Source organism: Cryptomeria japonica, chromosome 11 (genome assembly GCF_030272615.1).
Source record: "Cryptomeria japonica chromosome 11, Sugi_1.0, whole genome shotgun sequence".
NCBI lineage: Eukaryota > Viridiplantae > Streptophyta > Pinopsida > Cupressales > Cupressaceae > Cryptomeria > Cryptomeria japonica.
In genome coordinates, this window is record NC_081415.1 from 158,823,519 (window position 1) to 158,895,607 (window position 72,089).

At 35.3% G+C, this 72,089-nt stretch overlaps 3 protein-coding genes across 4 annotated transcripts; 1 reads left to right on the forward strand and 2 right to left on the reverse strand.

The window, feature by feature from the left end:
* Window positions 1-7,455: 7,455 nt before the first annotated feature.
* Window positions 7,456-8,034, forward strand: LOC131860093 (uncharacterized). The gene has a single exon (XM_059214459.1). The coding sequence runs from the start codon at window positions 7,456-7,458 to the stop codon at window positions 8,032-8,034; it is 579 nt and encodes a 192-aa protein (XP_059070442.1).
* A 2,308-nt stretch (window positions 8,035-10,342) lies between these two features.
* LOC131066077 (ricin B-like lectin R40G2) lies at window positions 10,343-48,254 on the reverse strand. Of its 2 annotated transcripts, XR_009111555.2 has the most exons (9): window positions 48,072-48,225; window positions 47,667-47,865; window positions 47,447-47,569; window positions 47,110-47,341; window positions 46,100-46,272; window positions 45,878-46,000; window positions 45,414-45,645; window positions 44,889-44,983; window positions 10,343-10,361 (listed from the first exon to the last, which is right to left on the reverse strand). XR_009111555.2 is itself a non-coding variant. In XM_058000766.2 (8 exons), coding segments are annotated over exons 2-8 (1,074 nt in total). In that variant the 5' UTR covers window positions 47,856-47,865; window positions 48,072-48,254; the 3' UTR covers window positions 44,745-44,981. The 2 variants fall into 2 exon arrangements, 1 of the variants encoding a protein (XP_057856749.2); XM_058000766.2 differs by lacking the exon at window positions 10,343-10,361 and having other exon boundaries at window positions 44,745-44,983; window positions 48,072-48,254.
* Window positions 14,534-17,923, reverse strand: LOC131066078 (ricin B-like lectin R40G2). The gene is made up of 8 exons (XM_058000767.2): window positions 17,655-17,923; window positions 17,235-17,433; window positions 17,014-17,136; window positions 16,678-16,909; window positions 15,700-15,872; window positions 15,477-15,599; window positions 15,054-15,285; window positions 14,534-14,789 (listed from the first exon to the last, which is right to left on the reverse strand). Coding segments are annotated over exons 2-8 (1,074 nt in total). The 5' UTR covers window positions 17,424-17,433; window positions 17,655-17,923; the 3' UTR covers window positions 14,534-14,787.
* Window positions 48,255-72,089: the final 23,835 nt, after the last annotated feature.

The following is a 72,089-nucleotide window of genomic DNA, read 5'->3' on the forward strand; positions in this document are numbered from 1 at the left end:
CTACTTCATTACTTAGTAATAAAATACTACAAATGGGATTCTAATTTTTAAAGTATTCGTAGTTTAATAGAAATATCTTTGTCTTAATAACCTTCGAAGAGGAAAATATGAATAATGAAATCATTTATACAAACATTCCACAAAGAAAAAAAAGCTTTGTACCAAAACATAACCATTTAAATATATTAAGATTAAAAGAAAATATTAATTGCATTGAGTGGATAAGGCCTATCAACTAACACAAAAATGATTCTAATACCAATAGCCATAAGAACCTTTTGAAGAATAGTTGAAAGTTTAAGATTATCCATCCCATCAGAGTGCCAATGCAGCCCTCGTGGCCACGTGACTGCTCGATCATGGGTGGGTCCCAGCCCTACAAGAATCCATACCACCACAACATTTAAGTTGGGACATCACAGCCCACCACGCTCCGCGGGGCTCGACCTCGAAACCTTGGCTTGATACCACTAAAAGCCCACAAAAGGTGTTATCAACTGTAGAACTCACACAATCCTTCCAAGAGCCCCTGTTATTTCCTTCACGCTCCACTCATCCACATACAATCTCGCTACTACACAAACAGCTGTGGTTATACACAAATCTTCAATGATCGATATCACCCTACATTAGCGCTGCAGTATTAAGGAGGACAATTTAATTAGTTTTACAACAAAACGTATATTTGCAACATTATTTAGAATCCTGCCCAAACATAATATGACTCTGCCATCAATAGGGCCTCTATGTCACGAGGCAAATATTAATCATGCGCACCGATTCATACCATCCAATCGCCCAAAATGAAATATACGTAGAACTCGACCAGTAGAATAATATTGAACTTTCGACATTGAATTTCAATAGTCGGAATAAAATATTCTTTTATCTCCCGATAGATATAAATTACCTCAAATCTGCAAACATCTTTTATTTCTGTAATAAACTCACAAATTTGTGTACCTCAAATCTGCAAACATCTTTTATTTTTGCAATAAAGCTTCACAAATTTGTCTCCAAAGGACACTTCACAAATTTGACACATATGTAGACTCCGTCACGAATCCATCCTTAGGAAGAACCAGGGTTTCGTCCAGCCTTCTCAAACTTCTGAAAATTTCTGTCTCCAGGAAGCATAAACCGATTATCAAATCCAACATGCTTTACAACTCCTAGCAAGCCTCATTATAAAGACTTTTGTGAACTTTCTAGAAGATAAGACCGACTTGAAAATTGAGAAATTTTATTTAAAAAAGTAACATTATAATATTTTATTATTTAATTAAATTAATTAATATTAAGTCATCCTATGAATATTTTATTTATATTTGGATAACTTAATAAGAATCAATTCAATTAAATGCCACCTTAAAAATTGGGGACATTACAGTCCTCTCAGCCCAAACATTGCTTGTCCTTGAGCAATTATTTGTTATACCACTAGGATCCCAAACTAGCCAAATGAAAAACACTCTATCATTCCACTACTCCGCTCTGATGCAACCTACAGTATTGAACCCTGCAACTTTGTTTTTCTGAAACTTTCTCACTATCGAGTTGATTAATAGATCTTGAATCATCATGCAATTCCATTCATAAAAAATGAGGAGATTGAGGTATCTCGAGAAGCTATCAACAACAAACAACTCTTCAACTCCACACAGTCTTCCATGGCTATGCAAAATACTCATCCTGGGTACATGAAAACACATATCAACCGATCCTAGGTTGTTGATGGAAACTCGAACAACACCCATGAAATTGAAATATTAGACATGATGATGTAAAAGGTGCCTCTAATGACCAATGATGATACAACCTTATTGTTATGCCAACCTCCAATTATAAGGAAATGATCCATCTCTCTCCAAAACACCCAAACAACTCTTGTCCTCAGAAGACAACCCAAAATCATTGTGGTTTCACCATGCCATGTACCAAGGCTCACCAAAAACTTATCCACTCCAAATAAATGACACTCAATATAAATAATATTGATCTTGCACACTTATATCTTGAAAAGTGAGCAACTCTATACTCCACTTTAATGAATCATAAAGTAGAAGTATAAAAGTAGCTTCTCTAAGAGTGTCCATATGCTTAAACCAAGTTGAATAATTTTGGGAGACATGTTCACTACTTGACCTATGTTTCTGATAAGAGGCATTATTGTCTTCAGCAACTTCATTTATCTCAAGATAAAGATAACTTAAAATTTCTTGCTACAAGAATGTATCCACTGCATTGACAGTATCTTGAATTATAAATACTCAACCCCTTTCACCCTTGCCTAAGAAAATAAAATCAAATAGATATGTTGTTGTTGCAACAACAATATTATTATGTATAAGAAGCTCCCTCAATATTTTTCTTATGTCAAGATCAAGAACTACAAGCAGTCTGCCCACTATATAATGATATGCACTTACAACTTTGAAGTTGAGATCAAGTGACCCCGTCGTCCCTTCCAAAGATCCCAAAGCTCTTGCCACCAAAGTATATTCATGAGGAAAATAATAATTGTACTATATGTCACCTCAAATAACTGGTTCATAATACCTTGGAAGTCCAACTGAGACTTTGTTGCTTCATCACCATATGAAGCTTGCATAGCAACAAAAATAATTTGCATAGCAATTTCAAGGTAAGTAGGGGATCCACTACTGGTAGCCACAAGATTTCCCACATGGAAATAGCCCTCTTCTAGTACTTGTCTCGATGAGCAATAGATATTTAGATCAACAAGTTTTTTGGCATCCAAATGAGCTTTGATTCCTTCCTTGTCTATTAGTTTAACACCATTTGTCCACTCCATTGAGAGAAAAGACTTCCAAGTGAAGTCCCAATAAATCTTTGGCACCTTCAACTAGCTTTTACCTTCACCCTGAGAACCATAATTAGCTGTACTTTTTCCTCTTTTATCAGTGCTTCCTCTAACTCCATAGTTCTTAAGTGAGCTTTTCTAATCTGCATCAAAGTCATAGGGAAAAGCAAAACGTTCAACACTATGTGCTTCATGGATATAATCAATCTCTTCAAACATATATCTAGCCATTTCATCTACTGCAGCTAACAAGTCTCCTCGTGCCTTATTGTAGTGCTTTAGTTGGCCCCCAATAATGTGTATAAAGTGTGCATCAAGAGCCAACATCAATGGCATCCTCGACCTCTATACCTTTACAATAAGAAGCTTTCCAGTATGTAGAAAAATCTATCCCAATGATACAACCACAATAGGCCCTGAATCGAAATTAGCAAAAGGCTTTGATATTGGTGGCCCATGCTGGAATTCAATAGATGGTGGTCTTTGATCCTGTAAGTCTGCAAGAGATATTATTCCATCAAGGCCCTTGTGTCTCCCTTGTGCCTCCCTCGTGCCTTCCAACAACAATTTGTTATAATTTTGTGCGTGTCATCAAATTGGGTTAGGGCTGCAATAATCATATCCTCATTTTTCTTCAATTGACCTTTTAAATGGTGCAACTCAAAGGGCCTATTATCCTCATTCATTTTTTCTGATTCGTCTTCATAATAATGACTCTTCAGATAAGCTTCCTTCATAACATCTTTTCCACAATATCCATGTTTGGAAGCTTGGACACTTTCAAGAGCAGTCAAAAGATCTCTGCCATAATATTAGGTAGAGTCATTTACTTCACGTGCTTGTTCAATGGTTGATGCAAAATAAGACTATGAGCAATATGAATTATCACCTTTAACTCCATTCTTATCAATCCAATCTTGAGTGTCTTGAATGCAAGGAACACTAGTCAAACTCAAAAAATCAGAATCATGTTCCTGCCTCTTAAAAATGTCTTTTTTGTTCTTTATTGCATCTTCTTCCATGGTTAGTTGTTTCCTCATTTAGGGCTAGTCTATGAGGCGTGTCTTGTTGAAAGTCGCATGTTCTTGTAGCTGCTTTAGTTGTCATTAAACTGATCCATACCTGCACTTGCTTGGCTATGATGTTTGTTTCTCCCAACCAACTCCATAGTGAAGAATCCATGACGAACCAAACATTATCAAACGACAGGACCTTCTTGATAGACAATCTCCTTTTTTCCAAAACCAGTTCTCTAAGACAACATACCTCATATGATCTTGTCACATATTTCTCCTAGGTAATCAAGGGTATGAAACAAAGAAAGTCCATCTCACTACATGACCAAATTTTTATATTGTTTTCATATATATGAACTTCATCACAATTTGATTCTTTATCAATATGATGTAAAATTGATTCATGCAATGGAACATTAGTAGGATTCATACCTCTACATAGTTGATTAGTCAAAGATGGTTTGACCAAATCTAAGAGAGCATTTTATTCAACCTTGTAGTCGCCATGAAGACTTATGTATTCTCCATTTTTAGGTACAATAATCGATTCTTGCTTGATCATATCCTCACATGGCTAATTGTTGCCTTTCTCATGACCACTTGTAGGCTGCAGATCATGGACAATTTGCTCCTCTTTCTTTTATGTCCTTTCTTTAAAGGTAGCTTCTAGGTTTTCTTCTGACTTATGTTGTTTACTCTTCTCATTCATATTAGTCTCACTATCCAATTTTTCTTTCAGACAACACCCCTTCCTCTTATGCCTTCCTTTTATTTTTAGCCTCTAGTATTCAGTGAAGGTCATGTTATCACAGACTATTGCACTCAAAGCATTCTATTCAACATGAAGTCAATCCATCTCATTAGTTTGGTTGAGTTGTCCTTTTCCCTTGTCATATGCAGGCATATTAATACTCTGTTTCTGATTGAGACTTCTCAACAATTGGGCCATTTCCTCCAATGTTTCAGACATGGTAATTTGCAACTCTTTTGATCTCTTGAAGAAGGCTTTAGCAACATCTTCCTTTCCATCCCCCATGCTGATACTTTTCTTCTCTCTTTGAAGATAGCTTTTTGCAATTTCACTCATCAATTATCTCCACAGGTTGGTAGGACTTAAAGCTCTGATAGCAAGCAAGGCCACCACTATGCCAAAAGCCTAGACTCATGGTGAATGGCGCCCAATAGCGTTAAGAGTGGGGTTTCCATCCCACCAAAGTGCCAACATAGGGCAACCCCCTCGTGGCCACATGGTTGCTCGATCGTGGGTGGGTCCTAGCGTAGGGTACATGCCCAACAAGAATCTACTCCACCGCAACATTTAGTTTGGGACATCACAACCCGCCATGCTCTGCGGGGCTTGACCTCGAGACCTTGGCTCTGATACCAAGCAAGGCCACCACTACGCCAAAAAACACAAACTTGTGGTGAATGGCGCCCAATGGCATTAAGAGTGGGGTTTCCATCCCACTAGAGTGGCAGCGCAGGCCAGCCCCATCACGGTCACCTGTCTATCCGATTATGGGTGGGTCCCAACATAGGGTACACGCCTAGCAAGAATCTGCACCACCGCAACATTTAGGTTGGGACATCACAAATCAATAGCATTTGATAATTGAAATAAAAAAATAGAAAACATGAGTAAAAGATATTAAAAATATGTTATAATTAAATTATATTTAAAAATAGTAAAAAATAAATGCTAAAATACAAGACAAAGTAGTTTACATCACATGAAATACATGTATAAACAAGAAAAACTAAATAATAATCAAAATCTAAAAGAAAATACATCGAACTAATGAAATTGAAAAGATTCAAATAAATCTACAAAAACTTAAAATATTTGAATTTATTATATATATTTGAAGTATTTAATTTTAATATAAAAAAATTACTGTAGTATTTTTTATTCAATTATTACTAGATTCAAGGCAGTGAAGTTTTAGGCAAGGGGACCCCCTCTCTCCCTTCTTGTACATAATAATGGGGGAGGCTCTAGGAAGAGCCATAAAAGCTAGTTATGCCAACCAACAACTAGAAGGAGTCAAAATAACTAAAGACTTTGTAGCAACCCATCAGCAGTTTGCAGATGATAATCTCTTATTGGGATCAACAAAAGTAAAGGAAGCCAAACACCTAAACCAAATCTTAGAGATGTATGGAAGGGCTTCAGGCCAACTAAGAAACAAAGACAAAACTAAAGTCTTCTTCTTCTCAACAACAATTCCACTTCAGACCAGAATTCTCAGAATCTTGAATTGCAAAGAAGGAAGCCTTCCATGTACATATCTAGGCATCCCAATAGACAGAGGTTTGAGGAACTCCAAACTCTGGGATCCCTTAAAAATTAAAGTTGAAAGCAGTGCAAATGTCTGGAAGGGCAAATGGTTGTCTTGGGTGGGCAGATTAGTCATGATTCAAGCAGTGATCTCGGCTCTACCAACTTATCTTTTATCTATTTTATCCCTAACATTTAGTGCCAACACCTACATTATCAAGAAGATGAGGGATTTCTTTTGGCAAAACAATGAAGAGAAGCATAAGATTGCACTAATAGCTTGGGACAAAATTATGAAGCCTAAACCAATGGGTGGCTTAGGCATCAAGGATTTTAGATTACAAAATATAGCTTTGGGGGCCAAACTAGTATGGAAATTTATTAAAAACCCAAATGCATCCTGGGTCAGAATGCTAGCAACAAAGTATCTCTTAAATCAGAATAATTTAAACATCCTCAGATCAGGGTCATTTCCAAAAGGATCAAGAATATGGAACTTCATCATCTCTTGTAGAAACCTGGTCTCAAACTCAGTCTCTTAGGATATTCATGATGGTTCAGCAAGCCAATTCTGGGAAGACTCTTGGGGTGGTTACCCTCCCCTGGCAAATATAATTCATATCCCTGCAACAGAAAACTGGTTCAAACAAAACTGGGGAGTCAGAGTCAAAGACTATATGGAAATAGAAGAAACACCAAACACACTATGCTGGAAGTGGAAATCAATGGAGGGCCTGCCAATTCCAAGGGAGGACATGGAAGAGCTTTTAGGACACCTACAGGCGAGAAACATTACCCCTAGAAGAAGGGAAGATTCACTCATCTGGGAGCCTTCCAAAACAGGACAGTATAACTCAAAGGATGGCTACAGAATTCTGGTTAGCCCAGTAGAGCTCAACAACCACAACATCCCCCTCAAGATGTTCTGGAGCTCCAATATCATCCCGAATGCGAGCATCTTTGCATGGCTGACAATTCAAAAAAAAATTCTAATGACAGATAGGTTCACAAGAATGGGATATGAAGGACCTTCAAGTTGTATACTTTGCAAAGCCCAATTGGAGACAATGGACCACCTCCTCTTGACCTGTCCCTTTGCCTCTAAATGTTGGAGATGGCTATGTGTAAAATTGGAACTGATCTTAGTCTTGTCGAATGAAATTAAGCTTCTATTCCAGAGCTGGCCTCTATATACAAAGGAGAGCTTGCTGAGCCATATTATGGAAATTGCTCCATCATGCTTAATTTGGGAAATTTGGAAAGAAAGGAACCACAAGCTATTTGAAGGTAAAGCTAGAAATCATAAATCAATTCTAAATTCAATAGAATCGGCAACAATGGATTCAATCAATGGCAGAACATCCTTTGCACTGAATCAGTCTAAAGTTTTCTCTTCATGGGATAGGAAAATTAGTCAAAACTGGCAAGGAATCATTATTCCCTCACTCTCTCGCCATAACTCAATTAAAAGGAAAGGAGCAATCTGGTCTCCCCCGAAGCCAGACTGGGTGAAACTGAATTTTGATGGGGCCTCCAAAGGCAATCCAGGCCCCTCCGGAATAGGCTATGTCATCGGAGATCAATCAGGAGCAATCATTGGGAAAATGGCAAAACCAATCCCTCCGGACACTAATAACATAGCAGAGTTCGCCACTCTATTATTAAGCCTGAAAGACTGCATCAACCATGGAATAAAAAATATTATAGTGGAAGGAGACTCGGAGATAGCAATTAATGCTATCAGGAAAAAGACAACCCCCAATTGGAGGCTTCAAGCTCTTTTGGAGAGCATCCTAGAAATCCTAAACAGCCTGGACCTCTTCGAGGCAAAACATATATATAGAGAAGCAAACACAGAGGCAGACGCTTTATCAAAAGTTGCAGCTTTAGGAACCTTTATTCATTGGTGGTCATAGGGATCTTAGTCTTCTGCTAATTTAGATCGACCAAGCTAATATGACCGATCAGACAAGGTTTGAGTCTCCGTGTGCCAGTAGACTGGAGGAATGCATAAATCAAATTAAAAAATTCCTTTCTTACCCTCCTTTTGGCTGCTAACACCAACGATCACTTTTCTTTTCAAACTAACCACTCATCTAATTTTGGGATGCATGATGGGTCCGGTAAAGTCGACTAGACTAACCAGCAACATTAATACGGGACCAACTAAAGTCCAGCTGGTGAGCGCCGCCTCTCTATCCTTGCATGAGTTGTCCGCAGGCTAATCTTTCCCTCTGCTTTTCAATGGATTTAGTTTGATCTGAGCATTTATTCTCCGCCACCTTCGCGTGAGGTTTAATTGCTCTCATTTTCCCATCATTGCTCATTGAGTTGTGCGCCTGCCTTCCTGAAGAAGACCAATTATCACTTCTCATTTTCTTTTGGCTCAACTGGTTGCTATCTGGCTTTCCTCTTGCTAGTCCTTGCCTTCGATCGCCATGTCTTCTGAACCCCCTTTCGGCTTCATCATGAGTGTTTATCCCAGGCCTGTTTCTTGTTTTGGTGCAAACACCCCCATCTCTCTTGGTGCTTCGACCCGTCAAGTTTCCTTCAGACTCAAGCGTCTCCTTATTACAGACCTGAGACTCAAGCGTCTCCTTATTCACTCGGACCCTCCGGTTCTTTTAGCAGTCAAATTGATTCTGGGGAGCGCTCATATGAGTAGAGATGAATACCCAAGAGACAACACCTACATTTCATCCAGATTTGTGGCGTCACTGCTGGATCAGAAGCTTTCCAAGCAATTAATCTAGAACCTTACCAGGGAACTCTTCCCAGCTAAAATCCTCCTAGAGCTCCAAGAAGTTCTGAATAAGGCCAATCACAACTCTGGTGCACCCAGACCTAGCGACAGAATCCTTTTTAACGCTCATGGTGCTCTTATCAAATATTACCCATTCCTTCTGGACCTGAAGGATAAAGAATTGAATAGGCATAGAAAGTTTGCGAGTGTAGGGCTGAGCTACCTCAAATGGCATTTTTTAGGGGAAGATCTGGAGGTTGAAGGGCAAGAGGAAATTATGTTCCTTTTTGCAAGAATGAATGGCTTCCTACCTATGCTTGCGGAAGAAAGAGAACCTAAGCCAGAACAAAGGTGCAGAGGAAGCTCCAGCAGTGGTTGCAGGGGCAGGGGTCGTGGTCGGGGCTCTCCAGCAAGCAAAGGTCGAGGCCGCCCAAGGAACCAACATCCTCAACAGGCATTCCTTCCACAAGCTAGGCTCTCTATGGATACCCCTTTTGTTTATCGAATATGCAGTCATCCTTGTAAATTTTTATTAATCTTTAATTTCAGTTCAAAAACTTTGAATCTAGGTTGATGAATTCGGATATTATTAGCACTTATGTTTTGGTTTCTAGACTTTTAAACCTTAAATGGTTCAGGAAAATGGCTGAACCCTAAGCTAAAAGGCTCTGATTTTGAAGGGACCTCTGTGCTCTTAAGAGAAGAGGTTTTTTGAATATCTTGAAATTCAGTGGTAACCATATGTATTTACTCAAATTAATACAAAACTTGGCTTTGCCTTTACCGACCAAAAAAAAAAGGCAGTGAAGTTCAAACATACTCAAAATGGTTTGTTGTTCTATTGTAGTTTTATCTCTCATGTAGAAAAATGATCTAAATAAAAGGACGTGTCTCACAATATCATACTTCAATATACAAGAAGATTTTCTGAAAATATACATTAATTGTTGGCAAGTTGGCTAATGTAATACTTCAAATGTTGCACATTCACAATTCAATTTCTTTAAAAAACAATAATATAGAACACCTTTTTTCCAACATATTTTAAGATGCTTGGGATTTTAACCATATAATGTTTAAATGCGATTGTTCACATTACAAAATGGAAACCTAATGCATAGTTGGAAGATGTATCAACATAGTTCAAAAAGACTAAAAATGGCTTGCCACTCTATTCTAGTTCAATCTTTAATATAGCAAAACAATCTAAATAAAAAAAATGATTTATTGACAAATCAACTAGTAAACAACTTCAAATGTCAAAAACATTGACAATTGAATTTCATAAGAAGCAATAATATAAAATACCTTTTTCATTATATTTTAAAATGCACAAAATATTCATTAATATTTAATATTTTAACATTACATATTAAAATAAAAACCCAATACACAACTAAAGATCAACAAAATTTAACATCAATCATAATACACCATAAGGCCTATGGCCTACTTTACATCCATCAAAACATGAGGTAGACACTATGTATAAATATATGCCTATGATGCTAGTTGTTGCTCCTTTATAAAGCATGATTTATATTTGCAAGTTTATAATTACGCACTCCCTACAATCATAACCGAAGGAATTGAAAATAAATTAATTCAACTATGTTTTTCTAAGAGTATGAAAGAGAACAATTATAAAATTTAATACAGGGGGCGTTACACAACAGTCTAACAAAAATAACAAAAAGAAAACAAGACATAAACAAGAAGCACTGATCAAGTCAGCAAAAGTTTGAAGTGAGAAACATACATCCCTCGGTAACAAAGCGAGAATTAAGATCATGTTACATTACTAAATAATGAAATATCATAAATCAAATTCTAATTTTTATAAACATCCAAGAACACTAATGAAATGCCACAAATGAAATTTGTTAACAAAAAAGTTTGAATGAGAGAATAGAAAATGGCAGAGCGAAGTGGAGGAGCGGGAATTTCAGGATTTCAAACTGAGGGGGATGGCAGTGAAGGTGATGCAGAGGATGATGGTGATCTTTCGGCGTCTGTAGCTTCCATCTATGTTTTCTCTTGCAGATGGCCCAGCCTTGGCTGCGTTTGGGGCTTGCACGTGGTTCCTGTTGCCTCGATGGCAGTGGTTTCTTCCTTGCATGACAGATTTTCCTGGCTAGGTTCTTACATGAGTTCTGGGTTTTATCCTCGTCGAAGAGGTTTCTCCATGGCTTTGCTACAATGACTGCCAAGACCGTGTCCTTTCCCCCCTTGGTGCCCTGTTCTGGATAGTCTGGAGCAGAGTGGAGGTGCAGGAAAGTTTGGCTTTCTAACTGTTAGCAAGGGTGGTGTTGCTGAGACTAACATGGATAGTGCTTTGGTGTTGGTCCTTAGTTCTCACCGTGCACTGTTTGTTTGGACGACCTCCCTCTTTGACGGTCGTGGTTAGAGGGGTTGTGTTAGACATGGTGCTAAGAACCTCTTCGGTGTCGAGGTTGATGGTGTCTGGATCTCCTACCTATTGTGGGAGATGGCTCTCCTTTCCTCCTGTGAGTGGTGCGGGTTGGTTCCCAGGGACATCGTGCTAGCTCTGTTATGTCTGCTTCCTTGCTCTCGTTGGTGCCCTGTTTGGGGCTATCTACTATGGTGTTCATGGTTGTTGGTTGGTGCTTGTGTTTGTCGTACCCGTATCTGGGTGCTACTGTCTCAAGCCCTCTACTTCCTTGTTTGGTCCTTCCACAACGAGGTGTTTTTTACTGCAGGAGGTGTTAGCTCTTCTGTTGTCGACATTTTTACCGAGGTGATTCTCGGGTTTGTGATGTTGACTGAGTGCTTCTCTGCTGCTCTGCTTGGAGGCTCTTGGCTTGGTGTCACGACTTAGTTTTGTTGCTTGGTGATTTGTGGAGTGTTGGGAGGCCTTGTCTTGGGTATTTGGTGCCCTTTGCATGCCTCTGGCCTTCCTTGGCCGCATTGTTGCAGTCTTCTGGTGGTCGATTGGTTATGTTTTGATGGGTCTTGGTGGCCTAGTGAAGATTTTAAGGGAGACTTGGTGCTTTGCTTGCTACTGGCACTAGATCCCTTGGAGGTGCCGCGAGATTGGTTCCTTACCTTTTCTGGTAGCTTTGACAGCTGGGGAGGCGATGCTTTTTGGTGGGTGTTGGCTCCCCCTTTCCCCCATGTGCAGCGTTTTCTCTGGGGATGTAGTTGTTGCCCTATGGGTCTGCTGATGTCGACCCTGTGTATGGGTTTTGTTGCCATGGCTTTGCTTGGTTTGGATCTGTTATTATGGGGCTTGTCGGAGTTGTGGTGGTTTCTTTGGACCTCGACTGTTTTTGATGGGGTTGAGTGTTTAGGGCAAAGCCTTTAGTGTCTTGCTGAACTGCCTTGGTATGATGGGTTGTGGTGGGGGTTCTTCCTCCATGGAACTTGTTGGGCCTGGTGGGTGGCTCTTGATGTTTTGTTGTGTTTCTATTGATGGTGCATGTTCTGGATTCAGGTGCCACTGGGTTGCTTTTTGTCTTCTCGATAAGACTATCTATTTTGGTTTGTATGGACCGCGGTCTTGTTATCTTTGATGGCCAGGGGTTTGTTGTTAGTTTTCAAGGGCATCCCCTTGCTTGTGTCTGTTTTTGGTTGTGGATTGGTAATAGTTACAAAGAGGTGCTAGCCTTTGAGGCTGCTCTAGACTGTATTTTTGCCCCTTTCAAGGTGGAGAGTGTTCAGCTTGTGGGAGTTTGGCTTCGTTGGTTCTCTTCTGTTTCTTTCATGAATCTTATGGAGGTGGATGCGCCCCTTATAGATGTGGTGTTTGGCTGCGTGAAAGAGGTTGATGGTTCTTGGTGGTCTTCTCTTCTTTATGACGACTTGGATTTCAAAAGGACTCATGGTTGGCTCTCCAGTAAGACTGTCTTCTCCCTATGTGCTCCTATTGAGGTGGGCCCCTTTTCTATTGAGGTGAAAAGGGGTTTTGCAGATGGAGGTTTGGCTTCTTGTTGGGGGGTGGTTGTATCTTTTGGTTGATTTGGGGAGCCTCCTCTCCCCCTTGTAAGGTTTCCCACTCTGTGGGTTGTCTTCTTATTGATCTTTGCAAGGAGTCCTTTCTCTTTGTGTTGGTTTGTGTCTTGTTGGCCTGGGGTTGTTTGTTGTTTTGTGGCATCCTTGTGTGTTGTGAGTGCCCTTTGTGGCCTCTTCTTTTGTCTGGGATGAGAACCCCTGTTTTTCTCTCACTGCCTACGGGCTATTGTAAGGGTCAGCACCCTAGTTAATGCTGCTTTAATAATAAAAAAATAATTAAAGTCTCATTTTGTTAAAAGTAAAATCTCATTAACAAAGTGAGATACTAGTTTTTATAAGCATACAAGAAAAGTTCTGAATTCCAGATTTTACAAGCATCCAAGAAAAATAATGAAAGGTATCACAAATGAAATTCTAGTTTTTACAAACCTCTAAGAACATCAATGTTTCAATATGAACTAATGGTCTTTGAAAAGAAAAATGAGTGATGAAACCATTTACTCACACATTTCAAAGAGAAAATAAACTTTGGCTCTAAGCTGATCATTTGCATTTATATAAAATTAAAAGGACATGTCAATTGCATTGAGCAAAGAGGACCTATCAACTAACACAAATAATTCTAATAGCAAAAATAAAGGCCCATTGAAGAACCACCAAAGCTTATTAAGACTTTATTATAATTTAATTGAAGTTACTATACAATTAAATAAAGTAGAATACAAGACTATTAAATTTGTGTTGTACATTTGATAGTCTTATTTTTCCTTCTATTAATAGCTTCATTCTTCTATGTTCATTGATTCAATGTAAAGAAAAGGCTATTAGATCTTTATAATTCATTATATATATTTGAAGATGATAAATTTAATGATATTGCACACATTTAATCTAAAAACAGCATTGATCTAATGTTTGATAATTTTTTATTTATAATATAAAAGTAAATTGTAGTATTTCCTATTCAACTATTATTTCAAAACACACAAGAAATGGCTTTGCTACTCTATTCCAATTCAATCTCTCATACATAAAAAGGCTGTCTCACAATATCACACTTCAATACTAGAATAGTTGAATACACCCATGCCCATCCATACTCTAATACACATTAGATACCATCTGCATACATGCCCAAAAAACCACTACCTTTCCAATCATATGGAATATCGTGTGATTTGACTTTGTAAGGAATTGATATGATCCCTCCTAAATATAATTTTAAAAATTTCATTCACATTTTTTTTTTTCTATTATTTATGAAATTTTTATTTTTTAATTTTAGATTAGTTTTGTTTAATTTAATTCCTTATATTTAGATTTTCATTTTTTTATATAATGTATTTAGATTTATAAAAATTTAAATTTTACTTTGTTTTATCTTAATTTAGATTTAAATGACATTATTGTTAATTTGATTTGGTATATTTGATCATGTTGCTTTTAAAGTAATTAAAATCTCTTTTAATAATTTAGAAAATTGTGTTAAATACATGTATATGTGTTTTTTTGAATGTGATATCCACTCATAATAAGAATCTTAAAAATGGTCGTATCCATATACATATTTGTATCTGTATACATATCCATGCAACTTAAGACAGACATTCAGAATTCAAAATTCTGATTCATAAAAAGAACATCTATTTCCAATATATTATAAAGCACTTGAAATTTCAACCATAGCACCTTTTTCAATATATCATAAAATACTCGAAATTTTAACTATATATATTAATGTAATGTTAAACATGATTTTTCAAGTAACCAAATAAAAACCTGATGCATAAATGAAAAATGTATCAACAAAGTTCAACATCAATCATAACACACCATGCCTTATTTACATCCCACAAGGCCTTAAGCATCCATCACAACATAGGCCTTTGATGCTTAACAGTCCATATGGCAAAATACAGTTCTAGGCTGCTGCAACTGCTGCTCCTTTATATATCTCTGCATACATAAGCGAAGCATTGAAAATAAATTAATTCAACTTTGTTTGAGATAAAGAAAACAACAATATGATCAATAACTCCCCAATAAGCAGAACTAAACTACAAGAATAATGGTGCTACCAAACTAAAAAAAGTACGTCTTACTTTTGCAGGGATCAAGATTTGGTAGTAAAACAGAGCCTCAAAGTACATTTTGGCCAACCATTCTTTACAACAATAGTTCTTTTAATGGATCAAGATAGATTTGAGTTACAATACTTACAGTTAAAAGGCTGCAGCTTCCATTTCTGATTGCTTTGCTTCTTCCAGCTGAAGAGAATGAGCTCATTTCCATCATAGATGCCTCCTCCTTCACCATCAGCTTGTTTTGCATCCATATTTAGATGGATGTTGTTTACCGGCCTAAGGCATTGATACCCATTCCCAACATCTGCACTTAGGGTCCACAGCAACGATTCATCCAACTTATTGTGATTGTAATCTGCCAAGTATATCTGCCGAAATACCATTTCAAAATATGCCCACTATCAGTTCTTTCAATTTCCCCATGCTAGTTACAAACAAGAGGGATTAACAAATCCAAAATTATTGTTACCAGCTGAAAAATCAACAGAAACAACAGAGTGCTGCCCTGAGTCCTAGACAGTCAATAAAAACACATGTGCATGAATAGCAACGGTTTTACCTGGTCCCACTCTTGATCTCCATGTTTGAGAGCCTGTTTGGTAGCCTTATTCACCAAGGCAAAGGCTGGGAATCCAACTTCGTCCTTCAGTTTAAGACCCCATGAATCCACTTTGATCCATTGCTGCCAAAAGAGATATTAATGTGAAAACAAGAAGCCACATTTAGGCAAAAGTAATTGTAGATTTCTTCAGAGAAATTTAGAGACTACAAATGGAAGATACCTGGTGGGGATCATGTGGGCTTCCTAGAGAAAGCACTGCAACATGACCTCGGGCAGCCATGAAAAACTCTGGATTAGCTTCACAATAAATCCTAACAGCGTGACCTTGAAGCTCCTCCTCATTAACAGGAGGGTACAAAGAACCAGATCCATATCCTCCTCCAGATGAGCTCACTAATCATATCTCAAGCAAAACAGTTTAAACTGATACTCAATAAACTTGGTTTGATTGATGAAGAGTCGCCAAAAACATATAACGTTCAGATCCATGAAGAACAGAAGATAAGATAAACTGAATAAAAACATTTAACGTTCATTGCAAAATATAACCCCCGCTTAGGGTTTTAGAATGGCATCTTCAACATAGAGACTGAAAAAGAAGTGAAAATATATCTGTAAAACAATACAAACATCAAGTTAAAGAACAGAGAGCAGACTAATCTGACTTCTGGAACAAATCCTCTACCTGAAAACTGTTGTAAGCTGAAAAAGTATAGAGATACATTATATATGATAAAGAGGGTTTAAGCAATGTGGAATTTGGGGTGTCCATTAATAGACCATTGTAAGGTCAAAACTTTTGACAACATTAGCAGAGACGATATGGGTTTTGGGGAATGGCCTTTGTTATCCAACCATGATACGGACCGTTGCAATCCAAAATCTTACTAGCTCCATCACATTTACAAACAGAGGAGACTCATCTTATTTGGGTTTTGGTATATTTATAAAGCGCCTGAAAATCCTATGGAAATCTCACTGCAACGGGAAAACCAAGTTTAATTTTTGCATAAGGTCACTGTAAGCTCAAAATTCTGTGGACACATCATAGTTTCGCAATACAGGGACACAAGCAATCTAAATTTTGAGATCAACTCTCCAAACCCTTTATGGAACTTCACCAGACAATCAATCATTTAACATTCAAGCATGCCGAAGAAAAGTAATTCCACATAATGCAGTTACATACGAAACTTACAGATGGGAGTGATCTTCCATTTCTGATTCTCCTTCTTGTTCCATTTGAACAGAGCAACCTCTGCCCCTTCATGAAGGCCGCCGTGATGTTTATCATCGTCGACCTTGGCATCAAGATTGAGGCTAATGTCGTTCACCGGCCTGATGCACTGATAACCCTTACCCACATCGGCACTCTGGGTAAACAGAACAGCCTCATTCAAATCATCAGCGTGGTATGGACCCAAGGTAACCTGCACCATTCAAGCATAAAAACAATTTTATGCACATACCCTAAACCCCCTTACAGTTCCTTAAACACCAGCTACAACAGAATGGATTTAAGAAAAATACTAACCCTTTCTTTCTCTGCACGTCCATGCCTTAGAGCCTGGCCAGTAGCCTTGTTCACCAAGGCAAATGCAGGGAATCCTGCTTCATCCTTGGCCTTCACGCTCCATGAAGTGTCCATGATCCATTGCTACAAAATCCAAGCATCATACCCTATCAATCAATAAGCATTCCCTACAATACCCACATTCATAACCCAACTTAGAATCTAATGTCATAACAACAAACCTGATTTAGGTCAGACTCATTAGCAGGTGCCATGGCCACCTGGCCATTAAAGATGGCAAGGTAGTAGTCAGGATTAGCCTCACAGTAGATCTTCACAGTGTCTCCCTGTGGGAGATGAGCCGTTCCATAACCATAAGGCGCGTGAGGAGGCACCACCTCACCATAAGCTTGGTGACGTTCTCCAAACATTTTCGTGATCCTGCAATTAAAAAAATATCATGCCCACATTGGATGATCTACAAAATCATAACTTTACATTAAGAAAACAATGTATTCTGATAGGAACATTTGATTCATCCATATCTATCACACAGAAACAGCGAATGTCAAACCACCCAGGGGGCAAGCTTTGCATGCAATGAACATTATGAAAATAATAGCCACAAGCAGAAATGTTTTCGAACAGTATTCGAAAGCTACCTGAAATGAGAACCAAAGAGCTATGCACTAGTGTTCTGAATGTGAATTCGTATGTAACGAGCTGAACTAAACAGGGGAGTATTGTGTCATAACAGTTGAGGTGACTCTATATATAGAGAAAATGCGTATGGGAGATTGAGTATTACGCCCCTAGCAAGGTCACATGTGGATTAGTAGCTTGGAAGAGCTCGGCGTTGAAATCTAAATTTTTATTATTTATTGGTGTATAGTTTGAGTTGGTGTAGTGATGGAGAATTGGTATTGCTAAGAGTGGTCACAAGTTCAAATGCTACATGAAATAAGGAATGTATGGGGTAGTCCCATATTATAATACGCTGTTGCAATCCATAGTGCCCAACAAAGTTGCTTCTACATTTGATTGTGCATCTTTTTCATCAAAGTTTTGGTCACGGTACGTGATTTATCATCAAACTTTAAAATACCATTTTTTTATTATAAGAATTCTAATTCTTTTTTTAAAATAAAACTTATATAACACCTGAATAATCTAAAAAAAAATTAAGTCTTTATTATTATTATATCTTAAATAATTTTCTTTTAGATTAAAGATACCATAATTTGACTCATGTAACACTATTTATGTTTAAAAAATAAAGTATTTTTATTTACAAAATAAATTATATACTGTAGGATTTGAGAAATACAAATCCACAGAACCCAAAAGAAACCTGCATGCAAGAAACCTGTCACAGAGAAAGAGAGAGAACGAATACAAGGGTTTTGGCTCTGACAAAGAGAAAAGATGTATTATCAGAGAAAAATAAATCAAGAATATGAATAATACAAGAGATCAATCCTTATAAAGGAGATCAACACCAAAAGGAAAACCTAACCCTAAGGTGTGAGCATTTAATAATTAAATATTAATTATTAAATGACTAATGTATGCATAAAGAGAAATCTTAAGAGGAGAGCAAAGTTAATTAATTACTTTACTCTAACACCCCCCCTTAAGATGAGCTACAATGCAGCTACAAACAATGCAGAAGAAAGCAAAGGAACTACAATGCAAAAGAGGGTCCCGGCAACAAAGCCTGATGAGGTACCCAAATACAAGAAAATCTCTATAAAGTGGAGTAAAGGAGAAAACCCAGTGGGAAAAAACTCCTCTCCAAAAAGAGATAAAGAATCATGCTGAAAAGAAAACATGAAGGAAGGAAGGCCTCACTGAGACCCCCCAAGGACAACTTCCTTCACCCCAAGCATTGAGCGCAACTGAAGATAGCGCGGAGATGCCAAAGGTTTAGTGAAGATGTCAGCAACTTGCTCCTCTGTAGGAATATACTCCAAGATGAGAGAACCATCCTGAATCAACTGTCTGATGAAGTGCATGTGGATTTCAATGTGCTTTGTCCGCTGATGCTCCACTGGGTTGCGTGAAATGTGAATGGCACTCTGGTTGTCACACCAAAGAATAGTGGGACAATCTGGAGGAAACCCAAACTCTGTCATCGACTGCCGAAGCCATAAAACCTCCTGACTGGCTAACACTGCTGCTCGGTACTCAGCCTCTGTAGATGATAATGCAATAGCAGATTGCTTTTTGCAAGACCATGTGATAGGACCAGAACCAAGGCAAAAAACGAAGCCAGAAGTAGACTTCCGATCATTGACATCACCAGCCCAATCGGAGTCAGTGAAGCCAATGATGTGAGGGGATCCTGAAGAGTAGTGAATGCCATAATGTGTGGTGCCCCGAATATATCTCAAAATACGTTTGGCTGCTTGCCAATGGCTCTCATGAGGATCATGGGAGAACCGAGAGACAAGGCCAACCGCAAAGGAAAGATCAGGACGAGAATGTGTCAGGTACAACAGACTGCCAACCAACTGCCTGTATAAAGTGGGGTCTACTGAAGGAGTAGAGCAAGTGGAAGACAAAACAACACCTGACTGAAATGGAGTGGGGGCAGACTTGCAATCAAGCATGCCAAATCGCTGAAGCATATCAAGAGCATACTTCTCCTGAAAAATGGAAATCCCATCCGAAGACTAAATAACCTGTAGACCCAGAAAGAAGTGCAAGAGACCAAGATCGGTCATCTCAAACTGCTCCATCAAAGCTCTCTGAACACTCTAAATCATGGAGGAGGAGCTACCTGTAATGATGAGATCATCTACATATAGCACTAGAATCAAAAGATCACCCTCCTGACGCTGAATATAGACTGTGTGATCAGAATGACAGCGTGTGAAGTGCGAGGAAAGCAAGAAGGAGTCCATCTTCTCATACCAAGCCCTGGGGGCTTGTTTGAGACCATACAATGAACGTCAAAGTCTGCAAACCAAAGAAGTTTCCTGCACAAAACCCTGAGGCTGCTCCATATAGATCTCCTCATGTAGGTCTCCATGCAAGAAGGCACTCTTCACATCCATCTGAAACACTGTCCATCCCTGTGAAGCTGCAAGTGAAAGTACCAGGCGTATAGAATTCATCTTGGCGACAGGAGCAAAGGTCTCAGAGTAGTCAATACCCTCTACCTGAGAAAACCCCTTCGCAACAAGACGGGCCTTATACTTATCAATAGAACCATCTGCAGCATACTTGGTACGATACACCCACTTGCACCGAACCAACTTTCTTCCCTTAGGAAGAGAACAAAGATCCCAAGTATGATTCTTCATCAAAGAAGAATACTCCTCATCCATGGCCCTATCCCACTCTGGGTGTCTTGTCGCCTCTGAAAACTTTTGAGGATCATCTGAAAGGGTATGACTCAAAAGACTAGAACCAGATGTCTGAGCACGAGTGCGACGAGTATCTGAAGGATCACCTGCCAAAGAACCAGCTGCATCAACAGTATCACGGGCCCACTTCGGCAAAGACGGAGCAACTAGTGGTGGTGGAGATGGTGGATCATGATCTACATCATCCTCAAGAGATAAGTAATCCTCAAGAGATGAAGAGGAAGGAGTAGGCAATGAGGGAGAAGCTGGTGATGGAGAATCCATCTGAGGATAACACTCATCAAACTGGACATCCCGCCGAAACAAGACCTCTCTGGAATCAGGATCAAACAACCTGTATGCCTTAACATCCTCACAGTAGCCAACAAATATGAGTGGTCGGCTCTTCCTCTCCATGGCTATCCGCTGAGCATCAGGAATAAATGCCCAAGCCTCACTACCAAAAACTCGGAATGTAGAAACATCAGGCTTGACATGGGTCCAAGCCTCCTCAGGAGTCATATGTCGTAATGCCTTATGGGGCATCCGGTTCTGAATATAATTGGCACAATTGACTGCCTCAGCCCAAAATGAAGAACTCATAGCTCGAGACTGTATCATACAATTTGCCATCTCCCGTAAGGTTCTGTTCTTTCTCTCAGCAACACCATTCTGTTGAGGGGTATAAGGAACTGTAAACTGATGCTGTAAACCATGCTCAGTGCAAAAATCTCTGAAAGCCTAATTTACATACTCCCCCCCATTATCTGTGCGTATCCTCCTGATAGAAAGTCCAGATTGCTTCTCCACAAATGTCTTAAACTTCCTGAAAGAGTCAAAGACATCAGACTTGTACTTAAGAAAGTACACCCATGTACGTTTGGAGAAGTCATCAATAAAAGTGAGTACATAACGGGCCCCTGAAAAAGAAGGAGTCGGAAAGGACATAAGATCACTGTGTACCAACTCTAGGGCTGCCCTAGCACGAGAGGCTCGACCCTTAGGAAAAGGATCTCGATGATGTTTACCAAGGACACAACCATGACATACACCATCTGTACAAGAAATCTGTGGAAGCCCAATCACAAGTGCCTGTGTACTCATCTGCTGTAGATATCTGTAATTGACATGACCAAAACGCTCATGCCAAAGCCTGCTCACTGAATCTGCATGTGCTATAAGAGAGGAACCAACAGTGTCTGAACTCTCAAAGCCATCAAAACTATATAAGTGAGATGCAGAATCCACACTCCCAGTAGCCACAACCAAGTCAGGATCATGAAGATCTCGAATAACCACATCATGTGGAGAGAACTCAACTGTCTTACCAGAGCCAGAGTGGCAAATCTGATAAACAGATAGAAGGTTTGTCGAAATGTCAGGAACCAAAAGCACATCCTGAAGACAACCACCATCCAATGAAACAGTACCAGAACCCTGAACGAAAAGTTGTGCTGAGTCACCAACTGCAATATGTCGAGTGCCTGTAGGAGCAAGAGCGGTGACCAAATCCTGTGTGTGTGTCATATGGTGAGAGGCACCAGAATCTAGAATCCAAGTGGACGCTGAGGACAATGCTCGTGCAGAAAGAGCATGACCTTTCCCTGTGGGCTGTGAAGGAGGCTGTGGTGCACTGATATTATGCTGCTGCATGGCTTCCTCCAAAGCCTCTAAACGTTTCCAACACCTGGAAACGGGATGTCCTTCCTTGCCACAAAAACTGCAAGGATCACCTGATTTCTTCTTAGTCTTGGAGGAAGACTCACCAGACTTTGAAGATTTGCCCTGTTTAGAATTGAATTGTGTTTTTGAATCAGACTTAGGTGGTGGCTTGGAGGGATTCTCACTAGCCTCTGAATCTTTCTTAGGCTTCAGTTTCTGCTTCTGTTTTCCTTTGGAGGACTGGGCTACCAATGTTTGGTTCTGTGAACCTGAAAATGAATCCAACTGCTTAAGCTTAGCTTGCTCACGAATCAGACGATCACAAAAGACCTCAAAAGAAGGCATGACATGTCGAGCACCCAAGGCATCCATGGTGGAATAGAAGGTCGAAGAGAAGATCTGAAATGGACCCCGAAGCTTGGAGAGAATCAGGAAAATGCACTCTGTATCAGTCTTAGTCTTACCACAACCCTGCAAGATAGATCTTTGTTGTTTGAACTTCATCAGAAAGTCCTCAATAGAAGGAAATGAATCAGGTACCAAGGAAGTTAACTCTGCCTCAAGCTGCAAAGCTCTGAACTCGTTGACAGTACCAAAAAGTCCCTCAAACTTGGTCCAAATGGCTCGAGGAGTGATACAACCTTCAAGATGAAACTGGAGACTGTCGGAAATGTGTAAAGCCATCAATCCCATAGCCTGATCCATATTGTTCCTGTGCTGCATAATCTCAAAAGGACGTGTCAACTGAGGCTGAACCTCATCCAAACAGGACCATAACCCTTTTGACTGGAGAAGAGTCATCATGCGACCCTTCCAAGTGTGGTAATTATGCGGTGTGAGAGATTCAATAGGTCTGTCTGCCATCCTGTAAACTGTGCCTCAACTGCTCTGAATTTTTAATTATTATTAAGTGGTCTTTCAGAACTAGACAGAAGATGCAGAAGGGGGTTTGATTTTTTTTGTATTGGTGTTTGTAAATTCTAGTTTTCTGATGTAAATAACAGAAAGCAAGAGAAAACACCCCCCCACAATGCAAAAAACTAATCCCCAGTACAAACTGAAAGCCAAAAAATAATAGAAAACAATAACGGGTTGAGACAAAATTTGGAGCACCTGAAGATTTTTATGATGAAATAGACTATATATCTGAAAAGAGCATAGAACCACCTTTCCGACGCCTATTCGCTTTCAAAAAACGGAGTCCGTATGCAAAAGATATGGCTCCTGGAGTGCAAAAAACTTGTTCTGACTTCGACTGGCAAAAAACACTACAAAATGGAAAAATCAGAAAAAAAGATCTCATCTTTTAGATTGGGCTCGGAACCAGCTTTCCAACGCCTATTTTCATTCGAAAATCCGAGTTAAAATGCCCGAGTTATACCCGATTTAGTAAAACTGCTCCAAAAATGCCCAAATAGGCCCTTTAAGCCCTCAAGGGCTTAAAAAAAATAAGCCCCTGGTCCTCTGGGCGACCAGGGGCTGGCGCAGGGGGGTGGCGGCGCGGGGGCGGCACTGTGGTGGCGGGTGGCGCGCAGGCGGCGCCTGAGCGGCGGGCGGGCGGCGGTCTGCGCTGGGCGGCGGCACGGAGGTTACCGCCGGCTGCGGTGGCCGCCGGGCGGGGCGGGGGCGGCGCTGGCCGTAACACTGGCTGCGCCTGCCAGAAAACCAAAACTGACGATTTTAATATTTTTTTTGATTTTTTTTTTGAAAAATCCGCCTCGGTTTTCGTGCCCTAGGGCCGTACGGCCTTGGGGCCAAAAAAATTTGCCTCCTGGTGCAACTGTGTCCAAATCGGACGAATTTTATATGGAAATAGGGGTTTTTGGGCGCTACGAGCTCAACGGTGAGGTCCGTTTGGGCTCAAAGTGCACCGAAAAAAAATACCCCCTATTCCAAAATAAAAAAACAGAAGACAAACACAGATCTGATGCAACCAAAACCTGGATCTCAAAATCTTTCAAAATTCTGAACAAGCTGCAGCAGATCCAGCTCTGATACCATGTAGGATTTGAGAAATACAAATCCACAGAACCCAAAAGAAACCTGCATGCAAGAAACCTGTCACAGAGAAAGAGAGAGAACGAATACAAGGGTTTTGGCTCTGACAAAGAGAAAAGATGTATTATCAGAGAAAAATAAATCAAGAATATGAATAATACAAGAGATCAATCCTTATAAAGGAGATCAACACCAAAAGGAAAACCTAACCCTAAGGTGTGAGCATTTAATAATTAAATATTAATTATTAAATGACTAATGTATGCATAAAGAGAAATCTTAAGAGGAGAGCAAAGTTAATTAATTACTTTACTCTAACATATACAACACAATTAAACATATTGTTGTTTAAATTCTTCTCTCTATTCTTTTTATATTGGATTAAACAATGAAATTCTACTCTATCTTTTGTTCTTCGTCTTGTAAATGTTTTGATACTACCCTCTAAAACATCAATACCTAATCTTAAATTATTACACCCTAAAACCTAAATTGCTAAAAGCTAACCTAAATTATTGTACCATATAAACTAAAATAACAGTTTTATATTTTAGATAGAAGACCCAATAATTGAACACATATAAATATATATGTTTGAAAACTAAAATATTTTTAGTTACGAAATAAAGTATATACACCACAAATAAACATATTACTATTTTAATTCTACTCTATCCTTGTTCTTTATCTTATAAGCTTTTTGATCTACCCTCTAAAACATCAATACTTAATCTTAACTTATTACACCCTAAAACCAAAATTGTTAGTAGCTAACCTAAATTAATGCACCCTTTAAGCTAAAATAATAATACACGATTCAAAATTTATACTCCTTGACATCTAAAATAATAATACTAACCCTATTTGCATTACATTCTCTTTCATTTTTTTGCCAAGTGGCAAAGTGTGGAAGACCATGAATGTTCTCATATGCAACCAATTTACCAAGGTTTGGCCATAACATTTGAGCCTTTATAGTCATGTGTGGAGGGTTACCTCTATATCTCTTCAACTTCACAATGTTTATAAAATTAGCTTGTCAACTCCGAAGAGTTCTACTCAACCTTCATCTAAGTACCTAGTGAGATAACCTTCTAATTTTATGATGTCAACCAATCGAGAAGGGGGAATGGCCCATGTAGCTCAACCAATTGAATTCTAGGCATCTATTTGTTTCTCTTCTTCTATATCTATTTGTCATGGTTCTTGTTGACATGAGATAAATATCTAAAGTAGCTAAGGTAGACTTTGTAATTTGTTCGTTGTGTTTGATCCCAAAACGGTTACTCCACTTCCTAGAACAAGATTCCACTCACAAGACCAATGTTGTCATCATGAGGGTGAAATTGATTCATCTATAGAACAATGGAGGTATTAAGGTCAACTCTATGATAGTGGGTTTTATCTCATATGCTTTGAGCTAATATTAGACTCAAGAGGGTATTTCACAAGGTTAGAGTATAAAATGAGTAAATAGAACTTACATTTAAACCCAAAATGTTGATTCTTGAAGCCTGAAATTGTCACTAGGTTGAGAGTAGCTAACTACCATACTAACTTTATATAGCTGATTTAAAACCTTTGCAATGAGTGCAAGATGGGGTTGAGTTGCACGATTCATATAATTTATTGATAAGTTTTATTTCTTATATGCAATGATATCATGAACTATACAAACTAAAATTGAGCTATAAAAGTGTGTAATGGTTTATTTTAATGTGTTTGATTTGAGCAAGTACACGATAAATCAATGTTGATCCAAGGGTGATAGAGTTACAACTGAGAAGGAAAGATTGCAAGAGAGAATAAACAACAACTAATCCATGCATTAAAATGCATCAACACATATTATTATCTTCATATACTTAATTATCCATCAATGAACTATTCAAATTCATACACAAATACAAAAGAGTTGTTATGAGATATAAAACAGGTTTACAATCTTGTCATATTCCTCAAATAGTGTTTAAATTGATAATATCAAGTGTCTCCTAAAATTAGTATGCCTTCATCCACTATGCAAGCTATGTTATATAGAACATCCACCCCATGCAAATCACCTCGTATCAACCTCCTTAGACTCTCAATCAAGGGGACCGCCTCTCAAGCCAATTGTTCTATACTTACAATTTTTTGAGGACTTTCCAATTCTGTCAATTTTATTCAATTTTTCATTAAACGCTTGAATTGAAGGGTCATCATCATCATGAGAAGCATGAGGGGAATGACTTTTAGGTAATAGTCGAACAAAATACATTATTACAGTGGAAAGATAGTCATTTACAAGCATCGTCAAACTCAATAATGGATGAAACCACATCTACTAGGGATTCAAAATGAATACCTTATAAAAACCTTTTAGAACAAACTTATGGTGTTGCTTATTGGGAAGAGCCATCATGCAGAGCCACAAAACTATTAACACAACATGAATTGCCTAGTCAAAGTTGTTAGAGACCATAAAAATAAAATATAGGTTCCTTGTCTGAAAGACATCATATGACGTAAAAAATGGTCAAAGAACAAAAAAGATACAAATCTTTATAGACCAAATTCCCATTATTTTAATAAATAAAATAATGAAATAATTTAAATGACTATATTATTTCAAATTTCACATAGGGGAAGTGTACCAAGAATCGTTATAGCTAACTTTGTGCACCTACAAATTCTAAACAGTACAACAGATTTTGACGATTATTTTTGTTGTTTTCTCCACATGCAACTTAATGTTTATAACTATTGTTTTGGTTTTTGGGTAGTAGCAATGGATGTTGTGGAATTTGTTATGCGCACAAGGGTCAAAAAGTACACTTTTAGGAGTGTTGCCCGTTTAAAGATGCCTCAATAATCATGCACTTAAAATTGCCAATGCTTATGCACAAATGCCCCTAGTGATAAAAATGCACAAATGGGCCAATTATGGTCCAAAAAAGCTAAAACATGTGCGGCTATTGGTACATGTGTAATTTATTAATGAGCTTTTAGTTATTTGTTTTTAAGTTTTTTTAAAGTTAATAATTGGAGGGTTGAGTGTGCAAGGATTGAACGGTTATTGGAACATGAAGGGTACCTAATCAGTGCTCTTCCCTTACCTAATATATTTGTCGTATTCATAACCCTTTTAAATGTTAAATCTCTTACAAAATTCAAATTTATTTAAAGAATTTAATCTCTATTTTGACATCCAAATTCATTAAAAAAATATAAAATACACATCTAAACTCAACGGACGCATCTATTCTGGCTCCAAAATGGCAATACGGATTGACTAACACGTGTGTTAGTCGCGCGTTTTACATCGTCGATTTTACAATAAACAACTGCGATTGACTAACACATCGTTATCACGCTATATGAAAAATCCCTTTTAGAACCAGAATAGCTTCAGCCTAAACTCAACTGCAATCTCTCTCTCAGGTATTACAGTTGAGAAAAAAATTAGAGTATTTGTTGATGTTGAGGTTGAGGTCACGTGAAATTGACAGGACGCCACCACGAAACCGTGCGCACTTCATCCAATTATATTCCTTGTCTTTTACGCTTCTAATTCATCCAATTATATTCCTTGTCTTGTACGCTTCTAATTCTGACCGCCACGTGTCCACTGCCGGCAATCGACAGGAATATTCGAGAGCATTTAAATCCCTTGTCAATCACACAAACTGTGCCAGTGAGAAGATCTAGACTAGGTACATTACATTAATACAAATCACTAAACAATGTGAGGTGTAGATTCATTCCCGAGACCTTGGACTGTCTATTCACCGTCCCCTACATTATATTCCTGAGCCAATAGGACAACTGTATTTTGACAGTAGGCGACTTCATTACTTTTTACTCTTTATTAATAATGTCACACTAATATATTAAAGAAATCAATCGCGACTAATTTTGCTGGAATGTCATGTCAAGGCTGCATTTTTTTTTTTAGCTGTGAAGCTTCGCTTATGTACACGCTTGCTTAATAAACCCATTTCATCATCTGCAACTATTCTTTATTTCTTTGTGAGCAAGTTTTTGGAAAAAATTGAGTTTTTAGATCAATGTTTTAGATCACATTACGTGATCTATCATCAGGATGATTGAAAGCATAAGATTTTTCGGATCACAGAGTGTGATTCAAATCATTAATCTAAAAACTCACACATTTTTTTCAAGAAACTTACAAAAAATTCTATGGATTGTGGAAAACTTATATCATTAATTCTTTATTATTTTTGAATTATTAGTGCTTCTCTTCAACAAGGTCCAATAGTTAGGTCAATAGTAAGATATGTTTTGGGTAATATATTGTAGGATAGGCAAAAGTTGGAAGAAACGAACATTGTCTTTGTTAGAAGTAATTATTTAGAATACAATTGAATTGATCTTGAATTGTGGGAAAAAAACTGAATATGAATAAAGGCAACATATAATTTAAAATTAAGTGAACTCTAAACTTTAATTGAGTCATAACTCTAATTGCACCCTAATTCTAACTCTAATTAAACGCTAACCCTATTTGAATGATAACCCTAATACTAACCCTAACTTCACCCTTATACCCTTATAATAATTAAACCCTAACACTTTTGTAACCATAACATTAACCCTAATTAGATGCTAACATGTATCATAACTAAACTCTAACCCTAATATTACTGAAACTCTAACCCTAACCATAAGTGAACATGTAGCCTAATTTAACTCGTGCTATAAACATAATTAACCCCAATTTGAACTTGAAGCCTAATTGTAACCCTAATTTTACTCTAATCATAAATGAGATCTAACTCTAATTTTATCAAAATCGATTTAATCATAACTCAAATTGAAGGATTCATGAATAGTGATAATTTTAATAAAAATTATAGGGAAATTTTGAAGAAGCTCAAGAGATCTCTTACAAGAGAAGCCAAATTCTTTCATTTTTCAAAATAGGAAAATAACTTTTGAGGGTTTGGTTTTTTATGCTAGATTCAAATTTATCATTTTTTATTTTCATTACTTCAATAAAATTGGTAATCAAGGAAGTGTTAGGTTTTTCATTTTTTCAAGCTATTCATCTATCACTAAAGTAGGGGCACAAGAATGAGGTGTGAAATGTATTGATTACAATTTACGATGCTGCACTAAAATTCAATTTCTTTATATTAATGTTTATTCTTTTTATTGTATTAATTTGAGTTGCAAGAAAATTTAGAGAACAAGATGAGTGAGCAAGTTGAAAAGCAACTATCATCATATGGATATCCATCTACTCAACATTCAAAGGCATCTCATGATCTCTTTCGTTCCCCTAGATGAAAGTGACTGCATTAGGGTCCTTTTTCATATGCATATATGGTATTTTTGTACATATATTTTGTATTATGGACATGTGCCATTATATGACTATATGGCTTTGTAGAAAACCTATATGGCTTTCTTGTATATATATTGTACTTTTATTGACATATAATGTTCTACGCCTATATGGTTTTTGGTTAATACAAAGGTTTTTTTACCAATGTTACCTATAATTACAAGTAGAATTAGTATACATGATTTATTGAATATATGAATAATTAGACGAGTGAAATGAAGATATTTTGATTTGAATTATTGAATAAATTCTTAATCAGTTTATTCATGCAAGTAGCAAGTTATAATAATAATATAAAGATTACTTATCTTTACTTTTTGCATGTAAATCCAAATTGTTAAGCAATTCAATTCTACCACATCCTATAAAAAGAATGCTATCAACTTAGGATTGATCAATGTTGCACCACATATTTTTAATAAACTATTGGGATGTTCATAAGATTGAAGGTTCGACAATACCAACAAAAAGCCCATTCATGCTACACTTGTTTGTCATTATCAAAACATGAATATCATAGTATCAACAAGAAAAACTCTACCTGATGTGAGAATAGTTCAAGAAATAATAAATGGCTCTTGTGACAATTATGGACATGCTATAAGTAAAAAAGAGAATATTGATATGGCAAAATGAGCATTCTCATATCTAAGAATGTTATTACACAATGAAAGACAAAAATGTCACTAAACAATTGTCTCTCTTTTGGATATGATCCAATTATCATCATAAGGGTAATTATCTCATAAATGCACAACTAAAAGTATATTTGGATAGTCATTAACCATTAGATAAGGATCAATAGAAACACCATATACTATCCTCACAAAAATAAACCATCATTTATAATTGAGGAACTTTACCAGGCACAAGATCATAGTCATCCAACAATATTTAGTACAACCAAGGACTGCTACATTTTATATATTCTCACTCAACTAGAGGAAAAACAAGTACATCTAAGGACAACCCTAAGTAATAAAGAATGTCAGTTGTAAGGTTGAAATCTTGTCCAAAATAAATATATGATAATCATCATATAAGAAAGAACTATCAAGTCCTAAAAAGTAGTTATGGAGCTATTAAGGCTAATGCTAGTTGTTCATGAGATTAACATTTTGTATAGTCACTAAGGATGTCACATAAATCTATTACCAAACACATGCCTAACACAATCATAAGTTATAGTTATACCAATGATATCATAACTAAACCACACTAATAGTGTCATCAATAAAGAGTCGTTTGAACTATCATAGGGTAGTCCAAAACTAAACATAGAGATACATGGTGTTATTAGGGCACAAAAATTTAGAAAGAAGAAGCAAATAGGACTATCACAGGTCTCTTAGAAGTATCAATTGTTTCTTATAATTTTCATAGGACTATTAGGATTGTCATAGGTCTTTAGGATTGCCATAATTATAAATTTAGAATGTATAGGTCTTTGAGGACTATCTTATGTCTAATAGAGTTGTCATAAGTTTCATAAGACTGTCATAGGTCTCTTACCACTGTCAGAAGTTTCTTAGGATAGTCATAGGATCGTTGTGACTATCATAAGTTTATGGAGTGTCATAAGTATCTAAGGATAATCATAGTTCTATTAGGATGTCATAATTTTATTAGGATTGTCCTAATAGACCTATTAGTACTACCAAAAAGTTTCTTACAAAAGTCATAGGTTTATGAGATGCATAATGCAAAATATCACTCATAGCAACCTTTTAATAAATAAAATTTAAGCATTTTGTACATTAATTTATTGCCACAATGGTGAAATTTATTTGAGTTAATGAAAAATGAGATAGATTTGTGTAGTTGGACATGTCACCAATCTGCAAACAAGACATTTGTAGGTGTCACATTTTGAGAAAATGGTCATGTAAAACTTTGGTACTTTTTTGGTCTTAGGTCTATTAAGAGGCTTTACCAGTCTAATGTGGGTCAAAAGACAAATTATAACTTGGGCACAAAAACTACTCATATAGTAGTGGTAAAATACCTCATATAAAGGTTCTAGCATTATTTATTTGGTACTACAAGTTGTAGATTGTAAAATATCACTCCTTACAGCCTTTTACTAAACAAAGCTAAAGTATTTTAAAACATTAAATTCACCATTACTATGGGAAAATGAATTTGATTTGCTAAATACTATTATGTGTTTTTGTATTTGTATTTGAACTTATTACCCACTTATATATGTATGGGAAGCAAGTTCACTCAACACAAGACAAAATCGTCCAAAGACAAAACAAATCTACCTCAAACGGTTCTAGATAGGTTTGCCAAAATATACAACAGGTTCACCAAAAAAATTAAAATTTGACTCTTTACCATTTTACTACAAAGGATTACATCAATTATTTTAATTTTGACTTGTTTTATAAATATGATTGAAGACAAATCAAGTTCACCTAAACTAGAAAGACTAACTAGAGGAAAGATAACCAAGTACTTTTGCTTGAAGACATGGGTATCCACCAATCCAAGGGTGAGTTTTCCGAAAGACAAGACATATTTTCCCAATGATGAAAGTGAGTAGACTAGAGGATGGGACACATGAGCATACTCTCTCATTGACAGAGCGTATTTGGCTACTTAAGGAAAAGTTCACCCACAGAGGAAATGAACTTATTGACGGTGGGAGGGGGGGGTTATTCTTAGGTAGAATCACCAAAAGACAAATAAAAATCACTCAACTGGGATGAAAAATTGATGGACAAGGACCAAACACTTAGAGGAGTTCACTCGAGAAAAAGGTGGATATGCCCATGAGTGGGAAAATTCTACCAAGCATAGTGCAAATTTTCCCAAAGGTGGATAAATTGATTAGACTAATTGGGGGAAACAAAAAGACTCACAATGAAAATAAGCAAGTAAGAAAAGGGGATGTCATAGAATGAATGTAGGCATTGGTATCAACAAAATACATGCCAAATTGCACAAGGCTAGATTAATCAAGTTGTTTTGACAACTACAATGCGACCACAACACGGGCACTAATACTATCTATTGGAAATTGGATAGCTAGAGGTCATGACCCACAAGGGTGAAGGATATCTTACCAATGGCAATCAAATAACAATGTCGTAATAAAATTTATCTTAGTATGCATAGGTACATAGTGAGTAACTCTAAGGTATGATATGCATCGTCTGCACCACATTACTAATAGCCAAAAGGTCTTAAAGTAGGATAAATAAAGCAATTTAATGCACCCTCTAAATACCAAGATGATGATGAATACTAAGAGGGGGGGGTGAATTAGTATGCCAAAAACTACTGCACTAAAACACTTACACAGTCTAAAGATAAACCGGTAAAGCAGTTTGACAGTTAAACCGGTTACCACACATGCAAACCAAAATGTGAATAAAGCATTCACCCACAAAAGCCATACAACCATAATACAGGATATTTGACGTGGAAACCCAACTGGGAAAAACCACGGTGAGATGGAACTCACAAGTCACTATCTGCAGAATAGAAACCAGACTGGTTAAGGTCTTACAATGTTCTTCACCAGAATAGATCCTGTTAGGAATCTCAATCTCTGTTAGGAGATAAGTCCGATTAAAGACTACCTTGTTAGAGGATTTTAGATTCACATGTGTGAACCACCTTGTTAGAGGATTTTACAAAGGCTTTGAGGTCTACCTGGTTAAGGACTACAGACTTGTCAAAGATGTGAGTAATCAACAAGTGTTTGATCTATCTATTAGCACAAACTGCTTGGTTAGATCCAGTATGCTCACAGCTAATGCATTCCAGCATTACTTCACTCTTCTCTCTCTCTCTCTCACAGTTACAACTTGATCTTCTCAAATAAGATTGTTCTCACAACAACTCAACTTCCACCTCAAACCCTAGCTCAACATTAACCCTTTCAGCAACAACTTAAAACTCTAGACATGATGTCCTTTTAAAGGAATCTGATTTCATGTCGGTCCAATAGGATTACATTACAATTTCCTAGGTTCAATGAATCTAGACATAGTTAGTAACACGACACAAGAATCATCGTCAATGTGTCGACACCGTCAAACAATCGGTGGATTGGTAACTCATCACAAAATGTCGGTTGGTAACTCATCACAGAGTATTACCGGTTCATACAAAATACCGGTTGTCGGTTTGTCACAAATGAAGACTGGTAAGAATGTGTTGTGCCACTTTGCTCCCTCGTACCGCTTGTGATCTGTGAACCACTTGGGGTCGACATACCGCTTCAGACCGGGAAACACATTCTGCAAAATCACTAGTCTAAAGACTAGTGTACAACACACCGGTTGAGCACAAGCTCATACATATAAAGGGGATCTCAATACAAGTGTGTGTCCATCAATGACAATCACAACATAATCATCAAAAATGCCAATAGAGGATACATGGGGAACATCTGAGAATACTAACCTATCACAAGCATAGGTCAAAAATATCCACTAAGTCATTCAGGCCAACCTTGCATCCAATGAAGTCAAGGTATCTAAGTCAAGGTATCTAAGTCAAGGTATCTTGGTATCACCCAAGCATTGAGATTTTTCTAAACACAATGTGATTGGATTATGAGCTACAACTTTTTTTATTGCCCTTTTATATACCCCATCAATTCATGTGGTTGATCTCATCCCTTGGGGGATGAAATCTCCAAGTACGCCTCCTAATAGGAAGGAAATGCTAGGAATTTATGATATAAAAGCTCACATATAGTGAAAGGATAGAACACATATGCAAAAATAGTATCTCTAGGATAATTACACAACAAGACTTGGACTTATGTGTGATTTTTGATCCCCAAGATTACCATTTATTGCAATGGGAAAGCATATATCAAACCTACAAATCTCAAACATGTAAATACATTGTTAATTGGCCCTTTAAGTGTAAACCAAATGTGCCTAGATAAGTGATAAAACAAACAAGTCTTTGATTATGAACCATTAATAAAGTGTATTAGGGGTTTGACTTTTCAGTCTTGGACAAGCATAAGCTACACAAATTGGCGAGTATGGTAATAAGTCAGGATGAGTTAACATGTTAATATCAAAATCCAAAGTGTATTACATGAAAACACAAAAATCTAAAGTTGGATTTATACCTTTCAAGTTTTCCTATGGACAAGTAATGTTGACTTGTATGTGATCAAGTTCACCTTTTGGATAGTGTTTACAAATTGCGCAATTGCCCAAACTTTTTAGTTTTTCCTACTATTTGTCAAATTTTCCCTAATTTATTAGGAGAAAAATTAACCAAGTATTTGCAAATTCACCTAACTAGGTGGTGAGTTCAATCAAGTGTGTTGATGGGAGACCTCATACAAGTTTTCCTAATTGCATAAAAGTTTGCTCCTATACAAAGCGATTTTGATCAAAATACACGTTATTTAAGTTTAATATTTACCTTGCACGTCTACCTCTGCATGGGCAATTTTATCTATTTATCTACAAATTCATCACAACATTCAACAAATCTATCTCTTCATACACAAGTCTGCCAAAATTGAGATATATTCATCCAACGACGATCTAGAGACTTAAAACGACTAGAAACTATGTAATGCCTCGTCAAAAACCCTAAAGGAAAACATCACAATCTAGGCAACTAAAGGGTGATATATATATATATTTTAAAAGAACAAGTGCATTAAATATATCACTTGTACGTTTAATAACACAACGGAAGTCTAACACCTGATTCCCTAAGGGTTACCAACGAAGATTACTTCTTAGATTATATTAACACCACAGAAATCTTATTGTTCAACTAATTAAGAAAATTAAATGTTTAAGATAAAATCTACACATACATCTAAATTCCATAATGAAAGAATCAAAGTACTCAAATGCATTCATTTCTCATAGTTCATATATACAAAAGGTTTAAAGCAACTGAATTAACAAACATTACAATGACTCCCTTTTTCAATATCCATAAATACATGTTTACAAAAATACCATGAATTACAACGTTCAATATGAAGGTTACATAAAAGTTTGATACAATGACCACAAGGTCTCAACTGAACAATGACCACGAACATGAGCTAGTACATGAACCATGAACCAAGAACACCAGCGAAGCCCTTCCTCGCCTGAAGATACATTCTAGAACATCCAATGGAAATGGCACTACCACCCAACCATGTGATCCCGAAATGGAACCACCCCACCGTGCTAGGAGATAGTAGAAAACCCTCAAGCAAAAAAAGTAAAACAAGTACGAAATACTACAAGACTCCACAAAAATCCATGTGACTCAACTCACAAACACTAGTGACTTTAAGAAGAGAGTGTCATCATATAGCTTAAGATGGATACCATGGTACAACCTCCATAGGTCCCGACCCCCATCCTGGGTTATCTTGGTAACCTCTCCCGAACCTCCAGTTCCAACTAAGTCTCATGCGGACCCTACCAATCCTTTCATGAAGACAAGGTGGTAAGTTTGCCATTCCAGGCCTTCTCATAACATTATGAGCCCTGTACTAGCACTCACCTATGCACGAGGCACATTATCTTAATTAATATTAATCCCACCCATATCAATTTTTAGGTTATCACTTTTTAACTGACTTTCGACGGGTTATCCTGTCATCCACTTCGGGCATGGCCCCCGCTCGAAAGCCACTCTCTCTCATAGGACACTACAGGAAAGGTCTCTTTACGAGAACCCTATGGCGAAACAGACAACCATACCTAATCCTGACAAACCACAGGTGAAGGATACACAATCACTAACCAAAGATTGACCATTTGGACAAAACACACAATGGCTCACATCAATAAGGTTATACATCAACACCTGACCAGGGAAATATAATAACATAGGACACAATGACAACTCAACTAGAATTGCAACGAAATTTAAACTTGACTGCAAACACCATTTACACAAGATCCTAATAAAATTACATTGCAATGCATAATTACTTGGATGAATTTTCTTTCATATATAAACAAAAAGGTATGCAATCACGTTTCTTAATGGGAATTAAAAAAACTAATCATTTAGACAAATTGCACTACTATAGCAATTAATTAACATCTATATCTCCATGATTTCCTTTCATCTATTTTAAACAATTTATAATGCATTTCCAATAAATAACGACATATGCAACACATATAAATAATCATGCTCTATTTCTAAAACTTCTAATTTCATACTTTCTTATTCTAATAATAACCATAATCAAAAGAAATCCGACCTCTTGTAAGCTTGGACTGGTTTGTAAGACTTCTGACGCTCTTTCGCTAATTAGAAGTACGCTTTTCTTGCAAATCTACCTCCAATCTATCCTATCACTCTATTAACAAATCTATTCTCTTCTCCCTCTCTTCGAAACTATAAAAATATCTCTTCTATTGCCCGTGAATGCGTGTCCTTCTTTTCAAACCCGCATCTCCATTTTTCCTCATCCCCTTTTTCTCCAGCTCAATGGTCTATATATAGTATTGTCATCTACCCTCTTTCCTACTTTCGGGCTATCTCTACTAGAGGTGAATTGATTCTAAGTGACACCACTGAAGATCTAATTGCATCATAACAGTCCTAATCGTATTTGAACACCTATGTGTTCACCATGCAAATTATTTATTATCTATTTCATGACACCACACCACTAAAGTTGTTAAATTCATAATTATTGATGATACATGTGACTTTTGACTCCAATACTAAGTCGACTTACTAAAAATGACTTCCTTAAAACATGCAAGTTAAATAACTAACTTTATACATGTCGATCATGGTGGATATCGATGGGTTTACGTGGGCTGGTGAACCACGTTACTTTCCAAGTTAGTCCCTACATTAATTCCTACCCCTACATTAATCCCTACCACCACATATCTTAATGGTCATGGTTGCATAACGATCGGTGCCTCCCACCGTATTCGTTGCAACATGGGGTATGTATTTAAAAAGGGAGGAGGGTGGTTGGTGGTAATACCGACCCCTCCCTTTTATTAAGGAGGGTGGTCGATATTACTATCGACCACCCTAGTTATTGTTTAATTCTCTTAAAACTTAAACTTCAACTGCCGCTTTATTTAATTTGTTTTTTTTTTATTTTTTTATTATATTTTTAATATATAGTTAATGACCTTTCATTAATATATATATATATATATATATATATATATATATATATATATATTTAAACATTAATCTTGTTTAACAAATTCTTTAATAGCCATTTTCTATAATTAAATATATGCAAATATATATTTTGGCTTTTCATTAAAACAATATTTATATAAAATTTGTAAAACAAGCATTAATAAAAGTATACTTTCTTATACAAAAGACAATAATCATTCGATATAAGGTATGTTAAGTCATAGAATCCAAATTATTCAACTTATCACAAATCACATTAAAATATAATTAGTCATATACTATATACACCTTCGAATATATATATAAGTTTATAATCGATTCCTAATATTTAAAATACGTACAACTATAGTATAGTTCCGAAAACCAACCATTGAATATAGTTTTGACAATTCACCTACTTCTACACGAAGGACGTTAAATCATAGAGTCACTACTTAATTCACATTATTAACAATTTTTCACCCTTCATAGACAAATAAAACATAACATGCAATAATTAAAATCATTAAACACACAAATTGAGTAAAACTCAAGCAAATACTCATAAAAGATCAAACAACAAAATACGAAGGCCGAACAAACTGACCGGATGACCAAGTGATGACACTCACACGAGTGTAACTGAATAAAATAGGGTCAACTACTATCTCCTTCACTTCCATCGAAAAATATAAGGCATGCTCAAACCTGTGAAGCCAGGTGGAGACGATACCCCGTACCTACCCAGTACTTGTACCTGCAATAACCTGCATCACTGAACCACACATGCATATATACAATATAGAAAACACGGCATACACACCGATGAAGGAGAATCACGACGTTCCCTGTCTCACCGAAATGAGTGAAGGAAAATTGTCCCCTTACATCCAATACACTCGCAGACACACAACACATAATTCCACATTGCATAGATAAGTAAAGTGTCAGTACATAGCAATAATCCATAAAATGTCATAAATCACAAGTACTGAAATACTGCAAATTAATTATGCATCTCATATCCAGATAAAACATGAAATAATGTCATATAAGTCTGAATAACAAAACATGGTAATGTATCCACTGAAAACAACAAGAATAAAATATGAGTCCAAACGAGTAGGGGTACTACAAACTATAAAAAAATTTAGTTTTGACCTACCAATAATTCCAATATGCGTGCAAGGAAAATGTGTTTCAAATTCAACGATTTAAGCCATAAAAACTAAATGAATTACAAAACCAAAGAAATAATTATCTTAGGCTAAAAATGAGCTCAAACCATAGTGAAATTTGTTGAAAATGAAGCATGTTCATCTCCTCATCATGTAGATTTACCCAATGTGTTTGATTATGATGTGTACTCATGAGATTTAAATAACATAGAAATTCTTTATTGATTTAGATGCATAATGATGAAAAATGACTAAGTGTTTGATAACATAAAAAGAGGGAAGATGGAATGGAGGGTGAAGATGTAAAGATGTAGATCGATGGCTAGGATGGATTTGGTCCTCTCTATCCATGAGATGTTTCCAAGTGGCAACAAGGGAGGTCTTGAGAGGAAGATTGTACCCTTGGAATTTGGGAAAGATCTTTTAATAAAGTCAATTTTTGTCCTCATATTGCAAAGGTATGAGAATGAGAGGAATAAAGGAATATTAAATTATTTTGATGGGACTTTTAAGAGATGGCCCATATGCGCTTCCTTACCACGAGTGGAATTCATTTAAATTTAAATGGACAAGAGGGGTGAGAATTTATGGGTAGGAGTTGACCTCTCCTTAATATAGGGGGTTTATGAATGTGCAAGTGATTAGTGGCGGATTAGGTAGGAGACTAGGATTAGAGGCAAGTGGCAAAAGATGGAGGATGTGACATGAGGTGGGAGATTAGGGTTACTGCTATGTAGGTTTGTTTGACAAATCAAGTCTAACATTGATCCTAGTGTTTGAGTCTTGGAAATCCACATGCTATGACCAATTATCTCTATTTTACTTGCAATTCATGTGATTTTGGTTGGTAGGTCTTATTCTTGGTCACCACTATTACATTAGCATGTTTTTTAGTTATAAAAACAATAAAATAAGGTGTTGACCTTTACAACCAAAGACCCTAAAGGCAAAGAAATGCAGGCCCAAAATATGCTACTTACAACTTTACATATGTCATTAACAAACCACTACAACACTACATAGGCCATGAATAGACCACTTATAGGTTAAAAAAACCCACATCAAGAGTGGGTAGGAGTCAAACCCTCAAATAAAGGAATGGTTTGGGAAGAGGATAAAGAAGGACCTTTCCTTAGATGACTAACAATAGTCCAAGTATAATATGACCAGGAACATGAAAACAAGGGGAATCATGGGGTAGAACCCCATAAACAACATGTCAGCACACAAAGTAGAAAGTGGATGAGGAGGGGCATCCTCTAGAACGAATGGATGGGGTTGAACATGGGCAACATGTAGAGTATGAAGCACATACCAAGCAAGAGGAATTACATTAGCATGTTGATTATAGTGATTTTTTTTTTGGAGTACCTATATAGTTGTTTATTTTAATCTTAGCAATAAATTATAATGCATGAGAAGCTCTGTTCACTTTCAGTGGTGTTTTTGTAATAATATTGGTCATGATTCCATATATAACTAGTATCACTTTCAGTGGGAGCTTTATGTAGATACATTATGTGTTCTATCTTCTTTGTTTCAATTTTTTGGTTCTAATTTGTTCAATGTGTAGTGAGTCATGGATAATATTTGATTAGAAGATGATAATATTCAATTAGGAGATGGTTATCATGATGCCTAGAGAGATTGGTTACAAACTATAATGGGAGCCTCAACAAAATTGTGGGTTCATCATTTGATGATGAATGATTATCTTCATATTATTGGAGATGTCTTCCATGTAGAGTTAGTTTGTATTATGCCATAATGTATGCTTTATTCTAGATTAGAGTGTTGGCATGATGCAGGTTCTCTTGATAACATGATATTTTATTTGGAGCATATGATATTGCTTTAAGGAGTTGATAGATCATGATGTCATGACATGTTTCATGTTTTTACAGTTGGAACTTTGATAGTGGTCTTCTTGGTTATCTTTGGCTTTAGGTATTTGTCATTTTCTTGGAGCTTCATGATCTTGTCGAGTTGCATTTGATGCTGGCATGGAATGATTTGTGGATTCTCATGTGGAGACTAAAGAGACTTGGGTGAAGCTAAGAGGTCTCTTGTTTATGGGATTGTGTGTTGAGATGGTTACTCTTTGATGAGGATTTTAGTAGAAAGTTTAAAAAGTCCACCTGGTTATGGATGCAAATCCATTATGGATATGAAGAGAAGATTTCCCTTTATCATAATTTTTTTTAGTGTCCTAAAATTACACCCTTTGTAATTTCAACTGCATTTGGGTCTTCACCTTAGTGTTTTCATCCCTCAACCCAATTGAAGACCTGATTATGCTCTTGCACATCATAAATGCCATTTAACTCAATTAGCACCTCAACATGCACCTTATGCCCACTCCAAAATAGGGCAGGATCATGGTGCCACACCATGGTCCACCCTAATATGGGGCCCCTCAAAATCGAACACAACATTTAAAATTTGAGCGGGATCCCCCTCTCTGTGTCGGCTCATGTAAGAAAATTAGCCAATTTTATCGTTGGGAAAGTATGAAAAGAGGATTTCCCCTCTCATTTGATCATGACATGAATACACAAGCATCAATCAACACACATGAGATCAAGCAATTGAGTAGCAATCAGTCTTCTTTTAGCTTAGGAGAAACAATAGAGTCAAGTTTTAAGAAATGAAGAAGACATTATTCATCCTATTTTGTTGAAGACTTCATAAACCCTTATTCCAAGTGAGGCAAGCAAAACTTTACAAGGAGGTATCATAATTCAATTTTCAGTCATAATTCAACATCACGAGGGCTTCACTAGCTAGGTAATATTATATCGCGTGCATTTATATTGGGGGGTTTAATATCCCAAATATGAGGGTGCAATACATTTCTTATCAGTGAAAATAGGGGGGTTTTTAATTTCGGATTTTTTGAAAAAATATAATATTTGGTGAAAATAGGGGGGCTTTTAATTCGGGTTGTGTATTGAGAGGGGGTGACAAAAAAGGAATCTAGGGCAATATTTTTTGAAGTTAGGGGGATTATTTAGTATTCCATGAACGTATGTGTGCTATAACCCAGGTTCACTAAGTGAAGCCCTCGTGTTCAACATCTCTCTCAAAAGGAGATCCTTTCCTTTCAGTCATTTCAATTATATTTATTTCAATTTCATGGTTAATTCCAAAACCAGGGTTTGACCTAAGGCAAACCCCTATTCCCAACACATTTCCTTTTCTTTTTGTGTGCAGGAAATGAGTATGAAGTTGTACTCTTCAGATTAAGTTTAATTCACTGAGATAGTTCATCTCGCTTTAGCGTGCAAAAAGTTCGGAAGATCGATGTGATGCGCCACAGTCCTGACATTTTTTAAGCATTTATGGAGAGCAGATCCAATTTAGCTTACACTACTCAGTTCCAGGTGCCCGTCTCTTCTCGTATCCATAGCTTACTATTTTCATGCATTTACCTTTAATTTTCAACATTTTTCCTAATTTCAACTTTTCAACTTACAAAAGAGGAAATATCTATCAACATGAATTCACTTAGCTTTTAATCTTTATTTGATTTATGACTAGATCTAGTGATTTTCTCATCCTCTTTTGAATGTAATGTCCCTAAGTGAAAAATATAGTGGTTCTCATTCTTTAGGTGGAAACCCTAGAAATTTTTCCACATTACAGATTTTAATTCTTGGTCTTTTGTGTGAAGAACAATCTTGAAGCCCACTCGTGGTATACTCGGCAAATGAATGATCTAAGAGGTATTTATTTCTTGAATATCATATGCATGCTTATTTTGTATCTTGTCTTATTTTATGAGTTAAGTATTGAATATATAAATTTTGAGGACTTGTTAAAAAGAATATGCATGGTTTTATGGATTTTTGTTGTTCTCCTTATTGTTGGGCTTGATTTATGGATCTAGTTATAAAGACCTATTTGGAGAGGTACATGAAATGATTTGTGACTTTGGGTAAATTGCCTATGTTGTGGGAACCATTGGTTTGTTTGATCTTCCTTCAATATGAGAGTTTTACATCTATTAACGTCATTTTTAATCATATTTTGAATATTTGGTGTTGACGTCCTTTTAGTTTATGAATGGTGAAGAAGGTCTTACTCAATGTATCTTGACAATACATGTTATTTTGGAACAATGATACGGTTTGATTCATTCTTGTTCTCTATTTTGTCTTGTTCTTATTCCTGGAAGTTCGTATTCACATGGTTGAGTGTGAAGAACTTGGGACAGCTATGGAGACTACTGGTGAGAGAGGTATTGCAAAAAAAATTGTTTGTGAGTTTTGCATATCATTGTATATTTCATTGAAATTGCATGATAGAGGAGTTAGCCACATCCTCTATGTGAAGTACTATAGGTAGACATGGTATGTCATGGTTTATTTTCATATTTGACATTACTTTTATAGTGGGAGTTTTTGGATATATGTAATGTTATCCTCTTTAATATCTTGGTTTACTAATTATTGATATGATGATGAGTTTGCATGTTTCATGAGATTAGGATCTACCAGTTATACACTTTTATGTGTGTGTGGCCTATTGATTGCAGTGGGATGACTTAGTTGTGGACCACTAGACTGTTTTAATGTTATTGCAAACTTTGTTAGTTAACCTTTTCTATGTTTATTTTCAGATCGATATGTTGCATTTGAGATGAGAGGATGGATATGCATAGATTTGATTGTAGTTTTGATTTTTTATGTTGATGGCATGAAGTTTTATCTATATTGGTATATACCCTAATTTAAGTTTTGGTAAGATTGCATGAGTTGTATTTTGTTGTGATTGCTATTTTAGTTGTTATGAGTATGGAAACTACTTAGATCCTTTGTTAGCATTTATCTTTGATGCTTATGTTGATGTATAGATTATTTTAAGATTCAATGACAGTTGGTATGCTTCACCTTGGCATGCTCATTTCTTCCATAGATGACATGTTAGAGAATGTGATGAGGTGTTACTTGATGGTGGTTACCTTGGTTATTATCATAGGTATCTTTTTGGAGTACATGAGTACTTTGAAGAATCAACTAGTACATATGCGACTAGTGGTTGTCTTTCCCATGTTTGTGCAAGAAGGCCTTGAACCTTGATTACTATATGTTCTTATTTGTATTCATATGTATGCAATTAACAACGTATGATGTCAAGTGGAGGGAATTTTAGGATTGAGGTGTCATCAACCTTGTAATCCCTTGTCTTATTTATTCTCCTAATGTTATTTGTAATTTACCCAGAAGGGATGAAACTGATTCACCAACAGTGGTAAAATAACTCATGTAAAGATAGAATTACTTTCACTATTTAGACTTTAGAAAAATGGTAAAATACCTAGACATCCCCTTTGGAATCTTCCAATTTGGGTTTTTCAAACGCTTATAAGATGTTGTACGAGAATCAATGATGGTTATGACAAATGTTATAAGATTCTATTACAAAATTTGTGAAAAAATATTGATATCTCGGTCCCTAAGCACCCATGCATTTGACATGCATTACGATAGTTGTAAGAGCATCTATAAGTGTCTATTTTGTGTTGCATGATGGTTTTGTGGCGGTTCTTATGATTTTTACTATGGTATTTTCAAACCTTGTTTTGAATCATGGTAATATTTTATAGTGGTAGTTTGGGCCTCTGTAAGTCTATATATTGAGGACTTGAGAAGAAGGCATTACAAGAGTTCATTTTTTGTACATAGGTGCCATGGAAGGTTGGAGAGGATAAGAAAGGAAGAATTGTATGTAATCTTTGTTTCATGAAGATATTACAAGCATAAACCTCTCTTCTTAGTGGAGTCTTTTTCCCAAAAGGATTTCTCCATGTAAATTTGTTTATGTTGCTTTTAAAATAATAAAAATCTCTTCTAATAATTTAGAAAATTTTGTTAAATATACGTGTATGTCTTTTTTATGAATGTTGTATCCAACCATAGTATGAATCTTCAAAAATGACTATATCCATATCCAATATTGTATCCATATTTATATCCATGCAACTCTAATGTTAAAACATTCATAGTTCAATTTCATAAAATGTGACACCATAGAACACCTTTTTCCAATACATTGTAAAGTGCTCAACGGTAAATATTAATTTAATGTTAAACATGATTTTTCACATAAAAAAATAGAAAATTGATGCATAAAATATCGATAAAGTTCAACATTAATCATAACACACCACGCTTTATTTACATCCCCCAAGACCTAGGCTCTACTTACCTACTTTACATCCATTACAACATGAACTAGACACTATGTAGCCTTTGATGCTAAACAGTCCATATGACAAAATACAACTCTAAGCTGCTGCAACTGCTGCTCCTTTATTTAGCATGCAAGTATATAATACTTCCTCTCTGCATACATAACCAAAGCATTGAAAATAAATTAATTCAACTATCTTTGAGATAAAGAAAACAACAATATGATAGTAACTCACTTATAAGCAGAAGTAAACCAACAAGAGTAATGGTGCTTTCAAATTGAAATAAAGTATCTTTTACTCTTGAATGGATCAAATTTGGTAATAAAACAGAGGCTCAAATTACACTTTGGCAGTGATGTCTATCCAGCTGACAGAATGGTTCTGATTAGACATTTATTTGTTATTTATTAATTGAATTGAAAATCACACTACAAATGTCCTGTGATTTTTAATTTAATTAATAAATATCAAACAAATGTCTATTCTCTCTGCTGGATAGCCATTTCGCATTTTGATCTACTATTCTTTATGAAGAATAGATCTTTTAATGGATCAAGATATATTTGAGTTACAATACTTACAATTAAGAGGCTGCAGCTTCCATTTCTGATTGCTTTGCTTCTTCCAGCTGAAGAGAATGAGCTCATTTCCATCATAGATTCCACCTTCTTCACCATCAGCTTGTTTTGCATCCATATTTAGATGGATGTTGTTCACTGGCCTAAAGCATTGATACCCATTCCCAACATCTGAACTTAGGGTCCACAGCAATGATTCATCCAACTTATTGTGATTGTAATCTGCCAAGTATATCTGCCCAAATACCATTTAGGAGAGGTCAAAACACAATCCACAAAAAATATCAGATATGGCAACTATCAGTTCTTTCAAATTCCCCATTTGCCAGTGTACTAACAATAGGGCTTAGCAAACCCAAAACAATTGTTACCAGCTGGAATATCAACTGAAAAAAAACAGAATGCTACCCTGGGTACAAAGCTCTTAGTCAATAAAACCACATATGCATTGATACAAACAGTTTTACCTGGTCCCACTCTTGATCTCCATGTTTGAGAGCCTGTTTGGTAGCCTTATTCACTAAGGCAAAGGCTGGGAATCCAACTTCATCTTTCACTTTAAGACCCCATGAATCCACTTTGATCCATTGCTGCCATGAGAGGGTTTAATGTGTAAATAAGAAGCCACATTTAGGCAAACTAATTGCAGATGTCTTCAGAGAAATTTAGAGACTACAAATAGAAGATACCTGGTGGGGATCATGTGGGCTTCCTAGAGCAAGCACTGCAACATGACCTCGGGCCGCCACGAAAAACTCTGGATTAGCTTCACAGTAAATCCTAACATCGTAACCCTGAAGCTCCTCTTCATTTACAGGAGGGTATAAAGAACCAGATCCACATCCTCCTCCAGATGAGCTCACTAATCATATTTCAAGCAAAACAGTTTAAACTGGTACTCAATAAACTTGGTTTGATTGATGAGTCGCTACAAACATATAACATTCAGATCCATGAAGAACAGAAGACCAGATAAACTGAATAAAAACATTAGCATTCATTGCAAAATATAACAACCACTTAGGTAGAATGGTATCTTCATTATAGAGACTGAAAAAAAAAAGTGTGAAAATATATCAATAAAACAATACAAACATCAAGTCAAAGAACAGAGAGCAAACTAGTCTGACTTCTGGAACAAAGCCTCTGCCTGAAGACTGTCGTAAGCTGAAAAAGTATAGAGATGCATTGTATATAATAAACAGAGGGTTAAGCAATGTGGAATTTGTGGTGTCCATTATTAGACCATTGCAAGGTCAAAAGTTTTCAGAACCATCACATTAGCAGAGAATCAAACGATATGAGTTTTGGGGAAAGGCCTTTGTTATCCAACCATGATGCTGACCACTGCAACCCAAAATCTTACTAGTTCCATCACATTTACAAGCAAAGGAGACTAAGGTTATCTGGAATTTGGTATATTTATAAAGGTCCTGAACACCCAATAGAAATCCCACTGCAACGGATCAACCAATTTAGATTTTTCCATAAGGTCTCCAATATCAGATCACTGTAAAATCAAAATTCTGTGGACATATCATAGTTTTGCAATACAGTGACACAAGCAGTCTGAATTGTGATATAAAACTCTACAAACCCTTTTATGGAAACATGACTTTTACCAGATAATTAATCATTTTACATTCAAGCATAACCAAGAAAAGTAATTCCACATAATGCAGTTACATACGAAACTTACAGATGGGAGTGATCTTCCATTTCTGATTCTCCTTCTTGTTCCATTTGAACAGAGCAACCTCTGCCCCTTCATGAAGGCCGCCGTGATGTTCATCATCGTCGACCTTGGCATCAAGATTTAGGCTAATGTCGTTCACCGGCCTGATGCACTGATAACCCCTACCCACATCGGCACTCTGGGTAAACAGAACAGCCTCATTCAAATCATCAGGGTGGTATGGACCCAAGGTAATCTGCACCATTCAAGCATACAAACAATTTTATGCACATACCCTAAACCCCCTCACAGTTCCTTAAACACCAGGTACAACAGAATGGCTTTAAGAAAAAATACTAACCCTTTCTTTCTCTGCACGTCCATGCCTTAAAGCCTGGCCTGTAGCCCTGTTTATCAAGGCAAATGCAGGGAATCCTGCTTCATCCTTGGCCTTCACGCTCCATGAAGTGTCCATTATCCATTGCTATAAAATCCAAGCATCATACCCTATCAATCAATAAGCATTCCCCACAATACCCACATTCATAACCCAACTTAGAATCTAATGTCATAAAACAAACCTGATTTAGGTCAGACTCATTAGCAGGTGCCATGGCCACCTGGCCATTAAAGTTGGCAAGAGAGTAGTCAGGATTAGCCTCACAGTAGATCTTCACAGTGTCTCCCTGTGGGAGATGAGCAGTTCCATAACCATAAGGGGCGTGAGGAGGCACCACCTCACCATACGCTTGGTGACGTTCTTCAAACATTTTCGTGATCCTGCAATTAATAAAATATCATACCCACATTCGATGATCTACAAAATCATAACCAATGGATTCTGATATGAACATTTGTTTAATCCATATCTATCACACAGAAACAGTGAATGTGAAACCACCCACAGGGCAAACTTTGCATGTAATGAACATTATGAAAACAATATCCACAAGCAGACATATTTTCGAACAGCATTCGAAAGCTACCTGAGATGAGAACCAAAAAGCTATAAAATAGTGTTACGAACAGGAATTCGTATGTAACGAGCTGAACTAAAACAGGGGAGTATTGTGTCATAACCAGTTAAGGTGACGGTATATATAGCGAAATTGCGTATGGAAGATTGAGTATTACGCCACATGTGGATTGGGAGCTTGAAAGGCTTAAAGGGCTTTTGGATTCAGTTGGACTTGCGTGAAATCTAATCTTTTTATTTTTCTAAATTTATGTTTTTCAAAAAGAGGTCACAATCAGTTCTAACAGATTTCTACAATCCATCATATAATTATCAAGAGTATATTTTTGGAAGAGTATATTTTTGGATTTGATTGTGTGTAAGATTTTTGCATCAACGTTTCGGATCACATTCCGTGATCCATCATCAGGATGAAGAGGTCACAAGTTTAAATTTCATAGGAGGTAATGTATATGAGTTTCATTTGTATCACATTTGAGTATTACCACCATTAATTATTTTGGATTTCTACAATTTATTAATGTATCATTTAGTTGTTTATAGATTTGATCATGTGTATTTTTTTATCAACATTTAAGATTACACTCTATGATCCATCATAGAAAGAGACTTTTTATCTATTTACAATTGAAGTTTTGAGGTATGACCCATCATGCAGTGTGTCATATTAGCATGTTTAGTAAGAAGTATCCTTAAAATATTTTTTTAAAGATATCGTCAAAACTCGATCATGAAATCTCTTGTAACTAAACTTTAAAATACAATTTTTTCTTATAAGAATTCTAATTTTTTCTTTTAAATGTAATTTATATAACACCTCAATATTTTCAAAAAAGAAGAAGCCATTATTATTATTATGTCTTAAATCTTTATATTTTAGATAAAGAATCCAATAATTGAACTCATATAACACTAGTTTTGTTTAAAAATTAAATATTTTTACTTACAAAATAAAATATATACAATACAAATAAACATTTTACAATTTTAATTCTACTCTCTATCTTTTTTATATTGAATAAAACAATGGAATTCTACTAGAGCTATTTTTTGTTCTTCACCTTATAATTTTATTGTATACTACCCTATATAACATCAATACCTAATCTAAATTTATTTCACTCTAAAACCTAAATTGCTAAAAGCTAGCCTAAATTACTACATCCTATAAACTAAAATAATAGTTTTACATTTCAGATAGAAGACCCAATAATTGAACTCATGTCAAAATTTATGTTTTAAAAATGATGTATTTTTATTTTACAAAATAGATTATATATAAGGCAAATAAACATATCACTATTTTAATTCTATTCTATCTTTTGTTCTCTGTCTATAAATTTTTTTATCTACTCTCTAAAACACGAATGCCTAATCTTAATTTATTACACCCCAAAACCTAAATTGCTAATAGTTAACCTAAATTACTACAAGCTATTAACTAAGATAATAATACAACACTCTCAAATTTTATACTCCCTAACATCTAAAATGATAATAGTAACCATGTTTACATTATATTCTCTTTCATGTTTTTTGTGAAGTGGCACGGTGTGGAAGATCATGAATGTTCTCATATGCCACCAAGGTTTGTATGAATGTTAAATTTGAGTCTTTGTAGTCATGTGTGGAGGGTTACCTCTATCTCTTCAACTTCATTAAGTTTCTAAAACTAGCTTGTCAACCCTAATAGTTCTACTCAACCTTCATCTAAGCACCTACTAGGCCAACCTTCTAATTTTAAGATATCAACTAATCAAGAAGGGAGAATGGCCCATGTGGCTCAACCACTTGAATGGTAGGTTTCTATTTGGCTATCTTTTTCTGTATCTATTTGTCAGTTCTTGTTGACATGAGATAAATATCTAGAGTAGCTAAGGTAGACTTTGTAATTTGTGCACTATGTTTGGTCCCAAAACCACTACTCCACTTCTTAGAACAATATTTCAATCACAAGGCCAAGGTTTTCATCATATGGCTGAAATTGGTCCATCTATAAAACAATGGAGAATTTAAGTTCAACTTTACGAGAGTGGCTTTTCTCTCCTAGGCTTGATGTTGCTAGAAAGATGTTAATGCATGCCTTCATCATAAAGGAACACATTATGATTGAATGCTCATAGGATGATCTTAAGAAGACATAGAGTTTGAATGAGAGAAGTTGTATTTATATGCAACTTGCACCTTTCCAAATTTAATTTTTAGGGAGGGCCAATGACAGAGGGTACTCTCTCGCTAGTTGCAAAGTTGGCATTCAAATTTCAAGGCTAAACTGCCTAGACAAGGGTGTTGGGCACCCTAGTCATAACAAACTAAGTTAGGAAAGCGGTTGTTAATAGGGGAGTGCACCAAGTTAATGGAAGTGGTCCTGAAATTGAGCACAATCAAACATAAAATAGATACACATTAGGCACAATTGCTAAAGTGATTCCAAACTAATTGTGAAATTGTGAAGGGATACAATTTACTACACTAAAAATATTGCACCATGCAAATCATTAGATTAGTTAAATAAAGAAGTATATCCAATAAATATTTCAACTAACTCATATTTTAATTTGAGAGATTTAAAAATAATGATTCTATTAAGCAATCCATCATACAAGGTATATATTATAAAGTATCACTTATAATATCATATTATAAAAAAATTACAAATCATCAATATTACAATTGTCATGTGAAATACAAACAATGTCTATGAGTAGCCTAGTCTTTGGAAATTTTCAACTTCACGAGGAAGAATATCACTCGATTTATTTTCTTGCAAGCACAAACCAACAATCCCTTGTACATCTTCCATCAAGAAGTGGTCTACCCATCATACGGATAGCATATCAATGAAATTTTACCAACATTCTATAGTAAGAACTTAACATGGCTAAGTTATATATTTCATGAACAATATAATGAAAAACAAAACCCCAAACCTAAACAATCTTAACATACATATAGATGTCATACATAGGTTCTTTATGCAAACCTAAAGAAACTCGATCACATGCTAATTAGTTTGTAGACCTAGTACAATCTTAATTTTTTTTATCTTAGCATATATGAAAACGCAATACATTGGTGGATTCAAGAATAAACCACATACATTTCCATGCATAGAACATAAATAATACTATTCACATTTCTATTAGCATTCTAGCTAACAATAATCATATTCATGAAACTAAAACTCTATTTAGTGATTAAGATCAAAAGAAAGCAATAGATTCAAAATACAACCAACAAACATACCAATGCGTACAATAATTTCCGCATAATAATTTCAGAGTGCCCTTGCTTATCTATGCCACCACATCCTCTTCCTTTATTTTCCACTTCTTGTCTCTTTATTTTTTTTTCTCTTTTATCGTAGGTGATAAAACCCTTAAAAATATTCATTGAAAACTCTAGATTTCTCATGCCTTCATTCTCCTCTTTGTCCACTATCTCTTCAATTGAATTCTTGTTTTGCATTGCTTCTTATAGTTTAACTCCATAATGACTATGTAGTACTGGTCAATTTAATGCTTAGATGCATTTATTTCCACTACATTGAGTTTACTCTATACGCTAAAGATCTTAACAAAATGTATGACAACATGGACAAGAGGAACACAAGACAAGGAGTTGACATCAAATCACTAAGGGTATCTTATCAACTAATGAGATAGAAAATGATCTTAATGATATATCAATGATGATGTTTCGATGAAAATTACAACCATGCTTATGACACAAGAAAGTACCCAATCAATTCATGCAACTAAACACATATATAGTATGTGTGTGTGTGAGTTCTCAGAGCCATGATGTCTTGTTATTCTTTTTTATTTGCTTCCCTCTCACTAGTGGTACTCTCCCTCCTTGTTCAGAAGGGGAAAAATAGTTTCCTGTATCCATCTCATTTAACCACTAAGGTAGTTAGTCCATTAACCATAGCATCCATTACATAATATAGACATTCATTAAATGACTATCATGAAGATAAGAAATCACAACTATTTCTTATTATCATCACCAAAAAGACATTCTCTGTCTGCATAGTATAAACAAAAATTAAACTATCTCAACAGTCATCCTCAAGTCATAACTTTTGATAACATGATTTAAATGTCTAAAAAAGTATTTGACTTATAATTAATTAAAATAGAACAATCAAACTAATCCAAAAATGGGGTGTGACATGTTGCTTGTGGCTTTGGAGAAAATCTTAACCTAGAGGAGAGCTAACTTGTGGACGGTACAACCATTTTCCCCTTCTCTTAAGGGTGTGAGACAATTGTTAGTTGCACTTTGATAGTTTAATGATCAAATTTAGCTTAAGAATTATTAGGGTTAACATTTTTGCCTTTATGGCGAGAGACCATTAACCATTTTTTTCTCAAATTTTATGACTGGAACCTCTACAAATTAGGCACTTAGTCAATCAAGGAGGTGATTTGACCCAAGGCCCCCCTAAAGAGTAATCCTAATTTTTTGTTCAACGAACTGACATGAAAATAAGTATTGGATAGATTGAAGTAAATCACAAATTAGATTTAATGAAGTTTACCAATTTGAATGTTCACAGATTTTTCTATCAAGATCAACACAAATGACCTTCCCTAAAGAAACAACAATTGTATAAAAAATTCGAATATAAAAGTGATCAAATTGAAAACTCAAGCCAAACTTACACACAAAGCATCATGCAATCTAGTGGTAGGGCTGAAAGCTCAACAACAATGCAGGAGAATACAATAATAGGTCATGATTAAGGATAGCCCTAAAAAAACCGAAAAAGAAGAATTTTACCGTATTTGTTGATGGAGAGGACAATACTCCACTGAAAATTGAAGATGCCACCACGAAAGCGCGCGCACTTTATCCAATTATATTCCTTGTCTTTTACACTTTGAATTCTCACCGCCACGTGTCAACTGCCGACAATAACCCGGGATTCCAACGTTCACATGACACATTTATTAATATTAAATGTTTGTTTGGAGAAAAGCGCTAATAATTCAAGAGAATAAGGAATACTTAGGTATTAAGAAATGGATTTTTTATCAAAGCGTGTAAGCTAAACTTTGCGTTACGAAATTCACAGAGAAACATCACAAGCTAAAAAAAAATGCAGGCCTTGACATGACATTCCAGCAAAATCATATAAATTTCTCGCGATTGATTTTTTTAATATATTATCGTGACTTAATCAGGATTCCCAAGCCTTAGACATTATTATAAACCTTTTTATAAAAAAAAATGAAGTTGTGACTGTCAAAATACAGTTTGTCCTATTGGCTCATGAATATATTGTACGGAACAGTGTACAGACAGTCCAACGTCTCGGGAATGAATCTACGCCTCACATTGTTGAGTGATTTGTACTACTGCAATATACCTGGTCTAGATCTTCCGACTGTGGCACTTTTGTGATTGAAAGGAGAAACTTGAGTTTCACCTTATCCATTGGAAGAAGGAAGAGGGCACAAATCCCAAAGTAGTGGTCATTAGTTTTATGTGGTTGTTAGGGGAGAGGACTTAGTAGTTGTGCACCTTAATTTCGGGTATCTCAAAATCTTACGTGGAAATTTCAAATCACTTCCAATTTTTTAATGGCAAGTCCCATGTTCATAACTAAGGTTTCAATGCCACATTATCAAGTATGGTGCCACATCAACATGCTTTTTGCCAAGGTGTCTAAAACAACCCCCCCCAAAAGTGAGACCAATAGGTGTGTGAAAGAGGCCCCAATACTTGTGCAGCTGATGTGGCATCACATGATTGGTTACTTTTCACAACTAATGGTACACTTCCTAACAATAACAACTTTAAAGTTGCAACTATTTGTGCATAAACACACAAAAATTGATATTTTATGTTTCAAACAATAGTTTTTATTTGTACTATTATTGGAACAAAAAGTATCAACAACCCTCACAACAATTCATACATGCTCAACTACTAGTACTTTTCCCCTATACAACGGACAAAATGGACTATTGGTTCTTTATAAAAAGTACTTAAATATGAAATGTAACAGTCATTATGTCGGTTACATAGATACTTAAATATGAAATGTAGTAGTCATTTTGTCAGCTGCATAGATACTTAAATATGAAACGTAGCAGTCATTTTGTTGGTTGCATAGACACCACCCTAGATTTAAGGATGTGAGGGTCAAAGAAAGAAAGAAAGATTCTATTTATAGTCCACAATGCTAGCCTGCATATGGATCTATAGCAATATGGAACTATCTTGTACTCATTGCGACCTCTCTTTCAAGAACACAAGTTCTCCACCACTAGGACACATATTTTTATTTGCTATGTTTATTAGTTTTGTTTTTCTAGGAGGTTCTATATCAAATTTATATGATAAATTCAAATTGAATTTTTTAGCAGAAAGTAGAGGATTAGGGTTATTTATTTTCTCAAAATTTCTTGTGGCACAAATTTGATTTGATATGTTACAATGTCAAGACCTCACATGCAAATCGATTCCCAAGTATTTTGATCCTAGGAATCCAATGATACAAGCATGTACAGGTCATCTCATCATTCCAAATATAAATTAATTTGAGAGCTGATATAAATGCTATGAGTAGTGAAACTAAATAAAAGTTATGTCTTAAAGAACTTAGGTCTACATCTACAACAATTCTTCAAATGGCTAAAGGTATCATTGAAAATATTATTTCTATAGATTCTTGGGAATATCCAACTAACTTTATGGTTTTCCAAGCTAAAATAAAGTTGGGGGAATATCCCTTGAATTTGGGATGAACCTGGTTGACCATTATAGATGTCTTTATTAATTGTTGATTAAGTAATATGGTTACTCTAGTGGGGAACAAAATAAATAGTTGATTTTGTATCCATTGGCACATTCTCTATTGGAAATAGATAATCCATTAGGGGTTGAAAATGATTTAGATGAATCCTTTCCTATTTTAACAATTGATCAAAGTTTTCATTTTCAAGAGTCATATGAAGACTTTCTTTTTCTTTTTCAAAATGTGTATTTATTTAATGATGCTTCAGAAAGGTTATTTTTTCACACTTGTACATATGATAATTGTCCATTTGGAAACTTTCGTTTAGTAGGTGACCCACAATCTCTATAGTATTTTATCACATTACACCAATTACTACCACATGATTGTTTATATAGCCCATTTTTTATAATTGAAACATTTGTACCAAATTCATCATTACCATCCACTTCACAATCAACAACTATATATTTGTCTTCGCCTTCTCAATCACAAGCAATGAAAATCTTACCAGGATACACACTCAATATAAATCCACAATTGGACACCACACAATCAATGATTTGATTTCTATGTGAAGAATCCATAAAGTCGCATTTGCATAGGAATATCAAGATATGCATGGTATACATCTAGACAATTGCATTCACCATATTAGTGTGGAAGAGGGCAACCGTCCATATAGACAATCACATCAAAGATTAAGTCTCATTCTACATGAAATTGCTAAAGAAGAATTGCAAAAAATACCCAATGTAGCCTTTATTTATCCAATTTTAAATAGCCAATGGGTTTCACCATTGGTAGTGATGCCTAAGAAAAGGGTAAGTAACACATTTGTGGTGATTACAAAGCTCTTAACAAAGAAAATAAAAAGGACAATTTTTTCTTATCTTTTATTGATCAAGTGCTTGATACTCTTGCAGGGCAGAATTGGTCGACTTCATTTGATATAATCAAATTAGTTCATAACACTTGATGATCTAGATAAAATGACTTTTAGTTGTCCTTAGGGAACATTTACATATTTTTTTTTTATGTTTTTGGTTATTTAATGCCCCCACAACTTTTCAAAGGATTATTTTGAGTACCTTTTTTTTTTAATGAATGTGTTGATGTATTTATGGATGATTTTACTATTTGTGATAATACTTATGTGGAAGCTAAGAATAATCTTGAGAAAGTTCCTCAAAGATGCGAAGATACTAACCTATTTCTCAATCATGAAAAATGCAATAGTTTAATGCCAAGGGTAATATATTAGGTCATTACACCTCTTCCAAAGGTATTGATGTTGACCCTAAGAAGGTACAAATTACTTAAGATTTACCTCTACCTACTAGTCAAAATTATGTTGATAATTTCCTAGGGCATGCAGGATATTATAGAAGATTTATTCAAGATTTCAGTAACTCGCCTCTTTTTTTCTTGTTAGGACAATATAATACTTTCTCTTGAACAAAAGATTTCCAATGTTCTTTTGAGACAATTAAAGAAAAGGTCATTACTACACTAGTGTTGTGAGGTCCTAATAGGGAGTTACCATTCCACATTCACATTGATGCCTCTAATACCTCAATGGGGGTTGTATTAGGTTAAAAGGATGGTATACTCTTTTATTGTATTTTTTACATAAGCAAAAATTTCACTGATGTTGAGGTAAACTATATAGTAATGGTGAGATAAATTCTTAATTGTAGTGTATGTCTAGTTAATAATTTTTGCAATTATATCAAGTAGGATATAATGTGTGTGCATACTAATTATTCTATAATTCACTTTTTAATGAATAAACCTATTGTCATTGGAAGAGTTATTATATGGTTATTACTATTATAAGACTTTGATATTACTATACTTTATAAGCATGGTTGTGAGAATGTTGTTGCATATTTTTTGTCTAGGTTACAACATGATGATGAAGCTATCTTAGTTGATGACACATTTCCTATGAAAATATTTTTGCAATCTCAATAAAAGTCCTTGGTTTGTTAATATTGCCAACTACTTAGATACTTGCAGGTTTCTCCACATTTCTCTCCTAGAGATCGAAGAAGAATTATGGGACTTAATGGATTTCTTTTTTGTAATAGTATTGATAATGTCATGCATTAATGTGTCACTAAAGATGATGGCTTTGATATACTATGAGCATGTCATACAAAACCAAGTGGAGGGAATTTTGAATCTCAACGTACGTTCAACAATATTGTTACTTCTAGATATTATTAGTGTGGATAGGGGATTAGAGAAAAGCATCATAACATTGATAAGCCAACCACAAAATCATAGATGTCATGAAATGTAATCCTAACACATTCAATAGAAGTATGAAAACAAAACACTTCAAAAAATTTGCAAACTAAACACGAGTGCTTCTTCCATTGTTCTTCTTTCTCCTTCAAATGGATGTATGTAGATCTCACCTAGAAGATGCAATTGATTTGAAAGCAATTGGATAGAAAAATGAGATAAAATTGATAGCATAAGGATACTCAAAATGTGGTTGAAAATCATTGAAGAATGGACTCAATTTATAGAGAAGAAGTCTTAAAAATGATGTGAGAAAATCAAGGCAAATGGTAGAGGCACTTAATTCAAAATTGGCATGATTGAATGACATGATTATGAAAAATTTCATGACAAATTATCATGACAAGGTATGACAAATTGAGAGAAATTTGTGCTTCTCAATTTATGACAAATTGGCCACAAAAATAGCTTATGATTTATGACATGAGTGAGCGTAAAAAGTGGGGACAAATTAGTGGCGAGAATACAGGGGGAAATTAGAAGAGAAAAAAGTGGGAGAAATTAATAATTTTTTATTTATTAATTTCTCTCACAAAAGGACAATTAGCCAATTAAATGAATAATTTAATTGTGACAAAAGAGATAGGGTAAATGAATAAATTCATTTATCCTAATAGAAATATTAGAAAGGATTAATAATTAAAGAATTATTAAACCCTATAAAGGAGAAAAAGGAATGAAATAGGTCAAAACAATACCATGATGCGATTAATGTGATAAATGAACAATGACGATCATGATCAAAGAGATAATTGACAAGGACCAAAAATTGATAATGATAGAGACTAGTGACAAATTGATCGAAATTGACAAGATTGATTTGATAAAAGATGATTGATAGAGGATCGATGACGAATCGATCAAGATTGACAAGGATTGATGATTGATTGAGATTGATGACAAATCAACCAAGATTGACTTGATAAAGACTGATAATGATTGAAAAGGATTGGTTTGATAAAGAATGATAATGATTGATGATGATGATTAAAAATGATTTAAATTGATGGATTGAAAGAAGATTGACACTAAAAATGATAAAGATTAAAGACAAACCCTAATTGAGACCAATTAGGGTTAAAAATGATGTCAAATTGATACAAGAGATTGATCACAATCATAGATTGAGCCATACAATTGACATTTTTAAGACCTAAGTCAAATATGAGAAATTGGAATCAAATAGGAAAAGAATACAAAAAAAGGACACAATGTCAACCGATGATAAAGATCAAATGCGTAACATAGAGGAAATATTAGTGTGAAAACCCTAAAAGAAGGTAACACGAACATGTTGATGTATGACACCACAAGTGTTAACCATTTTTAGATGCCTACATTTTCCCCCTCTTTGAGACAATGTGATTCTAAGTGTTGTTTCAAAGTATAATCAAGAATAATGCCCCAGTCAATTATAAGGTATAAGGATGCCCCCTTGAGGAATTGGTCGGAAAAAACCAAAAAATAGGCTAATTTGTGGAAAATAACACTAGGACTAGACCAAAATGTCGGCAAGGACTGACAAAAGAAATGTTAGTAAGTGGAAATTAGACGAAAAAAAAAATAGTGATAAAGAAAAAAATGCTTTCACAAGTGCAAAAAATTAGGTGAGAACTGAGAACCTTTATTTAGTATGGCAAAAACAGATTCGTTGCACCATGACATGGAAAGGCAAGGTGACAATGCAATCCCCTTTGTGTAAAATAGACATGTTGCAGACAAGGAATGGTTCAACCATCCTAAGATTGTGTGTGTGTGTGAAAGATCAAGGTATGTGTGATAGCCACAATGTGAATGTCCCAACACAGACACCCAAGACATACTTACCCCAGAATTTTGAGAAACATCCTGCACACAAAAAACAAAAACAAGAGATCATGAGCCATCCCGACCACTCTAAATCAATTAGTGACATCATCGAGAAATATAGGAACATGATCTAAGACAAATCAAAGAAAGATAAGACTCACAAATCCAATCAAGTCAAACAACTATTTCGATCTTCATTGTCAAAGTTGATAAAGTTGTGTTGGATTGTAGGAAGATCATGTTGCTTAGTTTGAGGGAATGCAATACCCCGTCAAAGACAAGACACAATTTGGTTTCAAGTATACCACACCCTGTATAAGACCCGTTATTATTGACAAAGGACCAATAATATTAATGCTGTTTTATTGATATGACAATTTCAATCAGTTTGAATGCTTGGTTGATTGAATAGTTCATCTATTATCGCGTGATTTGTTAAGTGCAATGTTTGCCATTTTTTTGTTTGATGTCCACTCAAATGTTTGTCTTATATGTACAAAAAGGGACAATTTATTAACGAGATGAAATGAAAGTGATTGTTTTTGGATTTTGATTGTTTTGTAATTTTTAGGGTTTTTTGAGCTTTTTTGTTTTTTTGTTTTTTAGGACATTTTACAAATGTTTTTGAATTATTTCAGGATATTTTTCAAATGTTTTTGGATTATTTCAAGATATTTTTAATTTTTAATGATTTTTTAAGGACTTTATTTGATTTTTTATTGATTTTTTTAGGACTTTATTTGATTTTTAGTGGTTTTTTAAGGACTTTATTTGATTTTAATGATTTTTTCCAAACTTTATTTATTTTTATTTTCTCTTTCTGAACTTTATTTGGTTTTTTATGATTTTTCAGGACTTTATTTGATTTTTAGTGATTTTCCAGGACTTTATTTGATTTTTAGTGATTTTCCAGGACTTTTAGCATTAATTAGTCGGGCCAGTGTTTAGGAAGGCAAGGAATATGATGAATGAATGAATAAGCTTGTTGAAGTACTGGTGGATAGATGGAAGACATAGGTGATTTATTATGGAGATGGAGTGGAATCAATTTCCAAGGGCTATCGTGCGATGAGATAACAAACTAGATATGACAATGTAAAGCAATGTCATGTCATGAGGGACATGTCAAGAGGTTTTTGAAACCATTTTTTTCATTTTATGTCCTTATGTTAGATCAAGATCAAGATCAAGGGACATAAAAGATTGTATGGACAATGATAGGATATGGATAGGATAAGCAAGATAAAAAATTGATAAGGGATATGGACTAAAGGTTGCGATAGGCTAAGGGATATGGATGAAAGGTCACAATAAGCCAAGGGATATGGATGAAAGGGTGTAATAAGCCAATGGATAAAGACCAAAAGTTGTGATAGATTGAAAGCTGTGAACATGATGCATGAAATTCATGAAGATCCTCAACCTTGTCAAGATCAAAGGTGGGAAAACGAAATATTACATGAGGGACGTAGGGTAATGGAATGCAATGGTATGGAGTAATGAAAGACAATAGGATATGATAAAATAGAATGGAAGAAACTTGACCCCAACTATGGTATGCAAGAAGTTCATGGATTACACATGATGCTTGCTTGCTAGGTTTTCATCATGGTACTTGCCCAAGGTGCTTGTTTGCCAAGTTTTTACCAGTGGACGAATTATTTTTTCTTCTCTTTTTTTTTTTTTTGGAATTTTTACATTTTAACCAAAAATGCACACATGATATGGCATGGAAGAAGGACTCAAGAATCTTGTTGTTTAGATAGTAGCCTTGAAAAAATGGACTATGATTATTTAAAAGTATGTTGAAAGATGTTGGCAAGAAAATGACATGGAAATAAGACGGGACTAAGGTAAGCGTATTGTAAGAATTGTGCTTGAGTAGATGGAAATGTTGGAAAGATCAACATCAAAATTGGCACACACCTTGATGGGTGGTAGACTAATGGAGGTAAAGTGGATCTCAGATTTTGAGATTTGGATGAAGGAGTGGATGGTAATTTGAAAGTTGCAAAATGTTTGGACAGAGGAATAGCGATTTTGGATGCCAATTTTGATGCTTATTTTCATGATTCTATGAGCCACTTGAGAATCCAAATTGTTTTTTATCTTTCATTCTTTTGCAGTTCCTTGTAACACATTGCTTCTATAAGCTCCTTAGGAATCCATATAAATTTTGAAATTTCTTTCATTTTCTCAATGGGCCTTTGTAGCCTTTTGGATATTTATTTTTCTTTTTGGATCATATTTTTCTTTGTTTTGACATGTTGATTAGATGGGACATGTTAATCCTTGAATACATGTGGATTTCTGGAATTATGACTTTTATGCTTGGCATCCAAATTGCTTCAAGGGGGAAATGAATGTATGCATGGATAGGAAAGAAATGGAGGTCATTTGGATGGATGGAAGGTGCTCAAGAATGTGTTCCTTTGCTAACCTTGAATAGGGGACGAAGGGATATAAGGACCTAAAATGGATGGAAGGGATGGATGAATAGGTGTGTGTTTGGATGTAGATTTTGCAGAGATATCAACATCTTGAGAGTGAGTTGTGTAGCCAAGGCCATAATCATCAGGATACCCATTACTTTGAGAACATGACGTGAGTCAAGTTTAAGATGGATATAATGTAGAAGTGGAGGAACCCATTTGAAATGCAGGGGGTTCATGAACATCTTGCACCAACATGTTAGAATCATGAGGGGGATCAAGATCAATTACAAGCTCTTCATGCAATGGAATAGGATGAATAATGAGATCATCAAAAGAAATGAGATATTGGAATGTATATGGATGATTATGACATAGAGATGGAGGAATAAAGGGATCTTGTGGAGGATCTAAAGGGATGGTAGTGTCTTGTGGTGGACATGAAGCTGAAAGGATACTTTGATCTTGACAAGGAGGAAGATGATTGAATTCCTCTTTAAAGGTGCCATGCTCTTGTCTTTCAATGGGATCATTAAGAAGAATGGAAGGGATATCTTGACCTTGCTCAGGGAGTGGAAATGGATTACCTTGGATAGGGATAGTGGGATCATCAAAGGAAATGAGATCTTGTTCAACGAATGAATGGGATTGTTCATTCTTGGTATCTTGATCTTTATTTGTTTTAGGACTCATTTATTCGTGCTCTAAATTATCCTCTCGACATGGGGTTGGAATTTGGATATACATGGTGGATTCTAGCAAGGAACCAATGCTTTGATATGAGAGAGATGGACTTTGTATGGGACTCTTTGGAGTAGATAGTGGCAATGAGTCTAACACTTCTACAACATTAATAAAATTTGTAACAAGAATTGAATTATCTTGGAAATCAATTATGGATATCCCTTGGGGGATTTCATCCTTGGGTGTATCGTTTGATGAGGATGATGTGGAAGGATCATTGACAAAGATAAATGATTAATGAAAAATTGATTGATGATTGATAAAGGACAACTGATTGGTATTAACAAGGATTGATGATTGATAAAGGACTGATAAAGGACAACTGATTGGTATTGACAAGGATTGATGATTGATTGAGATCGATGACAAATTGACCAAGATTGACTTGATAAATAATGATAATTATTGAAAATGATTGATTTGTTAAAGATTGATAATGATTGATGATGATGATTAATAATGATGTAAATTGATTGATTGAAAGAAGATTGACACTGAAAATGATAAAGGTTCAAGACAAACCCTAATTGAGATCGATTAGGGTTAAAAATAATGTCCAATTGATACAAAAGATTGATCACAATCACATATTGATAAATATGATTGATATTAATAAGACCTAAGTCAAATACAAAATTTTGGAATCGAATAGGAAAAGAATGCAGTTGAATGACACAATGTCAACAGATGATAAAGATCAAATGCACAACATAGAGGAAATGTTTGTAAGTGAAAAAAACCTAAAAGAAGGTAACACATACATGTTAAAGTATGACATCGCGAGTGTTAACCATTTTTAGATGCCTACAGTTAGCCCACATTACATAAAGATTGCAAAAAAGTGTTTAACATTGTGATAAATGTCAATGTGTGGGATGACCCACGTGATTAGATGAGATGCCTCATTAGCCATAGTTATCCATTAATCCCCTTGAAAAGTAGGGATCGGATTTTGTGGAACCCATAAATCCTCCATCCAGAAACAAGGAGTACAAATTGGTTTGCACATACTCTATTATTAATCAAGAACCACAACTCAGATCTATATTGATTTTGCTTTGGTCTATGAATATGAGATTCAATATAAGAAATCTTCTCCATATCATTCATAAGCCAATGATTAGGGAAAGGTTACTAATAGAGAACTTGAGAACATTCTTATCACTTGACGGTAGCACTTCATCAAAAAGATTGGGTAGCTCAACTTCCAAAACCAATATGGGTCTACTAAACAATGTGGAAAACCACTACTAGTCTCACACCCTATGAACTTGTCAATGGTAAGAAGATTGTATTTCCTATTGGTTTTGAAATTAAAACTATATGTACTACTTTGGAATTCAGTTTAATGTTATAGATGCACACAAAGAAAGGATCAACCAACTCCATTCTATAGATTAAATACAATTAGAGGCTATACTTAATGTAAAAGTAGTTCAAAAAAGGTACCTTTTAGCATATGATCATTTCATTCACAAAAAACATTTCAACCTTGAGATTACGCTCTTTTGTATGATTCCAAATTTTAGGGCTTCAAAGGATTCTATACTAAATCGATAGAGAGATATGTGATTACAATTATTTATGACAATGGTGCCATCAAATTTGCATTGTGGACTCCAATCACATAACTTGCATTGCCAATTGACATCACTTGAAGCTTTATAAGCAACCTCTTATGAAGAAATAATTCATTTCTAATATCAAGGAGCTCCATATTTTTTATAATGTTCTTGTCACTTCTTTAAGTATCTTTTAGGTACTTTTAAAAAAGAAATACAAATCTAACAATGAAAAATATTAGATATTACTAGATGGTTTTAATCTGAAAACTAGATTTTTTATAGATCGTAACTATCTTCAAATAAAATTCTTAAAGATAAAAATCAATTTTTCAATGCCTATATATATCTTTTTAGTTTTGCTACAATAACCCAAGTTCCTCTCACCAACCTTTAAAATTTTCTCATCAGTGATTTCTTATATGAGCTACTATGTTTCCCCTTATGATCCAAAGAATGTGATAACATCAACTTCATACTTGCCATGTTAACTCCAGATCAAATCAAGGCACCTCCAGTTATGGTCATGATAGCCTTAGAATTGTACTCTCATATCCTTCCTTCATGTGCTCATATCTAGCTTAGCATGATGGTCAACTCATTAGTTTCATGATCTTGCATTAATTGCACACTAGATCTTCCATATTTGTTATGAAGGCCATTTTCTATTCTTTCCCTACCTTTTGTTCTTATTCAATATGTTGAATATTTGCTTAAACTCATTTTTTTTGTCTGTGTTTCATTATTGTCTAACCTCTTTCCATATCCCGTATCATATAATTGTTTGGCATCCTCTTTCTATTTCCATATTTCTACCTTTTTAAAACCATTTTCATCATTTTTCTACTTTGCTATTTTTACACAATCCTTTTCTTCACTGTGTATTAGTATTTTCTATTGCATACACAAAGTTCAAACTTCCTATATCACTACATTACCATGGATATTCAACATACCTACCAATAACCTATGGATAGTCTAACCTTAAATATTGCATCCTAAAAAGATCGCAAGGCCATCTATCAAATCTTTTGCGATGCAAGATGATATGCATTTTCAAGCATTTTTATGGGTTTGATGATGGTGTTTTCAAAGATTTTGTTGGAACATAATTTTTATTGTGTCAAAAGATCGATTTGTTAATGCCGATACAAATATCAGAGATAAATGATCCACGAGATGGTTAGTCCATGTCTCAAATCCTAAGATGGAAACTGACGATTGGTCCAATATATTTCACCTTTAGATATAACAATGATTAAGCCTGACTCCATGGGATGAGATTTTTTATCATAGTCTTTCCCATAGCTATTATTATATGATTGCCTCAAACTGGGGAGGATTTATTTCCTACTACATCCAACAAGATCATCGATCTATAATCGTCGTAAAAGAAATTTTTGTAGCGAGGAGACTTTGTTCAGGTAGTCCTAAGGGCAAAGTACTCAGCGTGTCTCTCTTCCTAAAGCTTGGGATGAGGTTGCTAAAGTCATTAATCAATATATAACATGTGAAGGAAAGTACGCCTATGTTTTCCCCCTCACTTCAAGTTCCTATGTCATTTGCAATATTGACACTTGATTAATCTTCCTTATTTTTTATTCTATTCATTTAAAACAAATGTAAAAAGGTCCAAAAAGGTCATGCACAAACATTAGCCCATCATGATTTATTAAACTAATTATCTTAGAATATTTAAATCAAATGAATCCATCTATAAGTTGGTTGGCATTTGTTGAAAATAAGGAAAATGATTAGTCTAGAGACCCAAGTTCAAATGAAAATTATGACGATGATAGTCATGAGTTTGAGGCCCCTGATACTTGTAATTCTAAGGACAACATTCATTATGAGGATAATATTAATTATTGAGTTTGAGATCTCACGATTCTAAGGATCGTGATGTTGATATTCCTAAAATTGAAGTTCATGACACCAAGGGCAATAATGGTAAAACTACTATTGCTAAAACCCTTGACATTGAACCTATTAATGAAGGTAATATTTTGATTCATATAATAAACATTGAGACTCCTCAAACCCCAAAATGAATCTTCTATAAGGGTAAAATTACAAACCCGTGTCACACTTTTATAAAGGAAAAGGTTAACACAACAATAATTGTTCAATTTCAATGCCATAAAAGTGGCATTTGTATTTTGAATTTGAAGATGATGTAAATCGATGAAATGTGTAAAAATCGATGAAGATGAAGTCTATTATTTTTTATAAAAAAATTGTCAAGAATTGATATGTCTTTTTTACTTTTAAAGTCAAGTTTTTTATTGCTGAAAAATGTTGAAAATCGGGGGATTTAGTTCCCACCAAAAAACAAAATATAAATCAACTTTTTTTTTCTTTTTTTAAATATGATTTTGATATCCCTAATAGATGGCATACATATACAGTGCATAAAAAAAAAAACTAACTTTCAATCTATATTTTCCTCGTTATAACATTTTAAAGTTGAATATACCTGAATTTGACAATTTTTTTCTCTCGCCAAATTTTATTTATTGAATTTATGTTAATAAAAAAAATACCATTTTCGAGAAGACTCTCTTCTCTGGTGAACCATATTTTTTTCAAATTTTTTTGGGGTGATTCAATATTTTGTTTTTGTTTTTCAAACCCGCCTCTTACCAAATATTAAAATACCTACTTGTAGTATATTTGAAATAATATATATTAAATTTAATCAAAACATCATAAAAATTATACGAGTAGATTCTTGACTTCGATCTCTACAAAAGGGTATTTTTTTGTTAATATATTGAAATTACTTGTAGAAAATTGTTGCATAAGTTAGAAGTTTTAAAAATGTGAGAAATTTGGTGATGTGGTTGCCACTTAGGACGTTTTAGTTGGATTGTTGGAGGCTAATACGACCGGTCATTTGAGTGGCCACGCCTCTTCAACCCCATATAAATAATAATATTTTTTTTTGTTTTAAAATATGAAAACAAAGGAGTACGAAATAATATAATTGATTTTTGAATTAAATCATTTGTTTTTGCAAATAAAAGTGGCATTTTTTATATATAGCGGCGAAGATTTCCAAATTTTTTGAAGATTTTGGTAGAAGGCTTCAATTTTCTTCAAGCATGCTATATTAAATCATTTTTTCTCATATGACCCCATAGGACACTATATGATTCTATGGGGTCATATGGTGTCCTAGGGGTTATGTTGTATCTAGTAGGACATTAAAATGGGTCATATGGTGTCCTAAGGGGTCACATATGTGTTAGAACACATGTATGGCCCCTTAGGACCTTATATTTCTCTGTAGGACACTATATCATGATCCTATGGGTTCATATGGTGTACTAGGGGGGGTATGTTGTACCTAAAAGGACATTAAAAGGGGTCATATGGGGTCCTAAGGGGAACTAAGGAGTCACACATGTGTTAGAACACTTGTATAGCCCCTGGTGCAGGAGCACCTAGCTTTTAACCAATTTGTTGATGCATTTTCAAAATTTTGGTGTGACAGTCCATCTTCTGGATTAGCGTTTGAAAAATGGACTACTTAGAGGTCCACATGTGTGTTTGATAGTCATTTTAAGGATGATTGTCACCTAGGTTGTTTGTTTTCTCAAATTTGGCCTATGAGCCCTTGTAAGCCTAAAATGGCATAAATTTGCATTATGATGTAAAATGTCTTGTAAAGCCTCATTAGGCATGTCATTTTGATGTTAGGGAGTCATCCTAGGAGGTTTAGTATGAGTAGAAATGTATAAAATGCAAAAATGCACATTTGAGCAAAAGTTGTCATTGTTGCTTGACAACTTTTTGCAACTTTGCATTTTTGAGCAAATCGGTAGTTAAGAAATCGATGAAGAGTTGGTTATGACCAAAATGGAATATAAAATGCATTGAGAATGATTGTACATGGGTTGGAACATCTTTGAGCAAGTTTGAATAGATTTTGAAGACAATTTCCAGATTTTGCCTTGTATTTGCCATTTTTGTAGCATCAGTCTGTACATGATGGATTGATCTTGCTATTGTTATTTCATGGTGATTTAGTGTATGATATTGTATTACTCAGGAGGTGTTTGTATCTTTTCTTTGTGCAGGTTTGAGGTGTGTTTATAAATTATCTCTTATTGTACTGCTCTCAGTTTGAGCAAGGGTTCAAGAGCCCAATCATGGTTCCAACTTGAAATCCCTTGAGTTTTGCTCAATGAACCTTGGGATTCAAGTCATGGAACCCTTGTATAGTGTATATATGTTTTGTAATGGCCTGGAATTTTTTGGGAAGCAACTTGTTGTCATTTCCAAGGCGAGCTCTATCATAGCTCGACTAGGAATATGACTGTCAATTTTGTATTTGCTTGCAGGGATGAGAAGTTGTGAATGTGCCAAGTATTTGGCATGGAAGTGTGATATAGGAAAAAGTCTCATTGAAGATGTGGAGGTGTGATAGGGTATAGAAGCTAACAAAAACTTTTGAAGAAGTCTGCTAACTCCTAAACTCTCAAAAATGCCATTTTTGGGATCCGTACCAGTACAGATAGACTAGACTGCCTACCCTAGTGGATCCAAAAGTTTTTCCAAAAGGGTACTCGGATCACTAGAGGTGTTGGAAGGTTCTTTGAGTGATTTTTGATTAATTGCCCAAAAACTGACAAGGTAGGGCTAATTAGGGCTCTAAGGCTATTAGGCCTAGAAAATAGGAGAAAGAGGGAGGGATGGGAAAATGATGGGAAGCCAATTGAAGAACCACTTAAATGGAATGGAAACACTTATGAGACACCCCCTAAAACCCTTGCAAGTACATGTTGGAGGTTTGGATAGTTTAGTGGTTGGATTTACCCTTGTGAATCTCAACCATGCTTGAAGCAACTATTGAGCACAAATTGATAGGGAGCACTCCAAGAGAGTTTGAGTGTTTGAATTTTTAATGGACAAGGAAGAGTGATAGGATCCCACTAAAAAATCATTCAACTACCTATTGAGCAAGGTGTGAATCTCTTTGAGAACCCCTCCCCATCAGCCCCTCAAGACCTCATACGACCCCGTAGGACACTATATGATTCTATGGGGTCATATTGTGTCCTAGGGGGTATGTTGTACCTACTAGGATGTTAAAAGGGGTCATATGGGATCCTAAGGGGTCAAATATGTGTTAGAAAACATGCATGGCCCCTTAGGACCCCATATGACTTCGTACGACACTATATGATCCTATAGGGTCATATGGTGTGCGTATGTTATATCTATAGACACCTAAAAATGTCACATTAATCATGTGCTAATTATTCATCTAAATTGGTTAAATAATTCTTTAATTATTTAATTAAGCTAATTAATCTTATTCTTCTAATTTCATATTTCTTTGTCATCTTACTAATTATTCCAATTTCAATTCTATCACCGCTTAATCATTTAAACCATTTTCTAATATTATCTTTCAATTTAAATAAATTCATTCTCAATTTCTATTTCTAATCAATTGATTACTAATACTTTTCTAAATATTAGTTAAATATTTACTATTTAATTAAATTCTGATTTAAATCCTTTAATTTAAATCATATTTATATTTAATTAAATTTTATTTTTAAATAATTAAATAGTTTCTTTAAATTATTTAATTAGCTAATTAATTCTTCAATTTCAAATCCTCAAATTCTTTTAATTTAATTTCCAATTTCTTCAAATACATGTGCATGATTTCAAAAATCAAATTGGAAATCAAAGTCAAGTTCTAAATATATTCAAATAATAAATTGAATTTAAAATAAATTCAATATTTGAATTAAATATCATGCAAAGATCAAAGTCAAAGTTCAAGCACATGCTAAATGAATTAATTAATTCAATTATCTCTTCAATCTCTATTTCTATCTTTTAGTTAGCTTTTTCTAAATATTGTTTTCTTTGTCATCAATCAATTATCTTCCAATCATTCTTTTTTCATCTTTCAATCAACTCATTGTCAATCAGTTGACTCATTTAATCTATTCAATTTATTATGTTTCACCTCCAATTCAACAGTTCAACTATCAATCAGCATGTGAGCTCACCCGAGTTCCACCTCTTGATCAATTTGTTCCACCTCTCATTCAATTCTCTCCAATAATCTATAAATTTAGCATTCAATTCCTCACAATTACTTCGAATCTTGAACTTTGAATCTTTGTGTCATTTGCAGGTTGCCAACGTCATATCTAAGAGCCACCATACCACAAAGAAGAGAAGAGCAATGGAAGCAATATGCAGTCTTGGAATAGGGGGAATTGATTGATATATTTCATATTCTTGTTTCTTGCTTCTGTATTATTCCATTGTTTGTTTGTTTGAATTCTTTAGGATAGGGATTGTGATTTCTCCCTTTGATTTCTAGTTGATTTACATTTAATTAATTTTAACATACGACATTTTGGTGAACCCGACATGAACAACAGCTAATTAACCTTTCTATTTTCTGTGTGATTTTTGTAGGTCATACAATTTTTTTTTCATTTTTTGCAAGTTTTGTATGGATTCCAAAGCAGATCTCATCATCATGCAATTGCGCATGCAGAATCATGCAATCACATAGACATATTTACGCATTCATGTAGACACCAATACGCATTCATAGTTTTTAGTTTCTGTTTTGAGTCACGCATTCACCAACATTTTCATGCAATCACCACAAGTGTCACACATTCTCCTTAAGTGTTATGCATTCTCTAATATCTTTATGTATTCGCCATAAGTGTTACACATTTTCCATAAGTGTAACACATTCATCATAAGTCTTACGCATTCGCCAAAATCTTGACACATTTGCCTAAAGTGTCACACATTTGCCGTAGGTGTCATGGATTGGCCTTGATAGTATCACACAATTGTCCTGTCACTGTTATGCATTTATCCTGACAGATTTACACATTCGCCTTGTTATTTTTGCGCATTTGATCTGTCAGTATACTGCATTCCCTCTGTTAGAATTACGCAATCGCTTTTCTAGAATCATGCAATCACTCGGGCATCATTACGCATTCATTTTTTTTATTATTATTGTTAATCTTCTGTTTTCTATGAATTTTCTTGGGTTACTGATTATCTGTTTGCAACATGTGGTGAATTCACAGAGAGGATCAGATTATTACTGAATCATAAACACTCATGCTCTCACACTATAGTTTTGGGCTTAAAATAAAGAATGGTTAAAATGGACATGCATGTTATCACACTTCAATTTTGGGCTTAAAATAAACAATGGTTTAAATTGACATGCATGCATTCACATTTCAGTTTGGTGTTTAAAAATAGACATGCACATGCATATCTCACACCTAAATTTGGGTTTTAAAATGAACGTGAATCGGGCTGCTCAATAGGATAAGTCACATTTCATTTTTCTTAAGGGAAAAAACTTGTATTGTGTTTGGGGTGGACCTACTGTTGCATCAACTACCTTTCCACCTGCCTTCGAGGTCTTGGGAGAAAGGGAGAAGGTGATAACAACACCCAAATATTTCATTTTAGTAGTGAGGGGTATCTTTGACTGGGGATTTCACCACCCCATAGAGGTACTTCGAATTGGGATGAGTTGGGGATATCATCTATCCCAGCGTACTCTCGAGCAGGTTTTTTGAGCCGCTATATAAATATATTGGTCAGACGACTAAAGTGTTGAATGAATTCGACGTATGTGGGGGCCTTCCCTGCATCGATAATCTCAACTAAAGTCTTAAGTGGCTTGCTCTGAGAATCCGTTGTTGGATCAGGACCCCTCAAAATTTTACAATAAGAACCAACTTAGTAGCCCAAATCCTACATTTTGTTATTTCAGGAGTGTGGATCGTACCCCATAGATAACCCTCATGTACCTTGCATTATGAGACATAAATCCCTCAGTGATAAGATCTTTGGGGTAAGAGAGACTGGCATGCCCGAGAAGTGTGTGTCATGGAGTGGAGCCAGTGTTGCTAGACTCTCTATCTGTGCTTCTTGTTTCGGTATTTTGCTACGGGGACCTCATTGAATGGTGTCCACTTTCCAGCCTAAGTTTTTTTTCTGTTCTTTTATATGTATTGTTGTACCAGACTAGTATTGAGTCAGTTTTTGGGCCATTTTAGGTCCTATCTTACGTATCTCTGAATTCTCAGAGTTGGTCAGAACACAGTTCAATCAACTATACTTGTCTTCAAACAACTGTTCTCAGATTTGGAAAACAACAAACTTGTGCTACACATAGAATTACTAGAAACAAAGTCCATCTTGAAACGTCAGACAATCCTACAAATTCAAAATTTTACATACTTGTGACGATAGGCAGTCCTTGCATAGTCTTCATAGTCCTCATTTACATCCTTAGTCCTTGCATAGTCCTCATTCAAGTCCTTATTATCACCCTTAGTCCTTGCATAGTCCTCATTATCATCCTTATTATAGTCCTCATTTACGTCCTTATT

What these genes read in the sequence shown, in the direction of transcription:
- LOC131066077 (XM_058000766.2), bottom strand. Translation starts at nt 47,855, where the DNA reads ATGTTTGAAGAACGTCACCAAGCGTATGGTGAGGTGGTGCCTCCTCAC. An exon ending in ATGGAAGATCACTCCCATCT is followed by an intron (nt 46,273 to 47,109) that starts GTAAGTTTCGTA and finishes AAATATGATTAG; the next exon opens with TGAGCTCATCTGGAGGAGGA. An exon ending in GCCCACATGATCCCCACCAG is followed by an intron (nt 46,001 to 46,099) that starts GTATCTTCTATT and finishes CTCTCATGGCAG; the next exon opens with CAATGGATCAAAGTGGATTC.
- LOC131066078 (XM_058000767.2), bottom strand. Translation starts at nt 17,423, where the DNA reads ATGTTTGGAGAACGTCACCAAGCTTATGGTGAGGTGGTGCCTCCTCAC. An exon ending in ATGAGTCTGACCTAAATCAG is followed by an intron (nt 17,137 to 17,234) that starts GTTTGTTGTTAT and finishes TGGATTTTGTAG; the next exon opens with CAATGGATCATGGACACTTC. An exon ending in ATGGAAGATCACTCCCATCT is followed by an intron (nt 15,873 to 16,677) that starts GTAAGTTTCGTA and finishes AGATATGATTAG; the next exon opens with TGAGCTCATCTGGAGGAGGA.
- LOC131860093 (XM_059214459.1), top strand. Translation starts at nt 7,456, where the DNA reads ATGGATTCAATCAATGGCAGAACATCCTTTGCACTGAATCAGTCTAAA.